General features: G+C 39.2%; 3 non-coding genes and 1 pseudogene across 3 annotated transcripts; all 4 read right to left on the minus strand.

Annotated features, from left to right (window-relative positions):
* Window positions 1-27486: 27486 nt before the first annotated feature.
* On the minus strand, window positions 27487-28602 carry LOC110265641 (protein trichome birefringence-like 11 pseudogene; annotated as a pseudogene).
* A 15787-nt stretch (window positions 28603-44389) lies between these two features.
* LOC148549087 (small nucleolar RNA R71) lies at window positions 44390-44493 on the minus strand. Its single transcript, XR_015897023.1, has one exon. It is a non-coding gene; the product is annotated as a small nucleolar RNA R71 (small nucleolar RNA).
* A 5980-nt stretch (window positions 44494-50473) lies between these two features.
* LOC148549088 (small nucleolar RNA R71) lies at window positions 50474-50577 on the minus strand. Its single transcript, XR_015897024.1, has one exon. It is a non-coding gene; the product is annotated as a small nucleolar RNA R71 (small nucleolar RNA).
* A 5979-nt stretch (window positions 50578-56556) lies between these two features.
* LOC148549089 (small nucleolar RNA R71) lies at window positions 56557-56660 on the minus strand. Its single transcript, XR_015898679.1, has one exon. It is a non-coding gene; the product is annotated as a small nucleolar RNA R71 (small nucleolar RNA).
* Between the last annotated feature and the right edge of the window lie 15429 nt (window positions 56661-72089).

Below are 72089 nucleotides of genomic sequence, written 5' to 3' on the forward strand. Positions count from 1 at the left end.
TCAATGATCATAGGCTCCTCTAATTGTTCTAACACAAAGTGGCATTCCTCATGCTCCACCGGAGTTTTCAATCTCTCCTTCATGCTATGCTTTTCAATTGATTCTCCACATGTGACCATGGGAGTGCTTTGAGTGCTCAAATATTGGGAAACTAAAATATTTACTACCTTGGTCAAGGTAGCCACAAATTCTATTGTCTCCTTTTGCATTTCTCCTTGCCCTTGAAGTATAAGGCTAAGGGTTTCATCTATTGAGGATTGGGGTGGATAAGAGAGTTCAATGTCTTAGAGAAAGGGTTCATGATAGGAAGGTGGTTCTTCTTCGTAAGGATGTGGTGTATATTAAGGTGGTTCTTGGGCGTAGTGATCATGGAATGGTGGTTCCATATAGGGCTCATATGGTTCAAAAGGTGGTTGGTATGGTGGATATGGATCAAGGTCATATGGAGGTGTTCGGTGAAAATAAGCTTGTGAGTGTGGTTGAGGCTCATGTTGAGGATATGACTCATAGGCATATGGTGGTGGTTCTTGAAAGTCACAAGGAGATTCACCATAGCCATTGGATTGATATGTATCATAGAATGGCTCTTCTTCATAGTGCATTGGTGGAGGTTGTTTCCAAGAGGATTGATCATATGCATATGGCTCCTCCCACCTTTGATTATCCCATCCTTGATACACATCCTCATTGTAGCTCTCATTTCCTACAACATAGTTAGAACCAAACTCATAGCCAAAGTGAGAATTCATAATGAAAAGAGAAAATAAGAAACAAAAGTGAATAAGAAATAATGAAACAAAATCCGAAAACTAGCAAAAACTAACAAGCAATCCAAAAATCAATCTATTCACAATATTCACATATATACAATAACCAATAACACAACACCATTGTAATTCCCCGGCAACGGCGCCATTTTGTTGATTGGACTTTTGTTTAGTTTAGAATTCACAAATGGATTCTCGTTGCAATATAGTTTCTAAACCAACAATAGTTATTTCATACAAAAGTTGTGTTTGTCACTAGTACAAACCCCTAAAATTATAAACCAAAGTATTTAAACCTTGGGTCATTCTCCCTAGGAATTACAATGAAGTGTTCTTGTTATTGGTTATGGATTATGTTTGGGGTTTTTTGGGATAAGAGACATGAAATGTAAATGGCAATGAAAATAAGCTAACAACTAAAAAGGTCTTGGCAAAGGTTGGTGGTCAAGGATCTCTATCCTAATCACTAACCACAACATGAGAATTGGCAAGGATCAATCCCACTAAGTCAACCCCTAACTAATAGTAGAGGAAAGTCAAGTGAGCTATATCAATCCAAGTCCATAAGTCCTAGTTCTACACCAAATCAATTAGTGAGATCTAGCGTTAATGGCTCCCAATCGTCAATCAATTGGACATTAGTAACTCAAGAGTTCCTAAGTTACCTTCCCAAGCCAAGAGCATAAAATTCTACTCTAAAATCCAACTAAGCATTTTATCAAACACTTAGAAGGCATAAAAGGAAAGCATAGTAAAATTGCAAGGAATGTAAATCTACACTACTCAATTACAAGGAATTAAACAACAACAAATCAAATGAACAATAAATGAACATGAAAACATAAATTGCATTGAAATGAAAATAGAAGGAACAAAAGTGCATGAACATAAAAGTAGAGAATCACAAGAATGACATACAAAATTAGAGAGAGGAGAAGAAGAGAAACAAAAAATTGTAAAGGAAAAGTAAATCAAAGTATGAATTAAACATAGATCTAAGAAATTCTAATCTAGATCTAACCTACTCCTAATTCTAGAGAGAAGAGAGAGCTTCTCTCTCTAGAAACTAGCTAAAGCATAATAAAACTAAAACAAAACTATACTAATGACTAGATGTCTCATCCTCCTTCAATCCTTGGGTCAAATAGCATTAGAAATGAGTTGGATTGGGCCCACAAGGCTTTAGAATTCGCTGGCCATGTATTGCTTTAAGTGGATCATATGGCAGCAACTACGTGTGCACGTACTATGCGTGTAAGCATCACCATACGTATAGAAACTATGGCAAATCTTATATCATTTCAAAGCCCTGGTTGCTAGCTTTCCAACGCAACTAGAACCGCGTCATTTGGATCTCTGTAGCTCAAGTTATGGTCGATTTAGTGCGAAGAGGTCGGCTTGACAGCTTTTGCTATTCCTTCATTTCTTCATGAGTTCTCCATTTTTACATGCTTTTCGTTCATTCCCTTGATCCAATATTTGCCTCCTAAATCTGAAATCACTTAACAAACATATCAAGGAATCTAATGGAGTCAAAGGTAAATCAAGATTAAACAATTAAGGACCTAAAAAGCATGTTTTCACTCTTAAGCATAATTAAAGGAGAATTTACAATATCATGCTTTTTTATTGGATAAATGGGAGAAAGGTTGACAAAACCCTTTAAATTCAACACAAGATAAACCCTAAATATGGGGTTTATCACGTATTCCCAAGGAGGTAAAACCCTCGAGGAACAAACGCAGCAATAAAGGAGCGAAAGCAAAAAACGCTTCGCATTTAAAAACAACACAAAACTCGTGAACGAAGGAGCAGAACGGACAAGATGCTTGAGCACAACTTCCCCAAAGAGATTGAGACTCAGAAGGCATGATCTCATGGAAAGGTCCAAGCTCAAGCAAGGGCACTATTCATACCCTGGGCCGAGCTATAGGGTCCGGGTTGGACAAAGATGAAACGACCGATCTCTTTTTTGCTTGATCAACTGCCAACCTCTTCACAGAAAGCTTGGACGAATCACCACAAAAGCCCAAGAAGGCCCAAGAAAGAAGAGTCACTGCCTACTAGAAGGCAGCTGGCCAAAAGATAGGTGATGTCACCCTCAAAAAGATAAAATAAGATAACAAACTTATCTCAAGAAAGGTCACTCAACACAGCTATAAATACACTGGAGCATCCAGGTATAACTCATACTCCAATTCTACTAAAAACCTACCTAAAGCCCGTACTGACTTAAGCATCGGAGTCTCTTGCAGGTACCTCCCCCTCTGGTAATCGAGGATCAGCCGCATCTCAAGCTCCAACAAGTTGGGCATGGCAGCCTTGGCCAGACTAGAAGATCTCATCTGAGATTGACCTCCCTATTTCAGTTAACCCTCGGAACACTATCCATCTCCGTAAAGGAGCTGATTGTCAAGCTAGTGACGGTAAAGAAGCGCTTGTTGGGAGGCAACCCAACCATTATTAGAGTATTTCTTTCTTTCTTTAGTTTAATTCTGTTTGAGTTTTATTAGTTTATCTTAGTTGTTTTCTTTTCTTTTTAAAGTTTGTGATCTTGTGCAGTAGTCAAGACAGAGACAGAGACATTCAGAGATCAAAATAGAACACCTTGGAGTGATCCCCTTACTAGCATTGAACGCCAGACAAGGAGGCAGGAGGGGCGTTCAACGCCCCATATGGGTAAGAAAGCTGGCGTTGAATGCGACACAAGGAGAAGTGTGGGTGTTCAACACCCAAGAGGGAGCAGCTTTACTGGCGTTGTAATCTCAACTATTTGTCACAACTCCCCACAACTAACCAGCAAGTGCACTGGGTCGTCCAAGTAATAAACCTTACGTGAGTAAGGGTCGATCCCACGGAGACTATTGGCTTGAAGCAAGCTATGGTCATCTTGTAAATCTCAGTCAGGCAGATTCAAATGGTTATGGAGGATTGATAATTAAAAGATGAATAAAACATAAAATAAAGATAGAGATACTTATGTAATTCATTGGTAGGAATTTCAGATAAGCGTATGAAGATGCTTTGTTCCTTCTGAACCTCTGCTTTCCTATTGCCATCTTCCAATCATTCATCCTCCTTTCGATGGCAAGCTTTATGTTGGGCATCACCGTTGTCAATGGCTACTTCTCGTCCTCTCAGTAAAAATGTTCCAAATGCGCTGTCACCGCACGGCTAATCATCTGTCGGTTCTCGATCATGTTGGAATACGATCCATTGATCCTTTTGCGTCTCTCACACGCCCAACACTCGCGAGTTTGAAGCCCATCACAGTCATCCCTTCCCAGATCCTACTCGGAATACCACAGACAAGGTTTAGACTTTCCGGACCTTAGGAATGACCGCCAATAATTCTAGCCTATACCACGAAGGTTCTAATCTTAGATTAGAAACCCAAGAGATATACATTCAAGCTTGATTGCATGTAGAACGGAAGTGGTTGTCAGGCACGCTTTCATAGGTGAGAATGATGATGAATGTCACGGATCATCACATTCATCAAGTTGAAGAGCGAGTGTATATCTTATGGAAGAAGTAGGCGTGAATTGAATAGAAAAATAATAGTACTTTGCATTAATTCATGAAGAACAGCAGAGCTCCACACCTTAATATATGGTGTGTAGAAACTCTACCGTTGAAAATACATAACAACAAAAGGTCTAGGCATGGCCGAATGGCCAGCCTCCCAAAGCGTGAACATACAAGTTCCAAGATGAAAAGTATGATCAAGTGTGTAAAATACAATAGCAAAAGGTCCTATTTGTAGAAAACTAGTAACCTAGGGTTTACAGAAATGAGTAAATGATGCAGAATCCACTTCCGGGCCCACTTGGTATGTGCTTGGGATAAGCATTGAAGCTTTCACGTGTAGAGACTTTTCTTGGAGTTAAACGCCAGCTTTTGTGCCAGTTTGGGCGTTTAACTCCAGCTTTTATGCCAGTTCTGGCGTTTTGACGCCAGAATTTCTATGCTGACATTGAATGCCGGTTTGGGCCATCAAATCTTGAGCAAAGTATAGACTATTATATATTTCTGGAAAGCCCAGGATGTCTACTTTCCAACGCAATTGAGAGCGCGCCAATTGGGCTTCTGTAGCTCCAGTAAATCCACTTCGAGTGCAGGGAGGTCAGAATCCAACAGCATCTGCAGTCCTTTTTCAGCATCTGAATCAGATTTTTGCTCAGGTCCCTCAATTTCAGCCAGAAAATACCTGAAATCACAGAAAAACACACAAACTCATAGTAAAGTCCAGAAATGTGATTTTTATTTAAAAACTAATAAAAATATAATGAAAACTAACTAAAATATACAAAAAACATACTAAAAACAATGCCAAAAAGCGTATAAATTATCCGCTCATCACAACACCAAACTTAAATTGTTGCTTGTCCCGAAGCAACTGAAAATAAAATAGGATAAAAAGAATAGAATATACAATGAATTTCAAAAACATCTATGAAAATCAGTTTTAATTAGATGAGCGGGGCTATTAGCTTTCTGCTTCTGAACAGTTTTGGCATCTCACATTATCCTTTTGAAGTTCAGAATGATTGGCATCTATAGGAACTCAAAATTCAGATGGTGTTATCGATTCTCCTAGTTCAGTATGTGGATTCTTGAACACAGCTACTTTATGAGTCTTGGCCGTGACCCAAAGCATTTTGTTTTCCAGTATTACCACCGGATACATAAATGCCACAGACACATAACTGGGTGAACCTTTTCAGATTGTGACTCAGCTTTGCTAGAGTCCCCAATTATTGGTGTCCAGAGCTCTTAAGCACACTCTTTTTGGCTTTGGACCACGACTTTAACCGCTCAGTCTCAAGTTTTCACTTGACACCTTCACGCCACAAGCACATGGTTAGGGACAGCTTGGTTTAGAGACTTTTCTCCGGGGCCCACTTGGTGTGTGCTTGGGCTGAGCATTGAAGCTTTCATGTGTAGAGACTTTTCTTGGAGTTAAACGCCAGCTTTTGTGCCAGTTTGGGCGTTTAACTCCAGTTTTTATGCCAGTTCCAGCGTTAAACGCCAGAATTCTTGAGCTGAATTGGAACGCCTATTTGAGCCATCAAATCTCGGGCAAAGTATGGACTATTATATATGGTGGGAAAGCCCAGGATGTCTACTTTTCAACGCAATTGAGAGCGCGCCAATTGGGCTTCTGTAGCTCTAGAAAATCCACTTTGAGTGCAGGGAGGTCAGAATCCAACAGCATCTGCAGTCCTTTTTCAGCCTCTGAATCAGATTTTTGCTCAGGTCCCTCAATTTCAGCCAGAAAATACCTGAAATCACAGAAAAACATAAAAACTCATAGTAAAGTCCAAAAAAGTGAATTTTAAATAAGAACTAATAAAAATATAATAAAAACTAATTAAAATATACTAAAAACATACTAAAAACAATGACAAAAAGCGTATAAATTATCCGCTCATCACAACAGCAAACTTAAATTGTTGCTTGTCCCCAAGCAACTGAAAATCAAATAGGATAAAAAGAAGAAAATATACAATGAATTCCAAAATCATCTATGAAGATCAGTATTAATTAGATGAGCGGGGCTTTTAGCTTTTTGCTTCTGAACAGTTTTGGCATCTCACTTTATTCCTTGAAGTTCAGAATGATTGGCATCTATAGGAACTCAGAATCCAGATAATGTTTTTTATTCCCCTAGTTAAGTATGTTGATTCTTGAACACAGCTACTTTATGAGTCTTGGCTGTGGCCCTAAGCACTTTGTTTTCCAGTATTACCACCGGATACATAAATGCCACAGACACATAACTGGGTGAACCTTTTTAAATTATGACTCAGCTTTGCTAGAGTCCCCAATTAGAGGTGTCCAGGGTTCTTAAGCACACTCTTCTTTTTGCTTTGGACCTCGACTTTAACCGCTCAGTCTCAAGTTTTCACTTGACACATTCACGCCACAAGCACATGGTTAGGGACAGCTTGGTTTAGACACTTAGGCTAGGATTTTATTCCTGTGGGCCCTCCTATCCACTGATGCTCGAAGCCTTGGATACTTTTTATCAGCCTTGCCTTTTGGTTTAAAGGGGTGTTGGCTTTTTCTGCTTGCTTTTGTTTTTCTTTCTTTTTCTTTTCTCTTTTTTTTTTCGCCTCTTCCCTTTTTTTTTTCTGCAAGCTTTTCACTGCTTTTTCTTGCTTCAAGAATCAATTTTATGATTTTTCAGATCATCAGATAACATTTCTCCTTTTTCCATCATTCTTTCAAGAGCCAACAATTTTAACATTCATAAACAATCAACTTCAAAAATATGCACTGTTCAAGCATTCATTCAAAAAACAATAGTATTGCCACCACATCAAAATAATTAAACTGTTTTAAAATTTAAAATTCATGTACTTCTTTTTCTTTTTCAATTAAAAATACTTTTTATTTAAGAAAGGTGATGGATTTATAGGACATTCATAGCTTTAAGACATAAACTTTAAATTTTTATTGATTATGGAATAAAAATAAGACTTAAAAATAAATATAAGCGCATACCCATAATAATAGAAGACAGAAAATTAAAAGCAGAAGAATAAATGACTCTTAAAATAGACTCTTAATAATAAAGATTATCACAGAGTTAGGACTCAACAACCTTGATTTTTAGGAGTTGATGCTCCCTCAATCTGTGGGGTGCTTGGTCCTTCAAGGGAGAGCTTCTGGCGCTTCAGCTCCTGTAGCTCACGCCCCTGCTTCTCTTGTTCCTTCAGCAGTTTGCAGAGCATGCAGTTTTGATTCTGCTGTTCTTCCTTAAGTTGTTCCATAGCTTCTTGCAGCTTAGCAACAGATGCTTCTAGGCGGGTCCAGTAGTCAATTTCAGGAATTTCTAGGAGGAACTCCTGCTCCCTCCTTTTGATGGAGTTGTCTTGCACTTGTCCTTCCATTGACCTCTTGGTGATTGGGTGTTCAATTAGAATGAATTTATCTACTCCCATCCTCACCCCAGCATTTTTACATAGTAGAGAAATTAAGCTTGGGTAGGCCAATTTGGCTTCAGTGGAGTTCTTGTTTGCAATGTGTAAATCTCACAAGAAATCAGATGATGAATCTCCACTTCTTTTCTAAGCATAATACAGTGAATCATCACTGCTCTTTTGACAGTGACCTCATAGCGGTTGCTAGTGGGCAATATAGAACGCCCAATGAAGTCCAGCCAGCCTCTTGCAACTGGTTTGAGATCTCCCCTCTTAAGTTGGTTTGGGACACCTTTTGAATTGGTTATCCACTTAGTTCCAAGGAGGCATATGTCCTCTAGAACTTGATCCAACCCCTTATCTACTCTCACCATTCTCTTATTAAAGGATTCTGGATCATCTTGTAGTTTAGGCAGTTTGAAGACCTCTCTTATTTTGTCCAGATGGAAGTAAATAAGCCTCCCTCTGACCATAGTTCGGTAGGTGTGAAAGGCGGTTCCAGTTATTCTCTACTTATCTGTCAGCCACAGATTTAAGTAGAATTCCTGAACCATGTTTCTTCCAACCTTTGTCTCAGGATTGGCCAGAATTTCCCATCCTCTATTTTGAATTTGCTCTTGGATCTCCGGATATTCATCCTCCTTCAGATTGAATTTAACTTCCGGGATCACTGACCTCAGACCCATTATTTTGTGGTACTGGTCTGCATGTTCTTTGGTTAAAAACCTCTCTTGATTCCAAAGACTCTTTGGAGTATTCTCTTTCTTGCCTCTTGATTTGGTTTGTTTTCCCTTAGGTGTCATGATCTTGATGAGTCTTAGCTCAGTGATCATGGAAAAATACACCAAACTTAGAAGTTTGCTTGCCCTCAAGCAAAAGAAAGGAAAGGGGAAAGAAAGGAGAAGAGGCAAATTCGAATGGTGGAGAGGAGGGGATGGCCGAATGTATATTTATAGAAAGAGGGGAGGGATTTCGAAAAATTTGAAAGAGATATGACATAGAGATATGATTAATGGAAGAAAATAAAATCATGATATGAAAAAGATGAGATTTGTAATTGAAAAAGATATAAAGATGTTAAATCTGAAAATTTGGTTATGTATCTAAGAATTAAAAGATGATATGATGAGTTGAAAAAGATTTGGAAAGAAATTAAGAAGATAATTGAGTTTTTAAAGAATATTTGGGAAGGATTTGAAAGAAAATTGAAAAGAGATTTAGAAAATGTTTGAATTTTTTTAAAATTGAGGGTGAATGATGAAAGTTTGAAACATGTTTATGCAGAAAAGTATGAATCAAAACATGAAAATTTGAAAAAAATTGAAGTTGGAAACAAAATCTCCTCCCCCTGCCTTTTTGGCGTTAAACGCCCAGAATGGTATCCATTCTGGCGTTTAATGCCCAATTGTTGGCCATTATGGGCGTTTAACGCCCAGCCAGGTACCCTGGCTGGCGTTAAACGCCAGAAACCCCTTTATCACTGGGCGTTTTTCTGAACGCTCAGGATGCTGCAATTCTGGCGTTAAATGCCCAGAATTGTACCCATTCTGGCATTTAACGCCCAAAATGGTACCTTTACTGGCGTTAAACGCCCAGAATGGTACCCATTCTGGCGTTTAACGCCCAAAATGCCCCTTACGGGCGTTTTCTTGCCAGCAAGCTCCTTTTCTCTGCTTTTTGCGCTGAATCCTTCTGTAACTCTGTGAATTCCTTCAATTTGGATGATTAACCTTTGAAGAAAAATGTATATCAAACTTCTACAAGTATTAAAATAAATAACTTGCTAATGGCTGGGTTGCCTCCCATCAAGCGCTTCTTTATTGTCTTTAGTTGGACTTTTACTGAGCTTCATTCAAGCCTCAGTTTTGAGCATTCTTGCTCAAAATTGCTTTCAAGATAATGTTTGATTCTCTGTCCATTAACATTGAACTTTTTGTCAGAATCAATATCTTGAAGCTCAACATATCCATATGGTGACACTCTTGTAATCACATATGGTCCCCTCCATCAGAATTTTAATTTCCCGGGGAATAATCTGAGCCTAGAGTTGAACAGCAAAACTTTTTATCCTAGCTCAAAGACTCTGGATGACAATTTCTTGTCATGCCACTTTTTTGCTTTTTCCTTATAAATTTTTGCATTTTCAAAAGCATTGAGTCTGAACTCCTCTAGCTCATTTAGCTGGAGCAATCTTTTCTCACCAGCTAACTTAGCATCCATGTTTAGGAATCTGGTTGCCCAGTAGGCTTTATGTTCCAGTTCCACGGGCAGATGACAGGCTTTCCCATACACAAGCTGGTATGGAGAGGTACCTATAGGAGTCTTGAATGCTGTTCTGTATGCCCACAGAGCATCATCCAAGCTCTTTGTCCAATCCTTTCTACGAGCAATTACAGTCCGTTCCAGGATTCTCTTTAATTCTCTGTTAGAGACTTCAGCCTGCCCATTTGTCTGTGGATGATACGGAGTTGCTACTTTGTGGCTAATTCCATATCGAACCATAGCAGAGTAAAGCTGTTTATTGCAAAAATGGGTGCCCCCATCATTGATTAGTACTCTGGGAACACCAAATCTGCTGAAAATATATTTCTGGAGGAACTTCAACACAATTTTGGTATCATTAGTGGGTGTGGCAATTGCTTCCACCCATTTAGATACGTAATCTACTGCCACCAGAATGTAAGTGTTTGAGTATGATGGTGGAAAAGGACCCATGAAGTCAATACCCTATACATCAAACAACTCAATCTCTAAGATCCCTTATTGAGGCATGGTATAACCATGAGGCAAGTTACCAGCTCTTTGTCAACTGTCACAATTACGCACAAACTCTCGGGCATCTCTATAGAGAGTAGGCCAATAGAAGTCACATTAGAGGACTTTAGTGGCTGTTCCCTCACTTCCGAAATGTCCTCCATACTGTGATCCATGGCAATGCCACAGGATCTCTGTGCCTCCTCTCTAGGGACGCATCTGCGAATCATTTCGTCTACGCATCTCTTAAAGAGATATGGTTCATCCCATAAGTAGTACTTTGCATCAGAAATTAGTTTTTTCTTTTGCACCCTGCTGTACACCTGGGGTATAAACCTCACAGCTTTATAATTTGCAATGTCTGCAAACCATGGTGCTTCTTGAATGGCAAAAAGTTGCTCATCCGGAAAGGTCTCAGAGATCTCAGTAGGAGGGAGGGACGCCCTTGCTACTGGTTCTATCCGGGACAGGTGATCAGCTACCTGGTTCTCTGTCCCTTTTCTGTCTCTTATTTCTATATCAAACTCTTGCAGAAGCAACACCCATCTTATGAGCCTGGGTTTTGAATCCTGCTTTGTGAGTAGATATTTAAGAGCAGCATGGTCAGTATACACAATCACTTTTGATCCTACTAAATAGGATCTAAACTTGTCAATGGCATAAACCACTGCAAGTAACTCCTTTTCTGTGGTTGTGTAATTCTTCTGTGCGTCATTTAGAACACGACTGGCATAGTAAATGACGTGCAGAAGCTTGTTATGCCTTTGTCCCAACACTGCACCAATGGCATGGTCACTAGCATCACACATTAATTCAAATGGTAATGTCCAGTCAGGTGCAGAGATGACTGGTGCTGTGACCAGCTTGGCTTTCAGGGTCTCAAATGCCTACAGACACTCTGTGTCAAACACAAATGGCGTGTCAGCAGCTAGCAAGTTGCTTAGAGGTTTTGCAATTTTTGAAAAATCTTTTATGAACCTCCTATAGAATCCTGCATGCCCCAGAAAGCTTCTGATTGCCTTAACAATGGCAGGTGGTGGTAATTTCTCAATTACCTCTACCTTGGCTTGATCCACCTCTATCCCCTTGCTTGAAATTGTGTCCAAGGACAATTCCTTCAGTCACCATAAAGTGACATTTTTCCCAGTTTAAGACCAAGTTAGTCTCTTGGCACCTTTTCAGGATAAGTGCTAGATGATTAAGATAGGAGCTGAATAAGTCTCCAAATACTGAGAAGTCATCCATGAAGACTTCCAGGAACTTTTCTACCATATTAGAGAAGATAGAGAGCATGCATCTCTGAAAGGTTGCAGGTGCATTGCATAGACCAAAAGGCATTCTTCTATAAGCAAATACTCCAGATGGACATGTGAATGTTGTTTTCTCTTGGTCTTGAGGATCCACTGCAATTTGGTTGTATCCTGAATAGCCATCCAAAAAGCAGTAGTATTCATGGCCTACTAGTCTCTCTAGCATCCGGTCTATGAATGGTAAAGGAAAATGATCCTTTCTTGTGGCTATATTGAGCCTTCTGTAGTCAATACACATTCGCCACCCTTTAACTGTTCTTGTGGGAACCAGTTCATTCTTTTCATTATGAACCACTGTCATGCCTCCCTTCTTGGGGACAACTTGGACAGGGCTCACCCAGGGGCTATCAGAAATGGGATAAATAATCCTAACCTCTAGTAACTTAGTAACCTCTTTCTGTACCACTTCCTTCATGGCTGGATTTAGCCGCCTCTGTGGTTGAACCACTGGCTTGGCATCATCCTCCAATAGGATTTTGTGCATGCATCTTGCTGGGGTAATGCCCTTAAGGTCACTTATGGACCACCCAAGAGCTGTCTTGTGTGTCCTTAGCACTTGAATTAGTGCTTTCTCTTCCTGTGGATTTAAAGCAGAGCTTATGATCACTGGAAAAGTGTCACCCTCTCCCAGAAATGCATATTTCAGGGATGGTGGTAGTGGTTTGAGCTCTGGTTTAGGAGGTTTTTCCTCTTCCTGAGGGATTTTTAGAGGTTCTTTTATTTCCTCTGGTTTCTCCAAATCAGGCTGAACATCTTTAAAGATGTCCTCTTGCTCTGATTCAAGACTCTCAGTCATATTGATCTCTTCCACCAAAGAGTCAATAATATCAGTGCTCATGCAGTCATTTGATGTGTCTGGATGCTGCATAGCTTTGACAGCATTTAACTTGAACTCATCCTCATTGACTCTTAGGGTCACTTCCCCTTTTTGTACATCAATAAGAGTTCGTCCAGTTGCTAGGAAAGGTCTTCCTAGAATGAGAGTTGCACTCTTGTGCTCCTCCATTTCCAGCACTACAAAGTCAGTAGGAAAGGCAAAAGGCCCAACCTTGACAATCATGTCCTCAACGATGCCTGATGGATATTTAATGGAGCCATCAGCAAGTTGAAGACATATCCGGGTTGGTTTGACTTCTTCAGTCAACCCAAGCTTTCTGATAGTGGATGCAGGTATTAGGTTGATACTTGCTCCAAGGTCACATAGAGCTGTCTTGGTGCAAGCACCCTCTAATGTGCATGGTATCATAAAGCTTCCTGGATCTTGAAGCTTTTCTGGTAAGCTTTTTAGAATGACTACACTGCATTCTTCAGTGAGAAACACTCTTTCAGTTTCTCTCCAATCCTTCTTATGACTTAAGATCTCTTTCATGAACTTAGCATAAGAGGGTATTTGCTCAAGTGTCTCTACAAACGGGATCTTTATTTCAAGAGTCCTGAGATAGTCTGCAAAGCGGACAAATTGTTTATCCTATTCCGCTTGGCGGAGCTTCTGAGGATAAGGCATCTTGGCTTTATATTCTTTAACCTTAGTTGCTGCAGGTTTGTTCCCTACTGAAGTGGTTGGAGAAGCCTTCTTAGAGGGGTTACTATTAGCACTTGCAGGTGTCTGATTCCTCATAGGAGTTTGAACGCCAGGATTGGGTGCTGGATGGGCGTTTAACGCCAGCTTCCCACCCTTTTCTGGCATTTGAACGCCAGAACTGGGCAAGGAATGGGCGTTTAACGCCAACTTTTCCCCCTTTTCTGGCATTTGAATGCCAGAGTTATTCCTCTCTGGGCTCTTGATGTCCTCAGAGGGATCTTGGGTAGTGGTTTAGTCATCCTCTATCATTTGTTCCCTTCTTGACTTTTTGCTATTTTGAGCTGAGTTATTCAATGTCTTCCCGCTCCTTAGTTGGACAGCTTGGCATTCTTCTATTATTTGTTTAGATAGCTGCTGTCTTGTCTGATTCAATTGTGCTTCTATATTCTTGTTAGCATTTTTAGTGTCTTGGAGAATCTTTTTGAATTCTGCTAATTGTTTTGTCATAAGGAGTAATTGCTGATTAAGTTCAACAATTTTGTTCTTGAGGATTGGGATCAGTAGTTACTGCCATAGCCTCTTCTTTTATGGAGGACTCACTGTTTGAGTACAGATGTTGATTTCTAGCAACTGTATCTATGAGCTCTTGAGCTTCTTCAATTGTTTTTCTCATGTGTATAGATCTACCAGCTGAGTGGTCAAGGGACATCTGAGCTTTTTCTATAAGCCCATAGTAGAAGATGTCTAACTGTACCCACTCTGAAAACATTTCAGAAGGGCATTTTCTCAGCATCCCTCTGTACCTCTCCTAGGCATTATAAAGGGATTCATGATCCTCTTGTTTAAAGCCTTGGATGTCCAGCCTTAGCTGTGTCATCCTTTTTGGAGGGTAAAATTGATTCAGGAATTTGTCTGTTAATTGTCTCCATGTTTTTATGCTTGATGTGGGTTGGTTATTTAACCACCTCTTAGCTTGATCTTTTATAGCAAATGGAAACAATAATAATCTGTAGACATCCTGATCTACTTCTTTATCACGTACTGTGTCAACAATTTGTAAGAACTGTGCCAGAAACTCAGTAGGTTCTTCCTGTGGAAGACCGGAATACTGGCAATTTTGCTGCACCATGATAATAAGCTGAGGATTTAGCTCAAAGCTGCTTGCTTTGATGGGAGGTATACAGATGCTATTCCCCTATGCAGCTGTAATGGGGTTAACATATAACCCCAGAGTCCTTCTGGACTGTTCGTTTCCACTTATGTCCATGATGGAGTAAAGGGAATTGATATGAATTACAATTAAATTATATTTTTATTTTTTATTTTATTTAATTAAGAGTGACCGAAAATAATAAAATAAAATAAAAGGAAAATAAAATAAAATTTTGAAAACTAAAAGAAAATAAAATCAAAGCAAATTGAAAACTAAATTAATTAATTAATTAAAAAGATTTTGAAATTAGCAATTAAAAAGATATGATTGAAAATTATTATGAAAAAGATATGATTTAGAAGATATGATTGCAAATAAAAAAAAAGATATGATTGAAAAGATATGATTGAAGAAATTAAAAAGATTTGATTTTTGAAAAAGATTTGAAAAGATCAATTTTTGAAATTAGAATATTGACTTGACTAAAAAAAAGATATGATTTTGAAAATCTTTGACTAAATTAATGCAAAATTTCGAAATTTATGAGTAAAATAAAGAAAGGATTTTTTTTTATTTTTGAATTTTAATGCGGAAAGAGAAAAACAACAAAATGACACTAAACTTAGAAATTTTAGATCAAAACACAGAGAACAAACAAGAAAATTTTGAATGTCAAGATGAACACCAAGAACACTTTGAAGATCAAGATGAACACCAAGAACAAATTTTTGAAAAATTTTTAAGTAAATAAAAGCACAAAAACACACCAAACTTAAAATTTTTAGAGAATCAAACAAAAATTTTCGAAAAATTAAAGGAAAACACAAAGAAGACACCAAACTTAGAATTTTTTAAAATCAAGAAAGAACTGAGGACATGAAATTTCGAAAAATTAAAAGAAAATAAAAGCATGTAATTGACACCAAACTTAAAATATAAAACTAAACTCAAATAAAAGACTCTAAACCAACAAAAATAAAATATTCCTAATCTAAGCAACAAGATAAGCCGTCAGTTGTCCAAGCTCGAACAATCCCCGGCAACGGCGCCAAAAACTTGGTGCACGAAATTACAATCACACTTTTGCAACTCCGCACAACTAACCAGCAAGTGCACTGGGTCGTCCAAGTAATACCTTACGTGAGTAAGGGTCGATCCCACGGAGACTGTCGGCTTGAAGCAAGCTATGGTTATCTTGTAACTCTTAGTCAGGATATCAATAATTCTCAGATTTAATTGTAAAAAGTAAAAGAACATGAAATAAATACTTGTTATGCAGTAATGAAGAACAGGTTGAGGCTTTGGAGATGCTTTGTCTTCTGAATCTCTGCTTTCCTACTATCTTCTTCTTCATGCATGTAAGGCTCCTTCCATGGCAAGCTTTATGTTGGGCATCACCGTTGTCAATGGCTACTTCCCGTACTCTCAGTAAAAATGTTCCAAATGCGCTGTCACCACACGGCTAATCATCTGTCGGTTCTCGATCATGTCGGAATAGGATCCATTGATCCTTTTGCATCTGTCACTACGCCCAACACTCGTGAGTTTGAAGCTCGTCACAGTCATCCCTTCTCAGATCCTACTCAGAATACCACAGACAAGGTTTAGACGTTCTGGATCTCAGGAATGGCCGCCAATAATTCTAGCCTATACCACGAAGGTTCCAATCTTAGATTAGAAACCCAAGAGATACACATTCAAGCTTGATTGCATGTAGAACGGAGGTGGTTGTCAGACACGCGTTCATAGGTGAGAATGATGATGAGTGTCACGGATCATCACATTCATCAGGTTGAAGTGCGAATGAATATCTTAGAATAGAAGCGAGCGTGATAGAATGGAAAACAGTAGTAATTGCATTAATTCATGAAGAACAGCAGAGCTTCTCACTCCCAACAATGGGGTTTGGAGACTCATGCTGTAGGGAATACAATAAGAAACGTGTAAAGTGTCATGAGGTACAAGATGAATCACTAAAAGTAGTTTTTATAGTGAACTGGTGACCTAGGGTTACAGAAAATGAGTAAGCTAGGGTGTTTAGTGTAAAAATCCACTTCCGGGGCCCACTTGGTGTGTGCTTGGGCTGAGCATTGAAGCTTTCATGTGTAGAGACTTTTCTTGGAGTTAAAAGCCAGCTTTTGTGCCAGTTTGGGCGTTTAACTCCAGTTTTTATGCCAGTTCCGGCGTTAAACGCCAGAATTCTTGAGCTGAATTGGAACGCCTGTTTGGGCTATCAAATCTCGGACAAAGTATGGACTATTATATATGGCGGGAAAGCCCAGGATGTCTACTTTTCAACGCAATTGAGAGCGTGCCAATTGGGCTTCTGTAGCTCTAGAAAATCCACTTTGAGTGTAGGGAGGTCAGAATCTAACAGCATCTGCAGTCCTTTTTCAGCCTCTGAATCAGATTTTTGCTCAGGTCCCTCAATTTCAGCCAGAAAATACCTGAAATCACAGAAAAACATACAAACTCATAGTAAAGTCCATAAAAGTGAATTTTAAATAAAAACTAATAAAATATAATAAAAACCAATTAAAATATACTAAAAACATACTAAAAACAATGACAAAAAGCGTATAAATTATCCGCTCATCACCTTGGATCCTTTTTTTATTTTACCGTTGCCTTTTGGTTTAAAGGGCTATTGGCTTTTTCTGCTTGCTTTTTCTTTTTCTTTCTTTCTCTTTTTTTTTCTATTTTTTTTCGCATTTTTTTTCGCATATATTTTTTTTTGCAAGCTTTTCACCGCTTTTTTTGCTTCAAGAATCAATTTTATGATTTTTCAGATTATCAAATAACATTTCTCCTTTTCCATCATTCTTTCAAGAGCCAACAATTTTAACATTCATGAACAACAAATTCAAAAAATATGCACTTGATGCACGAAAAACTTGTCTCGCAACAAATTTCCTTTGGCAAGTGTACCAAATTTGTCGTCAAGTAAAAACTCAAAATAGAGTGAGGTCGAATCCCACAGGGATTGATTGATCAAGCAACTTTAATTAGAGGAGTGTTCTAGTTGAGCGAATCAGAATTTGAGTTGAGAATTGCAGAAAATTAAAGGGCGGGAAAGTAAATAACAGAAAAGTAAATGCTAGAAATAAGAGCTGAATGTAGATGACGGAAAGTAAATTGCAGAATCTTAAATGGGAAAGGGGAAATTGCTCATAAAAGTAAATGACAGAAATTAAAAAGAATGGGTAAGATCAGAAATGGGGGGTTTATTGGGCTCAGGAGATGTTGCATTCTCCGGATCAATTTCATTTTCATCTCTTCCTCAATCAATGCACTCATTGATCTCCTTGGCAATCTTAAGTGATCAAATTACAATTTCTTGTAATTCAATCTCTCAAATCTTGATCAATAGCCAATTTCTTGGTCAATTGCTCATGAGAAGAGATGAAGAATGGAAACTGATTATACTACATTCATTTCCCAAATCAAGTGTTGAGAGGATTATAGTCACATATCCATCCAAACCCAATTTGGTCCAGCATGAGAAAGCATTTCTAGCATGATCTCTTCATTCCTCTTTCAAGGTTCAGAAGAGATACAAGTTTGAATAGCTTCTTTTCCAAGATAACTACCCAATTGGATGAAGATCGAAAGCTTTCAAGTAAAATCAAGAGAAAAGATAGAAGAAGAATAATGAAAACTAGTATTGATCCATCAAATTACAACAGAGCTCCCTAACCCAATGAAAGGGGTTTAGTTGTTCATAGCTCTGGAAAATGAAAACAAAGATGGAGAATACATGATGAGACTAGAAGTGCAGAGAAAGTAAAATACAGAGAGTAGTTCTATGCCAAGAGGCTCCCTATAATTTCCAATTCCTAATTTAATTCAAAGCTACTCCTATATATACTACTCTTCTGTTCTTCTAGTTGGCTCTTCAAGTCTTGGGTATGGACCTTTGGATCTTGAGTTTGAAGCAATTCTCTTCTTCATTGGGCTTGGCTTTACTTGCAGAGAGAAAGTATGAAGTGGGCAGAGACTTTAGCTCAGGACGTTAGTGGTGTTAACGTTCAGTGAAGATATGGGTTTGAGAACGTTAGTGACAATCACCTTTTTCACTAATGTTCCTCACCCAAGTAAGAGCCACGTTATCTTCAACGTTAGTGGCACAAACATTGCCACTAACGTTGCCTCTTTGTCCTTCACACACGTTATTGTGACTTGCCTTTCCCAATAACGTTGAGAAGTCTCCCCCTTCCTTACGTTAGAGTCCACGTTAACTTAGTTAACGTGGCTCTTTTAACGTAGGCTTGCCAACCTTCGAGAACGTTAGTGATACTTACCATTGTCACTAACGTTCCAATGTGCCCCTATTTCTCACGTTAGAGTCCACGTTAACTAGGTTAACGTGGCTTCTAACGTGGCCATGCTAGCCATCTCCAACGTTAGTGACAAAGTTGAGTGTCACTAACGTTGGCTCATCATTCCCTTATCCACGTTAGCTTCCACGTTAACTAAGTTAACGTGAGAGTTAACGTGGCTCATAGTGGCTTATGTGGGCTAATTCCAACGTTAGTGACAATGTTGGGTGTCACTAACGTTGGCGATCACCTCCCTTCTTCACGTTAACTTCCACGTTAACTAAGTTAACGTGGGAGTTAACGTGGCTTATTTGGGGCTTGTGTGGGTTCCTTCCAACGTTAGTGACAATGTTTGGTGTCACTAACGTTGCCGACCACTTTGTCTTCTCACGTTAGCTTCCGTGGAAGTTAACGTGGCTTATTGTGACTTGGCCAACGTTAGTGACAAAGTTGAATGTCACTAACGTTGGCTTCCCCTTTACTTCTTAACGTTAGAGGCCACGTTAACTAAGTTAACGTGGCAACTAACATGGCCACTTATGAGCTTGGTCCAACGTTAGTGATAATGTTAAGTGTCACTAATGTTGGCTCCATTTTCTTTCTTCCACGTTAAAGTTCACGTTAACTTAGTTAACGTGACTCTTAACGTGGGCAATGATGGCTTCGAGAGCGTTATTGGCAATTACTTTTCTCATTAACTTTGCAAGTTACTCCCATTCCACGTTAGTGTTAACATTAGTGTAACTAACATAGCCACTAATGTGGTTCTTCTTTACTTCCTTTGTCCTGAAATCAAGCAATAAAGTGCATCAAAGTTCTAGTCCAAGTCATGGGAAATGCAACATCCAATTTGTCATCAAATTCATGAAAAATCCTCATGAAATCATGTAAAGTGCACAATATATGCTTGAATCAAGATGTAAGTGAATATCTACCCAAAACTAGCTTATTTCCTAAGGAAATGCATGAAAGTACCCTAAAAACAGTAAAGAAAAGGTCAGTGAAACTGGGCAAAATGCCCTGGCATCACAACACCAAACTTAAAGCTTGCTTGTCCCTAAGCAAGTACTGGAACAAGAGAATGATGAATGGAATGCCAAGAGAAATGAGTCATTCTTGTAGAAGTCATGTCCTTGGTTTTATGGTGGTTTCATGCATAGCAACTTAGGTTCATTCCTGGCTTTCAGACCTTTATCATGTCCTAGAATACTCACTATGATTGCATCCCATGAGACTTTTATTCATTGATCCTTTTGTTGTCATTTCAGGGCTTATTTTTGTTCTTAAGCTAAGTGCTCTGTAACGGAGCAACTCTTTAAAATAAGCTTTCAGCCAACACTCCCGAACCAGTTGGTTCAAGGTGCTAGGTGTTGATGCACCCCTAAGGACTTACTTGCTCAAGTCTCTCCCCCATACATACACACCACAGGCACATAGTTTATTTCTTTTCTTTTCTTGAGACCTTGGTGTCCAGCACCTCTTTAGGTTACTAAATGCTCTGTATTGAGGGTTACTCTTGATAGTGGACTTTCAGCTGATAATCCCGAGTTAGTTAACCCAAGTTACCAAGTGATAAGGCACCCCTAAGAGCTTATTCATCCAAGTAGATCCTTCACACAAGAGCACCACAGACACATGCCTCAAGATTAAAACCATTGGTGCCTAGCCTTATTGCTTACTCTTTTTCTTTTATTTTTCAACCTTTATTGTTCTTTTCCTTTTTCTTATTAGGATGTTCTTATTTAGCTAGTCTCATGGGGTATTCCTCAAGCACAGTATTCATGACAGATAGTTGTCCTCCCACCTTCTGGTTGAACCAACTTAGCTAACTTATGATCACACCATAAACTCATGAACTTACTCCATAGTATGAACTCCTCTCTAGTCTTTAAAAATACTCATTCTCTTTTCATTTGATTTAAAGGGACAAACATACAAGTAAGCAAAGTAAGGGTACAATGACATAAAGACCAGCAAACATAGACCTTTTCAACACAAAAACTTAAAAGACAAAATTTAAAAAGGTTTAAACATAACATGGAAGCAAGTTCTATTTCATACAAGATCTTCCTTATTCAAAGCATAGAAAAATATGGACCAAAGAAGGGACGTTTCCACCTTTTACTCTTGTGGATGCCCATGCTTTCCTCCTTGTTTGTCTTCTTTGTGTCCTCTTGCATTCCCTCGCATCCGTGCCAATCTTGCTTGCTTCCAATCCTCAAGTGCCTTCCTCACTGATTCATGACTCTCTTCCACCTTTTGTCTTTCTTCTCGTGCTAATTCATCCCTCATTTCTTCATACCTTGTGATTCCTGGATGAAATATAGGCAGCTGTCCTACCAAGTAACCGAGCCTGGCTTGAGTATTTATATGATGCCCAGTCTCGCTCAGGTAAACTCCTTTTGCGAATGCCCTTTGCTTGTCCAATAGTTCTGCCTATTCTATCTGTCTTCGATGCATCTCATGTATATGTGCGCCTTGATGTGCTTGGATGTTGATTAGCCTCTGGATGGATTCTTGTTGCTCATTTTGCCTTTGTTCCATCCTGTGGAATGTTTCACTCCATTGTTGCCCTTGACTCAGTTGCTAATCCATCATTTGCTTTTGCCACTCCCCTTGTTGAGTCGTCCATCTTGAGAGTGACTCCTCTTGCTGCCCCATCATCTGTAGTTGAAGCTCTCTCTGTGCTCCTTGGCTTTCCAAATATTGTCGAGATAGCCCATCAATGGCTTCCTGCAATTCGTGCATATCCAAGGTGGCTGGTGCTTGCCCCTCTAAGACTTGTCCTTCCACTACTTGAGGGGCTATCGTCTTCCTTTACTTCCGTTGAGGCAGGGGGGATGCGGTAGCATGCATTCGTCGAACGATTATTGGAATGCCCTTTTTTATCCACACGGGGTCCTCATCTTCAAACACCACCCCAGCTTTCTTGCACAGTCGGTAAATAGTGCTGGGGTAACCTAACGTTCCTCTTGAGTCGCTTTTCTCTGCCATTTTTCTAATGCCTTCTGCTATGAGTTCATGAACATTGATCTCTCCTCCTTTGAGTATACAGTGTACTAGTGTGGCTCTCTTGAGATTCACCTCCGAGTTGTTCGCTGCTGGGAGGATAGACCTCCTTACAATTTCGAACCACCCATTTGCTTCCGGAGTGAGATCTACTCTCTTGATGAACCTTGGTCTCCTATATGCATATCTTTCCCAGTCAGCTCCTGGTACACAAATGTCTTGCACAATCTGGTCATGATTAGGGTTGTTGTCCATTCTTGAATGATAACTCTCTTCTTCAAACGGTATAGACCGCAGTTTTAATACCTTCATGACACTCATGGGACCAAAATCCACAATCTTTCCTCTCACAAAGCTTGTATATGACTCATCTGCCTTATCATATCGGATCGCATTTGCATAAAACTCTCTTATAAGATTTGCATTCACCTTAATGATCGGATCAGTGAGGAGCTCCCATCTTCTCTTTTCTACCTTCTTTGTGATTTCGGGACACTCAGTTTTACTAACTTGAAATCCCAGCTCATAAATGATCTCCTTATCCACCATCCACCGGTATTGTAATGCATGGTGCAAGCTTCTAAATCTCTTTTCATCATACGGGTGTTGCTCCATTGGTTCCTTTCCTTTCCTTTTTTTAGAGCTCGAAGATGCCATGAATGAGGGTTAATGTGTGAAGTTGGTAATGGTGTGGAGACTTTTGGTTGTTTAGGGTTGAGTGCAATGAAGGGAGTGAAGGGGAATCCGAAATGGAGAGGTGTGCAGAGTGGGAATTTGAGTGTGAGGGGTAAGTATGCACTAGGACTCACTTATATATGGAGATTATGAGTGAATGGAGGGTGTGGATTGAGAAAATTGTTGCTTGATGGACGGTTGGGGTTGTGCGTGGGGAAAGGACAAGGATCATCATTTTATGAGAGATATTGATTCGGTCTTCAAGAGTCTCCTTTCTTCAATGTTACATGGCAACATTTCCCAATGCATTCCTTCTTGAGACAAGTGTGTAGTCCCTCTTCATGAAGTGGCCGAACCCTTCTCATTTAGTTGTCCAATCAATCTCCTTCAATGTTCCTCTCCTTTTCCTAAAAAGATAAAAGAAGAAAAGGAAGAATTAATCATCATAAAAAAACAATTTAAACTTTTCGGCTAGAATAATAAAAAGAAAAAAAAAGATTTTGTTTATTCATGAACTCCAACTAACTAACTAACTGTGTATCCTTATATGCACATTGGTGGCACCATGGGGTGATACCAAACTTAGTTTGGAGCACTGTGATGAAAAGTTCTGTTCAAAGCTCCAAGACTAGCATGCTCTCAGTTGCATTCATGCTTTCTTGGCACTCTTTGAACATCAAACTTGTTCTTCACTGTATACTGCAATATAAGGATTTTACCAAGTGTTTGTCAAGTTTGGGTTGGAATTCATGAATATTGACTTATTCACTAGTAAAAGCTCATAAACATGGGTTGCCTCCCATGAAGCGCTTCTTTAGCGTCACTAGCTTGACGTTTCTCCTTCATCAGGGAGGTTGATAATGCTTCAAGTCTTCCCCTCTTGCCTTGGACTTATATCCATTGGTTGTATCAATGATCTCTACATGTTCCAAGGAGAGAACTCTGTTGATAGTGAAGACCTTAGGTAACTGAGATGGTACAGTGGGGAGATTAGAGGGGATATCTGGGAAGTAAGCTGAGATCACTTTATCTCCTGGAGAGAAGTCTTCCGTAGGGATCTTCTTGTTCCTCCACCCCCTTGGTACCTTCTTCTTTGTCCCTTTTAGTGTTGCCTTGCTCTTGGTGACTTCTTCTTCTAAGGGAATTTTGTTGTTGTCTTCACATGTCTCTGGTGGTTTAGGTTCATCCAGCTTTTCCTTGAGTTGTGACAACTGCTTATTTCCTTGTTCATCAACCAAGGGCTTTCCCAGATGGGCTGGTTGAGCTTCAGTGCTTGCTTCCTCTGTCAGCATCTCATTATGATCTTTGCTTGGTTCTTTGTTTTCTTGGTCTGCTTCTTGTGAGAGTTTGAAGACATTAAAGCTGAGTCGTTCATCATGGATCCTCAATATTAGCTCCCCTCGCTCCACATCTATGAGTGCTCTGGCTGTAGCTAGGAATGGTCTTCCCAATATGATTGGGTGAGTGTGACTCTCTTCCATGTCCAAGATGACAAAGTCTGTGGGAAGAAAGTATTTCCCAACCTTTAACAACACATTTTCCACCACCCCTATTGCTTGTTTTTGAGTTTTGTCAGCCAGCCTGATGACTACATCCGTGGGCAATATCTCATTGATCTACAGCCTCTTCACCAGGGATAAGGGCATTAAGTTGATGCTTGCTCCCAAATCGCAGAGTGCTCTATCAAACATTGTTTCCCCTATGGCACAGGGGACATGAAAACTCTCTGGATCTTTTCTTTTCGTAGGCAACTGTGGTTGAATGAGGGCACTGCACTCCTTGTTCATCACTATAGTTTGGCCTCCCTTGAGTGAGCTTTTCCTGGGAAGCAGCTCCTTCATATACTTGATGTATGCGGGCATTTGTTGAATAGTCTTGATGAATGGTATGTTGACATGCAGAGATGCAAACAAATCTAGAAACCTTGAGTATATTCTCTTCTCCACAGCACCATTGAGCAGTTGGGGAAAAGGTGCATAGAGTCTCAGCAGCTCCTATTGTGAGATTTCTAGTTCTTGATGATCTTTTTCCTTCTTCTCTACTGAGGTATCTTCAGGTTGTTCTGACAGCTTGCTTGGCTTGTCCTCAGTCTCCTTATCACTTATAGTGACCATCTTACAATCTTCCCATCTTACTTTCTTTGTTTCACCTCTCGGATTCTTCTCTGTGTCACTTGGGAATCCATCTGTGGGTTTGGGAATTTGCTCAGAGAGATACCCGACTTGAGATTCCAACCTCTTGATTGTGTCTCCCTGGTTCTTGAAACTGGCTCGCACTTCCTCCTTGAACACCTTGTTGTCTTGAATCTCTTTGCCTATGCTTTCAAGTAGATTCTCAATCCTTGAGAGTCTGTCATCAAATGATTGTAGATCGTAATTAGAGGTGGAAGGATGAGGTAAGTTATTTTGGTTTTGATGTGGATGTGGAGAGGTGTTGTTATTGGGGTGTTGATATGGTCTAGATGTGAAGTGTTGGTGGCTTGCATTGTTGGGATTTGGGCGTCTTTGATCAAGGCTTTGGTCTTGTTGATTTCCCCACCCAAAGTTTGGGTGATTCCTCCATCCAGGGTTGTAGGTCTTAGAGTATGGATCATGGTTTTGCCTAGGTGAATTCCCAATGTAGTTGGCTTGCTCCTGACTACCCTCTGCTTCTTCATTCACTCCTTCTTGGGTTGTTGATGAAGTGGCGATTGCTGCTACTTGGTTCCTCTCCATCTTCTTGGTGAGGTCAGCCAGTTGCTGGGTAACGAGCTTGTTTTGGGCCAGTAGAACATCTACATTATTTAGCTCTATTACTCCTCTTGTGTTCCCTCTTTCGGAAGCATAGAAGTAGTCATTCTCTGCTACAGTTTCAATGACATCTATGGCCTCCTCAATGGTTTTCTTCTTGTTCAAAGATCCTCCGGATGAATGGTCTACGGCCTTCTTTGACTCATAAGAGAGCCCTCCATAGAAAATGTGCAGCTGCACCCATTCATTGAACATATCTGGTGGGCACATCCTTGTTAGGTCGTTAAACCTCTCCCATGCTTCATATAGAGTCTCACCATCTTGTTGCCTGAAAGTTTGGACCTCAGCTCTCAGTCTATTGATTCGTTGATGGGGGTAAAATCTTGCTAAGAATTTGTTCACCACATCTTCTCAAGTTGTCAAGCTCTTCTTTGGGAAAGACTCCAGCCACTTGGCTGCCTTATCCTTGAGTGAGAATGGAATTAAGAGTAGTCTATAGGCGTCAGGATGAACACCATTAGACTTCACTGTGTCACATATTCTCAGGAAGGTGGTTAGATGTTGATTGGGGTCTTCTTGGACACTTCCTCCGAACGAACAGTTGTTCTGAACAAGGGTGATGAGCTGTGGTTTTAGTTCAAAATTGTTGGCATGGATGGTTGGCTTTTGAATGCTACTTCCTCAGTTTCCTGGGTTTGGATTGATGTAAGAGCCTAAAACTCTTCTATCCTCCCCAGCATGATTTGCTCGACCTCTTCCGCCATGGTTGTGAGTCTCTTCTTCATGATGGTTTTCCATATTTTCTTCCATGTTTGGTTCAAAGTATTTCTCAAAGTGTTCCTCCTCTTCTTCAGCACCAACTACACATTTTTCTCTTTCCTCCCTCCTTAGTCTAAGGAAGGTTCTCTCAGGTTCAGAATCAAAGGAAGTTGAAGCCCCGCTTCTTCTCCCTGTCATACAACCAACAAGTACAAGCAAAGAGAATAGGTGCAAAAAGTATATCTGTCAGAATTACTGTTAGTGTGAGTGATGCAATATATCAAATAGTTAGTAGGTTAGTGAAATGAATGGTAAATAACAAAGAAAAAGTAGGGGGAAGAAAAAAAATTAACTAAAACAGAAAGTAAATGACTCAAACAGAAAATTAAATCAAACAAAAATAAAATGCTCAATCTAGTTATCCTCCAATTTAATCATTGTTGATGCACAATCAATTCCTGGCAACGACGCCATAAACTTGATGCACGGAAAACTTGTCTCGCAAAAAATTTCCTTCGGCAAGTGTACCGAATTTGTCGTCAAGTAAAAACTCACAATAGAGTGAGGTCGAATCCCACAGGGATTGATTGATCAAGCAACTTTAATTAGAGGAGTGTTCTAGTTGAGCGAATAAGAATTTGAGTTGAGAATTGTAGAAAATAAAATGGCGGGAAAGTAAATAACAGAAAAGTAAATGCTAGAAATAAAAGCTGAATGTAGATGACGGAAAGTAAATTGCAGAATCTTAAATGGGAAAGGGGAAATTGCTCATAAAAGTAAATGACAGAAATTAAAGAGAATGGGTAAGATCAAAAATGGGGGGTTCATTGGGCTCAGGAGATGTTCACTACAAGAAAAACACCCATTCAGGTACACTTGAAAAGTGTAGCTAAAAGTGAAAAAAAATGATGCCTTAGGCTACGGCTACGCTTTTTGGGCTACGGCTACGCTTTTTGGGGTGATTCCTATTCGGCCGTTGCCTATTCTCAAAGGCTACGCTTTTCTGCACCAAGGGCTACGCTTTTGGCGTTTGGAAATAGGCTACGCTTTTCAAGTGATGCTGTCCAGGATCAAAGGCTACGCTTTTCAGCTTTCATTTTTCCAGAATAGGCTACGCTTTTCAACGCTAGTGCATCACTTGTAAAGCGTAGCCACATTGTATACCATAGCTACTTTTTATAAGAATAGCCCTAGATCCCTCTTTTTTTTGTATACTATAGCTACTGTATATAAGTGTAGCCTTAGGTCCGTCATTGTTTTTTTTTTATTTTCTATATATATATATTCTAATAATTTTTTTCTAAAACCTAATATTTAGTAATATGATTAATTATTACATGTATATTAATTTTGTATTTTTATTTGAATGAATTGAATATTATAAAATAAAAATAAATACATAATTATACTAAATAATTTCTTTAAATGAATACATAATTCTATTCTACGTGTTAGCATCTTTTTGAGACTGCTGAGAACAATTTGTGAGTCCTTGCTGCCCAAGACAAATAAAAAAGAATTTCTGTATATAATGCTTCCATGACTCTTTGAAGTTCCTTGCTATGAGAAGCCTTCATGTTTCATGAACATTGCATAAAGCAGCTCATTCCATGTATCAGGTACACCGGGCAGACACCAGTGGCTGCAATCTTGCCGATGGAGTGCCGCCGTGCCGCCATTCGGACCAAGATAGTAGATTGATGAGTGTCCATCTTTTCTCTGAGTTGTCATCTCTATTATATTCAATATTTTCAACTTGACAAGTTCAGTGCTGTTTTTATGTGATGATAGCAATGAATTGCCTATTTTGAATTGTGACCAATTATCATTAGGCACTAATGACATGTTAAGCTCTGGCAGTGTTTCCAAATGACAACTTCCACTGCTTCTCCAATCTCCACTTCTGTTCATACATTATTGGATAAATATATGTAAAACTTGGAAGGCAAAATATAAATCATAACAATTATTGCAACAAATTACAAACCTGAAGTGCACGGGTGCATATGTACGAAAGAAAACTTGACTCTTGTTAAGATTTACAGTATCTTGTATCCAATTCAACACTGTCTCCATTGACTTCCTATATGCATCTTCCACCTTCATTTCCACCTTAACTTCCATACCTTGTTGGAAATAATAGCCCCTGAGCAAATATGAAAATGTTTGTTTATAGGTTTGTTTATCGAGATTCCAGAATTAATCCATGTATTAAATGATTCTTAACAGTTAGCATAACACTGCTACCAGCTCAAACAACTAAACCAAAATAACTGTAAAAATTACAGACAAAAAAATTGTAATTGCCATGCAACCATTTAACCATAAATTCAGCACAATCATCATTTAGCAAGAATTAAATTGACATAATCAAACAGATTTGGGACCCAGCAGCAGCAGCAATTAAATCATTCAAGAGATAACGGCAAAACAACAAAATAGGGCAGGAAAAAAAAGACAACCTAAAAGAAGGTGAAAATTAGGGCAGAACCGGATAGCACAGGACAGAATAGCAGCAGGTAGAATCGAAGAAAAGGAATTTGTGAAACAGCAGGCAAAGACAGCAAACGCTGGTGGTGCTGGGTGAGCCACCAAATTTTGCTCCTGAAAAGGAAACACAATTATGTCCACTGGCAGGTCTCCATAGGAACAGTTTACTAAGTTTTTAAAAATCATAGGGACGCATCAAAGATCTTATTATTGCTTCATCAAAGGACATATGCTCAGGATCTTAGATTTAACAATTTTTTCTATCTTATATTTACTTAATTTGAATTAATAACTTCAAACTTAACTACTTAAAGCATGCGCTACTCAATCATTTTTTCCATGAAATGGAATTTTGTAACTCATCAATATGTTCATATATTTCTCTGTACATAAGCCCCCATATTAGGCATTCACTTTGGCTTCATTCAAAATTTTAGTTGAACCTCAGATAGAAAAGAGAAATAAAGCTGGCAGAAACATACCAAGATAAAGTCTTATTGGATGTTGAAAGATAGTTCACGAGCATACCCAAATTTCTCTTGAGGACGCCACGAACTACACTTGAAGTCTGAAAAGGGAGGGGGGAAAATGAAAAAATCATCCTCGACAAAACATTAAGGTGTATTGACAGGTATTAGTCATCTTAAATTTTTCTCTTTAAACCATACTCACAACCAGCAAAGCATACAAAATTAAAGATGATTTTTTAAATGTAGAGGTTTCATAGTTGTTTCATGTAGGCTACCTTTATCACCACATCTTTTATGGAAAGACTCATGGAAGTTTACAGCATCATCTGAGAAAAAGTACCTAAAGAAGTCTTCAACCTTTATCTACAGAGTTTACAGCACACCTGTGTATTCTTCTGGGACTGCACATTAGAAAATAAGCTCAGATCAGCAGAGGTTTTGAAAAAATATGATGGATTAATAAAACATATTTTAAGTTAAATACAATAGACATTTTTTTATCTTTTTTATAAAAGAATAATTTCATTAAGATTTAAGGAGAAGGATAATATGATAAAAAAGCAAAACAAAGGATTCATCTATAAAGCATGGCTTTTCAAATCCTAAACATAATGGGCATGAAAAATTGATCAATTTTGCTTAGGCAAAGTTTCCTAGGGTTATATATTTAATAATTTTTAACTTCTCAGACCATAAATAAACAGAGGGGTTGGAGAATTTCAAAGACGGGATCAATCAAATCCGTTTACCAACTTCTATTTGTAAGAAATTCCATTTCAATTTGGTTTCCTTTCTTATCAACAACAGAACCAACTTTCCCACCAATAAAAGTCCTCGACTCATATATATCCACCTGATCGAGAGCAATTAGAAGTAAACATACTGGATAAAATGCATTAGCTAGAATATCCTAATAAATTTAACACCATAATTGTGTTAAGAAACTGACCAAATCACTCCCCTTTGCTTCAAAAATCAAGTTTACCATGTACACCATAACATCCAATTTCAAAATAACATTTTCTTCGTTCCATACTGATAAGTTGCTTTGACTTTTCACATATATTCATAAATCAAAGTATCAAAATGACTTATAAAATATGAAATGGAGGAAGTGTGATACTAAAGATTAAAGGAGTTGAACCTCGTGTCCTTGATCCAAGAGTTCCACTGTAGTTGACATGCCAGAAAGCCCAGCTCCAATGATGGCAACTTTCAGCTTTGGTCCTCGATAATGTTCTGGCTCCGGCGAAAACAGCCCTTTTGGCGCTGGCAGGAAACCATTTCATTTGTCAAACTTACAGCTCAGCTCAATTACTTAATAACTAAACCTGGTAACATGGCAAACCAGATTCATTCATAAGCTCACACCACTCCCCTATGATATGTGTTGTGTACTCAGGTTTGAGACTTGATTAGGGTCAATAGTGTGACTACTATATAGACATCACTCAAAATCCATTCACAATAGACAATAAAAACTGAACCAAAAGGTTTAGTATGACTACTATATAATGTCTGATATCAAAGTCTGTCCACATCCTCAATCTAATTTCAGATACTATATAATGTCTCATATCAAATATGCATGCAACCACAATAATAGAGCTGAGAAATGAGAAGTTACCTGGCTCACTGAGCAAACACTGCATTTCCTGTTGAGATCAAAGAGCCAGAGAGAGAGTGATCAAAACAATCTAAAGCTCATGGCAGCCACCAAATTTTGCTCCTGAAAAGGAAACACAATTTTGGACGAAGAAAATTATTAATCCTCAACATGCATTTGGATTCAGTCTCAATGAATAAGCTAATGAAAAAACCAACCATGAACAAAAGGAGAAATGATACATATTGATATTCCTAGATATTGTAGTATAAATTTTACACAAATTTAAAAGTCCAGTATAAAATTATAAATACAAAAATGACAAGCATATCTCATTCAAATTAATTTTCAACCACATCCAATAATAATATCCTAAATTCCAAATTTAAAAACAAGGCAATATACAAAAATAATTAACAATTAGAATAATAAAACCAAATTAACAAAGACCAGTGAAGCATAGATTTCCAATCACTCAAGCCAAACTTCTAATTGTATAACGTGAAACTTGTTTTTCTAAAAATCTGACATTGAAAGTGCATAAATTGCACTCCAACTATATATACTGCATGTTGGAGTTATAGGCTATATGTTATCCTAAACTGAACTGCATGTGATCTCATGGTTTCTATTTATATTTATTTATTTTTTATTATGATAAATTATATCTAAGAAGATAGTGGGCCTAAGGCTCCATTTGGATATTGTCCTGAGACATAAATACAGAGACGGAGATGGTGACATTAGGGATAGAGACATACTAAATTGTCAAAATCTTGTTTGGTAAAAATAAAGACCAAAAAAATTTAAAAGTCATTTTTGTTCCCATCTCCTTACCATCCACACCAAACTACCATCTACCTTCTTCCAACACCATTCTTGACCTATAAAAATTTCCGTCTCTCTTCCAACACCATTCTTAAACCTTTCACCTGTATTATAGTCATTAACTAAGTTTGAGTTTAGTAAGCGATGACCCTTCATGGTTTATGTAGCATGTGGTATATTAAATTGTTCAATGCTTTTTTGAAGACTCGTGTTATGCAACACCTCAAAATAGACTATTTTGTCCCATTTTTCTTCTGACTGGCAAATAATTGCTCAATCACAGGGATGAACAGATTGGCAGTAATAATGTTTAAAAATGTGGGTTGCTGATGTTAGGGATGAGCAGTGTACAGAAGAGAAATATTGGATATGTTGTTCCAGTAGTGATGACTGATGAATACAAAACTGTGAGATAAGATGAAAGTAACTATATCACTATAAAATTCAGAAGTAAAAAGAATATTAAGGCAACTAACCCTTAGCTTCCTATCTTTATGTTGAGATAAGATGAAAGTAACTATATCACTGGAAATTACATAAGCAGGCCCATTTGCATAAGGAGGATATACTTCTTCTGGCCACTCCTGCAACAATAAAATGTAAGACATCAGAACAGAACAAAAAACACAACACCATTCTTCTGAAATGGTCAAACATATGAAATTATATTTAAGGCAATGATGATATCAAAAAAAAAATAAGTCAACTATATAAAAGAAAAATAAGCATGAAAGGTCACTACATCTTAAAAAAAGGTATTGGTATATACTATATATTACTAATAATGACATAATAATAGTAATGGATGCACAACTCATGTATTTGGTAGCTGTCATACCTTATTAAACCAATTTGAGACAAAGCTAGTTCTTAATTTAATCATTTCATCATTTTTTTTTGAAATAGCTCTCAATATCTCTCTCCGGGGAGTGCAATCCCTTCTCTTTGTTTGACATTCCTTAATAGAATGTTGAACCAACACAGATTCTTTCTCTATTCCTGTTCAGCAGAGACAATGGGCTCCTTAAAAACTAGCTTAGTCTTGTTTCATACACCTAAAATTGAGACTTTCAACTTCTTAACTGAAGATTGCAGGTAAGTTTCTAGTGATCTCTTTTTAATCAAAAACCCTCCACTGCATTTGGATTCAGTCTCAGTAACAAAAATACAGAGAAAATAGACAAGCTATATATTAAATCACAGTTCACAAACCCTAAAATACCACACATCTTCATCAACAACAGCGTGCATGTTATCAAATTACAGTTCACAAACCCATATTTCGCAGATTTAAACCCCCAATTAAAACCCCTAAAATAGGAACCCTAAGCCTCTACAATTTCAGAACCAAATAGAAATCAATACATACCTATTCAATGATGTAAGCACAGCGAACACGATGATGAGAAGCATGGAGATGACGCTGGTGAGAGCGGCGCAGCGACGATGGTGAGGGCGGCACAGTGACGATCAGTGCAAGCGATGGCGGAGAGGAGCGACGGTCAGTGGGGGTTTCTTCTTGTAGTGAGAGTGAAAGGGAATGGCGAGAGTGAGAGGGTCAATGGCGAGAGTGAAGAGAGTGAGTTGGGGGCGACGATGGTGAGCTTTGGAGGCAGGCAGGGTTTCTACTTCGCGATGAAGGTGATGAAGAGACTGAGTGATGAAGGTGCTTTGGAGTGAGAGGGTTTACGAAAGTGGATGAACCTGCTTTGGAGGTGATGAGTGAGATTTGGAGGGAATGGCAAAAATTTTACTAAGTGTCATTGGTTCGCTTTCACGAAAATGAGGAAGAAAATTTACTAAGTGTTAAGTTTTTGGCTCTACATACATTAGGCATCACTTTTAAAAAGCACCTAAAACTTAACAAATAGGCTATCCTTTAAAAGCGTCTCCTTTGATACGAAAAGTGAATCTATAGATGTCAACCTACGGCTACGCTTTATAAGTGATTTCTATAATACCTAAGGCTACGCTTTTTAAATGATGCCACATTTGTGTATCCTTTTCAAATGTAGTTTAAAAAAAGTGTGGCTGAATGGGTATTTTTCTTGTAGTGGTTGCATTCTCCGGATCAATTTCATTTTCATCTCTTCCTCAATCAATGCACTCATTGATCTCCTTGGCAATCTTAAGTGATCAAATTACAATTTCTTGTAATTCAATCTCTCAAATCTTGATCAATAGCCAATTCCTTGGTCAATTGCTCATGAGAAGAGATGAAGTATGGTCACTGATTATACCACATGCATTTCCCAAATCAAGTGTTGAGAGGATTATAGTCACATATCCATCCAAACCCAATTTGGTCCAGCATGAGAAAGCATTTCTAGCATGATCTCTTCATTCCTCTTTCAAGGTTCAGAAGAGATCCAAGTTTGAATAGCTTCTTTTCCAAGATAACTACCCAATTGGATGAAGATTGAAAGCTTTCAAGTAAAATCAAGAGAAAAGATAGAAGAAGAATAATGAAAACTAGTATTGATCCATCAAATTACAACAGAGCTCCCTAACCCAATGAAAGGGGTTTAGTTGTTCATAGCTCTGGAAAATGAAAACAAAGATGGAGAATACATGATGAGACTAGAAGTGCAGAGAAAGTAAAATACAGAGAGTAGTTCTATGCCAAGAGGCTCCCTATAATTTCCAACTCCTAATTTAATTCAAAGCTACTCCTATATATACTACTCTTCTGTTCTTCTAGTTGGCTCTTCAAGTCTTGGGTATGGGCCTTTGGATCTTGAGTTTGAAGCAATTCTCTTCTTCATTGGGCTTGGCTTTACTTGCAGAGAGAAAGTGTGAAGTGGGCAGAGACTTTAGCTCAGGACGTTAGTGGTGTTAACGTTCAGTGAAGATATGGGTTTGAGAACGTTAGTGACAATCACCTTTTTCACTAATGTTCCTCACCCAAGTAAGAGCCACGTTATCTTCAACGTTATTGGTACAAACGTTGCCACTAACGTTGCCTCTTTGTCCTTCACACACGTTATTGGGACTTGCCTTTCCTAATAACGTTGAGAAGTCTCTCCCTTCCTTACGTTAGAGTCCACGTTAACTTAGTTAACGTGGCTCTTTTAACGTAGGCTTGCCAACCTTCGAGAACATTAGTGACACTTACCATTGTCACTAACGTTCTAATGTGCCCCTATTTCTCACGTTAGAGTCCACGTTAACTAGGTTAACATCGCTTCTAACGTGGCCATGCTAGCCATCTCCAACGTTAGTGACAAAGTTGAGTGTCACTAACGTTGGCTCATCATTCCCTTATCCACGTTAGCTTCCACGTTAACTAAGTTAACGTGGGAGTTAACGGGGCTCATAGTGGCTTATGTGGGCTAATTCCAACGTTAGTGACAATGTTGGGTGTCACTAACGTTGGCGATCACCTCCCTTCTTCACGTTAACTAAGTTAACGTGGGAGTTAACGTGGCTTATTTGGGGCTTGTGTGGGTTCCTTCCAACGTTAGTGACAATGTTTGGTGTCACTAACGTTGTCGACCACTTTGTCTCCTCACGTTAGCTTCCACGTTAACTAGGTTAACGTGGAAGTTAACGTGGCTTATTGTGACTTGGCCAACGTTAGTGACAAAGTTGAATGTCACTAACGTTGGCTTCCCCTTTACTTCTTAACGTTAGAGGCCACGTTAACTAAGTTAACGTGGCAACTAACGTGGCCACTTATGAGCTTGGTCCAACGTTAGTGATAATGTTAAGTGTCACTAACGTTGGCTCCATTTTCTTTCTTCCACGTTAGAGTTCACGTTAACTTAGTTAACGTGACTCTTAACGTGGGCAATGATGGCTTCGAGAGCGTTATTGGCAATTACTTTTCCCATTAACTTTGCAAGTTACTCCCATTCCACGTTAGTGTTAACGTTAGTGTAACTAATGTAGCCACTAATGTGGTTCTTCTTTGCTTTCTTTGTCCTGAAATCAAGCAATAAAGTGCATCAAAGTTCTAGTCCAAGTCATGGGAAATGCAACATCCAATTTGTCATCAAATTCATGCAAAATCCTCATGAAATCATGTAAAGTGCATAATGTATGCTTGAATCAAGATGTAAGTGAATATCTGCCCAAAACTAGCTTATTTCCTAAGAGAATGCATGAAACTACCCTAAAAACAGTAAAGAAAAGGTCAGTGAAACTGGCCAAAATGCCCTGGCATCAGCACTGTTCAAGCATTCATTCAGAAAGACAAAAGTATTGCCACCACATCAAAATAACTAAACTGTTTTAAAATTCGAAATTCATGCACTTTTTTTTCTTTTTCAATTAAAAACATTTTTCATTTAAGAAAGGTGATGGACTCATTTTCATAGCTTTAAGGCATAAACACTTAGACACTAGTGATCATGTAATAAAAACATAAATAAACATAAAGCATTAAAATTTGAAAAACAGAAAATAAAGAACAAGGAAATTAAAGAACGGGTCCACCTTAATGATGGCGGCTTGTTCTTCCTCTTGAAGATCTTATGGAGTGCTTGAGCTCCTCAATATCTCTTCCTTGCCTTTGTTGCTCCTCTCTCATAACTCTTTGGTCTTCTCTAATTTCATAGAGGAGGATAGAATGCTCTTGGTGCTCTACCCTTAGTTGTCCCATGTTGGAATTTAATTCTCCTAAGGAGGTGTTGATTTGCTCTCAGTAGTTTTGTGGAAGAAAATGCATCCCTTGAGCTATCTCAGGGATTTCAAGATGAGGAATTTTGATGCCAGGGCATTTTGGCCAGTTTCACTAACCTTTTCTTTACTGTTTTTAGGGTAGTTTCATGCATTTCCTTAGGAAATAAGCTAGTTTTGGGTAGATATTCACTTACATCTTGATTCAAGCATGCATTGTGTACTTTACCTGATTTCATGAGGATTTTGCATGAATTTAAGGACAAATTGAATGTTGTATTTCCCATGACTTGGACTAGAACTTTGATGCACTTTATTGCTTGATTTCAGGACAAAGGAAGCAAAGAAGAACCACATTAGTGGCTACGTTAGTTACACTAACGTTAACACTAACGTGGAATGGGAGTAACTTGCAAAGTTAATGAGAAAAGTAATTGCCAATAACGCTCTCGAAGCCATCATTGGCCACGTTAAGAGTCACGTTAAATAAGTTAACGTGAACTCTAACGTGGAAGAAAGGAAATGGAGCCAACGTTAGTGACACTTAACATTATCACTAACGTTAGACCAAGCTCATAAGTGGCCACGTTAGTTGCCACGTTAACTTAGTTAACGTGGCCTCTAACGTTAAGAAGTAAAGGGGAAGCCAACGTTAGTGACATTCAACTTTGTCACTAACGTTGGCCAAGTCACAATAAACCACATTAACTCCCACGTTAACTTAGTTAACGTGGAAGTTAACGTGAAGAAGGGAGGTGATAGCCAACGTTAGTGACACCCAACATTGTCACTAACATTGGAATGAGCCAACATAGGCCACTATGAGCCACGTTAACTCCCATGTTAACTTAGTTAACTCCCACGTTAACTTAGTTAATGTGGAAGCTAACGTGGACAAGGGAATGATGAGCCAACGTTAGTGACACTCAACTTTGTCACTAACGTTGGAGATGACTAGCATGGCCACGTTAGAAGCCACGTTAACCTAGTTAACGTGGACTCTAACGTGAGAATTAGGGGCACATTGGAACGTTAGTGACAATGGTAAGTGTCACTAACATTCTCGAAGGGTGGCAAGCCTACGTTAAAAGAGCCACGTTAACTAAGTTAACGTGGACTCTAACGTAGGGAAGGGGGAGAATCCTCAACGTTATTGGGAAAGTTGAGTCCCAATAACGTGTGCGAAGGACATAGTGGAAACGTTAGTGGCAACATTTGTGCCACTAACGTTGAAGTTAACGTGGCTCTTGACTTTGGTGAGGAACGTTAGTGAAAAAGGTGATTGTTACTAACGTTCTCGAACCCATATTTTCACTGAACGTTAACACCACTAATGTCCTGAGCTAAAAGTCTCTGCCCACTTCACACTTTCTCTCTGCAAGTAAAGCTAAGCCCAATGAAGAAGAAAACTGCTTCAAACTCAATATCCAAAGGCCCATACCCAAGACTTGAAGAATCAACTAGAAAGAACAGAAGAGTAGTATATATAGGAGTAGCTTTGAATTATTTTGGGAGTTGGAAATTATAGGGAGCCTCTGGGCATAGAATTACTCTCTGTATTTACTTCCTCTGCACTTCTAGTTGCATCATGTATTCTCTATCTTTGTTTTCATTTTCCAGAGCTATGAACAACTAAACCCCTTTCATTGGGTTAGGGAGCTCTGTTGTAATTTGATGGATCAATACTAGTTTTCATTATTCTTCTTCTATCTTTTCTCTTGATTTTACTTGAAAGCTTTCGATCTTCATCCAATTGGGTATTTATCTTGGAAAAGAAGCTATTCATACTTGGATCTCTTCTGAACCTTGAAAGAGGAATGAAGAGATCATGCTAGAAATACTTTCTCATGCTGGACCAAATTGGGTTTGGATGGATATGTGACTATAATCCTCTCAACACTTGATTTGGGAAATGCATGTGGTATAATCAGTGATCATACTTCATCTCTTCTCATTAGCAATTGACCAAGGAATTGGCTATTGATCAAGATTTGAGAGATTGAATTACAAGAAATTGTAATTCAATCACTTAAGATTGCCAAGGAGATCAATGAGTGCATTGATTGAGGAAGAGATGAAAATGAAATTGATCCGAAGAATGTAACATCTCCTAAGCCCAATGAACCCCCATTTCTGATCTTACCCATTCTCTTTAATTTTTGTTACTTAATTTTATGGGCAATTCCCCCATTCCTATTTACAATTCTGCAATTTACTTTCAGTCATTTACTTTCAGTTCTTTAATTCTAGCATTTACTTTTTCTGCCATTTACTTTCCCGCCATTTTATTTTCTGCAATTCTCAACTCAAATTCTGATTCGCTCAACTAGAACATTCCTCTAATTAAATTTGCTTGATCAATCAATCCTTGTAGGATTCGACCTCACTCTATAGTGAGTTTTTACTTGACGACAAATTCGGTACACTTGCCGAAGGAAATTTGTTATGAGACAAGCTTTCCGTGCATCAAGTTTATGGCGCCGTTGCCGGGGATTGATTGTGCATCAACAATGATTAAATTGGAGGATAACTAGATTGAGCATTTTATTTTTGTTTGATTTAATTTTCTGTTTGAGTCATTTACTTTCTGTTTTAGTTAATTTTTTTCCCTTCCCCCTACTTTTTCTTTGTTATTTACCATTCATTTCACTAACCCACTAACTGTTTGATATATTGCATCACTCACACTAACAGTAATTCTGACAGATATACTTTTTGCACCTATTCTCTTTGCTTGTACTTGTTGGTTGTATGACAGGGAGAAGAAGCGGGGATTCAACTTCCTTTGATTCTGAACCTGAGAGAACCTTCCTTAGACTAAGAAGGGAGACAAGAGAAAAACGTGTAGTTGGTGCTGAGAAAGAGGAGGAATACTTTGAGGAATACTTTGAACCAAACATGGAAGAAAACATGGAAAACCATCGTGAAGAAAAAGCTCACAACCATGGCGGAAGAGGTCGAGCAAATCATGCTGGGGAGGATAGAAGAGTTTTAGGCTCTTACATCAATCCAAACCCAGGAAACTGTGGAAGTAGCATTCAAAAGCCAATCATCCACGCCAACAATTTTGAACTAAAACCACAGCTCATCACCCTTGTGCAGAACAACTGTTCGTTCGGAGGAAGTGTCCAAGAAGACCCCAATCAACATCTAACCACCTTCCTGAGAATATGTGACACAGTGAAGTCCAATGGTGTTCATCCTGACGCCTATAGACTGCTCTTATTTCCATTCTCACTCAAGGATAAGGCAGCCAAGTGGCTAGAGTCTTTCCCAAAGGAGAGCTTGACAACTTGGAAAGAAGTGGTGAACAAATTCTTAGCAAGATTTTACCCTCCTCAACGAATTAATAGGCTGAGAGCTAAGGTCCAAACTTTTAGGCAACAAGATGGTGAGACTCTATATGAAGCATGGGAGAGGTTTAAAAACCTAACAAGGAAGTGCCCACCAGATATGTTCAATGAATGGGTGCAGCTGCATATTTTCTATGAAGGGCTCTCTTATGAGTCAAAGAAGGCCATAGACCATTCATCTGGAGGATCTTTGAACAAGAAGAAGACCATTGAGGAGGCCATAGATGTCATTGAAACTGTAGCAGAGAATGACTACTTCTATACTTCCGAAAGAGAGAACACAAGAGGAGTAATGGAGCTAAACAATGTAGATGCTCTGCTGGCCCAAAACAAGCTCATTACCCAGTAGCTGGCTAACCTCACCAAGAAGATGGAAAGGAACCAAGTAGCAGCAATCACCACTTCATCAACAACCCAAGAAGGAGTGAATGAAGAAGCAGAGGGTAGTCAGGAGCAAGCCAACTACATTGGGAATTCACCTAGGCAAAACCATGATCCATACCCCAAGACCTACAACCCTGGATGGAGGAATCACCCAAACTTTGGGTGGGAAAATCAACAAGACCAAAGCCTTGATCAAAGACGCCCAAATCCCAATAATACAAGCCACCAACACTTCACATCTAGGCCATATCAACACCCTAATAACAACACCTCTCCACATCCACATCAAGACCAAAATAACCCTCCTCAGCCTGACCTATCATCATTAGATGACAGAATCTCAAAGATTGAGAATCTACTTGAAGGCATAAGCAAAGAAATTTGAGATAGTAAAGCGTTCCGAGAAGAGGTGATGTCCAATATGCAGAATCAGGATGCTGCCATCAAGAAACTTGAGACACAAATTGGCTACTTATTCAAGCAAATTTCCAGCCACAACCTTCGCAGCAATACTAGCTCAACAAAACGGGAGGAGTGTCAGGCTATCACCCTTAGGAGTGGGAAGGAACTGAAGGAAACCCCCCAAAAACCACAAGAAGATGACTCAAATAAAGAGAAAGAAGAGCAGGACGAAGCTCGAGTTCCCACTTTGAGTTCACAAAAAGGGGAAGGAGTGCTGAAGCCAGATGCCCCAAGAGTCCCATACCCTCAGCAATTAAAGAAGAAGGGAGATGACAATCAATTTTTGAGATTTTTGGAAATCTTCAAGAAACTGCAAATCAACATACCCTTTGCTGAAGCAATAGAACAAATGCCACTCTACGCCAAGTTCTTGAAGGAGCTTATGACTAAGAAGAGAAGCTGGAAGAACAACGAGACTGTGATATTAACCGAAGAATGTAGTGCTATCATTCAGCACAAACTGCCCCAGAAATTGAAGGATCCTGGGAGTTTTCAGATCCCTTGTATTATAAAGGAAATCACAGTGGAAAAGGCTCTTTGTGACTTAGGAGCCAGCATCAATTTGATGTCGGTAGCTATGATAAGAAAGATGAAGATTGAGGAAGCTAAACCAATAAAGATGGCCTTACAATTGGCAGACCGATCGTTCAAGTTCCCGCATGGCGTCGTAGAAGATTTGTTGGTGAAAGTAGGAGATTTTATCTTTCCAGCAGACTTTGTAGTATTGGACATGCAGGAGGAAGCCAAGGCTTCCATCATCCTGGGAAGGCCATTCTTGGCCACTGCTGGAGCGGTCATTGATGTACAAAAAGGAGATCTCACCCTGAGATTACACAATGAAAAGATGACGATCAATGTGTTCAAGGCCATGAGTTATCCACCGGAGCAAATGGGAGAGTGCATGAGGTTGGACTCACTTGAAGACGCAGTGCAGGAAAGTTTTGAAGAAGAAGAACCTGAAGGTATAATAGAGGAGGAGTCTACGTTTAGTGAAGAGGTTGCTGATGCCAAGGCATCTTAGGCTAGTTTCACTAGCCTTTTTCTTTTATTTTTAGTTGTTTTATGCATTTTCTTGAGCCTTAAGTAATCATTTTGGGCCAAATAGTCATGCTTGTCTTAAATCATTCAACATGAAGATTTTGATGCAAATTCCATGAGTTTTTAGTTATATTCCTTGAATGCTATGAATGGAAGAATTCTCATGAAATTTTGCAAGACTTTGATGCAATTGTTTGGATGATTTCAGGAAAGAAGAGGCTAGGCAAGGAAGCAACAAAATCAATAAAGGAAGCTTGAATATCACATGTGGAGTTTAAGTTCCAGTTTAAGCTTAAACTGGAGCTTAAACGCCAGAATCATGAAGGCTAAGAAATGCTGAAACTGAAGTTTAACCTCCAGTTTAACCTTAAACTGGAGGTTAAACGCCAGAATGAAAGTCTCACCAAAGAAGCATTTCCACGTTTAACCTCCAGTTTAACCTCAAACTGGAGGTTAAACGCCAGAATAAGAATGCCACTCAGGAAGCATGTCCACGTTTAACCTCCAGTTTAACCTTAAACTGGAGGTTAAAGGCCAGAAATGGGAAATGCACCAGGGAGCCATTTCCACGTTTAAGCTCCAGTTTAACCTTAAACTGGAGCTTAAACGTGTTCGACCAAGTTTTCTCCTCCAGGGTTGCTTTCTCCATTTCCACGTTTAAGCTCCAGTTTAACCTTAAACTGGAGCTTAAACGTGTTCGACACCTCCAGGGCTACCTTTCTCAGCTTCCACGTTTAAGCTCCAGTTTAACCTTAAACTGGAGCTTAAACGTGTTATATGGAACAGCTTGACCATGCCTTCTTCAAACATAAATAACTTGAGCTACAACACTCCAAATGAGGTGATTCAAAATGCATTGGAAAGAAGACATCTAGAGCTTTCCAAGCATATATGGCATGCATGGTGGATACTAAAAATTGAGGGAGAAAACAGCTCCGTAATGTGCATAGAAGAGCATAGTACCAACATGCAATCAGGCCAGCTGACCTCTTCACCTTCCATGGAGTATAACTCGAGTTGTAGAGATCCAATTGAGGTGCTTCCAGTTGCGTTAGAAAGCTGACATCCATAGCTTTCCAACGAGGTATAATAGTCTATATTTGGCATCAAATTGGCAAGGTTGACAAGAGAACAAAGTGACGACTCAAGAAAGGGGGGGTGCAACGTTTGAGTGTAGTTTAATGGATCATTATCCTTTTTGGATCAATTATGTCACTCTACCCTTCAAGCAAGCAAGGCCCATCAACAACACCAAATCAAGGCCACAAGAATCATCTAGAATAGTTTATTTTCATTTGATTGTAATTTGCTTTGAATTTCATTTTCATTTTGTAATTTAGGGAGCCTATTTAAAGGCCTTAGTTTCTGCATTTGACGGGACACACAGGGGGGATTGAGGGGGAATCCAGCCCCTGAGGGGGAGAACTTTGGATCATTTTCTTTTAGTTTTGTAATTGAATTCAGAGCTATGACTCACTAAACCCCTTTCATTGGGTTAGGGAGCTCTATTGTAATTCAATGAATCAATAATAGTTTATCTTCTTCTTCAATCTTTTCTCTTGAATTTTGTTAGAAAGCTTCTCGATCTAATTCCATTGGGTAGTTGTCTTGGGAAAGAAACTACCCATAATTGGAATCCTTCGGAACCTTGGGAAAGGAATGGAGGATTCATGCTAGAGAAGCTTTCTCACAGTGAATTGGATTGGGGTTTGGATGGATATTGTGACATGTAATCCTACCAAATTGTGGTTCATGAAGCTGTGTGGTATAATCAGTGATCGAGCATCATCTCTTCTTATGAACATTTAAACCAAGGGATTGGGAATTTGTTTGTTTTTAGAGAGAATTGGTGAGCCAAGGGATTGGGATCCAATCATATAAGATTGCCAAGCAAAATTTAATGAACGCATTGGTTGAGGAAGAGATAAACATGTTTTGATTCGGAGATCTCAATATCTCCTATAACCCAATGAATTCCCCATTTCTGATTTTCACTTTCTCTTTACATTCTGCAACTCAATTCATGCAATCACCCCCATTCCCTTTTAATTTCAGCAATTTAGCTTCTGCTCTTTAATTCATGCAAATTTAAGATTCGCCATTTCAATTTCTTGTCATTTACGTTTCCCGCCAATTTTACATTCCGCAATTCTCATCTAAATCTTGATTCCGCTCAACTAGAACACACTTCTAATCCGAATTGCTCACTCAACCAATCCTTGTGGGATTCGACCTCACTCTATTGTGAGTTTTTACTTGACGATAACCGGTGCACTTGCCGGAAGGAATTTTGCCGATCGTGCAATTTCCTAAATCGTAGCATAACAAGTTTATGCGCATCAAGGTTATGGCGCCGTTGCCAGGGATTGGTTTTCGATTGACAATTCTCCAATTGGAAGTTAACTAGATTGAGCATTTTTTTTTTGTTTTGATTAATTCAGTACAAGTTACTTGTTGAATTTTAATTTCTGCACTCTGTTACATGCTTTCTTTCTTTATGCCTTTAAATTCAAGCAACTAACTCACTGACTCACTAACTGTTTGAATTAATTCCTCAATTGCTCTAACCATACTCTTCCATTAACCAAGAGTATTTCACTTGTTTGTTGCCTGTGCTGTGTTCTTGGATGACAGGTAGGAGAGGAGAGACATCAACTCCTCCATATACCGAACCAGAGAGGACCCTTCATAGACTTAGAAGGGAAGCAAGAGGGAAGAGAGTACTGGGAGAAGAAGAATCTGAAGGAGAATCTGAGGACAATTTTGAGGAAGCTCTAGATCTCAACATGGATAGAGAAGTTCACAACCATGAGAGAGCTGATGGAAACAATGCCATTCCTGAGAGGAGGGTTCTTAGTTCATACATAAACCCAACCTCTGGGAATTGTGGTAGCAGCATTCAGAAACCACCCATTCAGGCCAACAATTTTGAACTCAAACCACAGCTAATATCACTTGTGGAGAATCATTGTTCATTTGGTGGGAGTGCTAATGAAGATCCCAACCAACATCTCACAAAATTCCTGAGAATTTGTGACACTGTGAAGTCCAATGGAGTCCAGGAAGATGCCTATAAACTGCTTTTGTTCCCATTTTCACTTAGGGACAAAGCAGCTAAGTGGCTGGAATCATTCCCAAGGGGGAGTCTAACAACATGGGATGAGGTGGAAAGCAAGTTTCTGGCACGTTTCTACCCCCCACAAAAGGTCAATAGGCTTCGATCTGAGGTTCAGACTTTTAGACAACAAGATGGTGAGACTCTCTACGAGGTATGGGAGAGATTCAAGGATTTGACAAGGAAATGCCCACCAGACATGTTCCATGATTGGGTGCAATTGCATATTTTCTATGATGGACTCTCTTATGAATCAAGGAAGGCTGTAGACCATTCATCAGGAGGTTCATTGAACAGGAAACGGGGTACTTCCCAGAGCCACAAAATGGTCCATGTTTTGGTGAATTTGATCACTACTCAAGTTGTGGCTGGGAAGATCAAAACCAAAGAGATTTCACTTATTCACACCCCATTCATCAAGAGCCATCACCTCTGAATTATCCAACCTCACCTCCTAGTTTTACATATCCAAATTCTTCATCACTTGAGCATTTCTCAGCACAAAATTCCTTCTCAAATTCATACAATTCATTTCACTATCCACAAGACTCATTCCACTACACACAAGAGTCATACCACTACCAACACTCCAACCAAAGACTCTATCAGCCCACACAAAACACATACTCCCAGCCACCATATCACAGCCAAGATAATCAACCTCATCAACCCAATCCGAACCAACAATTTCAAGATCAATTAAACAGGATAGAAGGAATGATTGCAACTATGGGCAGAGATGTGGCCGATTTGAAAAGCTTTAAGGAAGAAGTGATATCCAACTTACAAAATCATGGTGCTGCCATTCAAAAGCTAGAAGCACAAATTGGATATCTATCAAAGCAAATCCCTACCCACAATTCTTCTAGTGATACCATGGCAAACCCAAGGGAGGAATCAGAAGAACAAGAAAGGGAGAAAGTCAATCAAGGGAGATCACACTCCAATGACACAGAGAGTTGCAAAGAGGAAGGGTTCATTGAACCACAAATTCAGGAAGCTTTTGATGAACAGGATACTCCAACTGTCCAACAACAACCAAGTTCTGAGATCAAGGATGTGAAGGCAGTAGAAACAAGCACCAAAATGAGGATTGTGACCGAGAAACAAAGGATCATATCCATGAAGAAGAGAAGGTCGAAGAACAATCCAACTCCTGAGCCAACAAGCAAGTTCACTCAAGCCAATCACAAGGGAAAGCTTGCTGGAAAGAAGCATTCACAACAAGGGGCACTAACTAGCTCCTTTATCCACTTGAAGTCATTCCTCTTAACAAACTGGAAGAAGAGGAAGAAATTCAGGAACAGCATGTCAAGCTAATGACGTTAAAGAAGCGCTTGTTGGGAGGCAACCCAACCAAAGGTAGTTTTTCTTTTCTAGTTATTTCAATAAAAGAGTTAAGTAGATTTATCTGTATTGCAAGGAGCTAAGTTTGGTGTTGCACACCAAAACAATTCAAGGGTGAATGTGAGATTCTAAGTTTGGTGTTCCACCAAAAAACTTCATTAAAAGCACATTTCTACCTCAGCATGACTAGTCACTAGCTCCAACCAATCAGGGAAACTACTTAAACAATAGTTTAATTTCTAGTTCATAGTTTCTTTTTCTAGTTCATAGTTATTTTCTTAATAAAGGCACATGAGGTTTTCTGCATATGATCCCAATTGCTGCATATGGCAAGGAACTAAGTTTCGTGTTCACACACCAATCTAAGTTCAGAGGCCTACAAACATCCATGCATGCTAACCAATTCTCAAAGTGCTTGGGGAACAAGCAACTTCTAATAGCTTTGCAGGAAGACAATCAATCTCATGGAAGGAATATACATCATCATCAAAGAGAACACCAAGGCTAGGAAGGATGATGAACAACAAAGAAGATGCTAAAAGGTTGTATTGTCACTTAATTGCTTGTACTTTGAATTGCTGATATTTGAAGTTTGCATGCACCCCTGCTTTAAGTTTGAGTCATTGAAGTTTTTGATTGTCTGTTTGTTTAATTTTCAAATAAGTGATAGTCTAAGTGTCTGGATAACTTCATCTTCTTAAACAAATGCTTGCCATGACTTGTTCTGTTTCCATAAAATAAAAGAAATGTTTGAACAAAAGTAACTCAATTCCATTTGGTAAGAAATCAAATAAGATTAAGTGGTGGTATGCATGTTTGATTGAATAGTCAGCTCACTAAGAAATAAAGTTAGAGTTGTCACTTTTAGTGGAAATTAGGATGCTGTCTATGGATCTTGATGAATAAATGTCTTTGGCCATGAAAAAGAAAGAAAAAGAAGAAGAAAAAGCCACTGAAAAAGGGCAACCAAAAAGCAAAAAATTGAGAAAATAAGCTAGGCACCAATGGTTTGAACTTCTGAGACAAATGCCTGTGGTGTTTATGTATTAAGGATATGCTTGGATGAATAGGTTCTGAGGAGTGTTTCAACACTTGGTAACTTGGGTTAACTAACCCGGGATTATCAACCAAAAGTCCATTATCAAGAGCAACCTAAATACAAAACATTTAGTCACACAAAGAGGTGCTGGGCACCAATGTCTCAAGAAGAAATGTGAACTAAAATGCCTGTAGTGGATATGTGTAGTGCACTGATAAGAAAAAGAAAATGCCAAAGGCTTGTGCAACACATGACACTGAGCAACAAGGTGCAAATAAGCTCAAAGGAAAAGAAAAACAAAGAAAAGAAACTTGCCAAGGATATGTGAATAACAAGAGGCCATAGCAGTGTTTTAGTGGAAACATAAAAAGTGACATTCTTACCTAAGAAACAATAAAGTGATGCTGCAACAACTTTCTGCATGAACACCCCATTAATCAATGTCAATTACTTACTGATATGGCTAATGAATTTACTTTCTGTTTCATTCTTTCTTCTCAATAATTCAGAACTTGCTTGGGGACAAGCAAGGATTAAGTTTGGTGTTGTGATGCCAAGGCATCTTAGGCTAGTTTCACTAGCCTTTTTCTTTTATTTTTAGTTGTTTTATGCATTTTCTTGAGCCTTAAGTAATCATTTTGGGCCAAATAGTCATGCTTGTCTTAAATCATTCAACATGAAGATTTTGATGCAAATTCCATGAGTTTTTAGTTATATTCCTTGAATGCTATGAATGGAAGAATTCTCATGAAATTTTGCAAGACTTTGATGCAATTGTTTGGATGATTTCAGGAAAGAAGAGGCTAGGCAAGGAAGCAACAAAATCAATAAAGGAAGCTTGAATATCACATGTGGAGTTTAAGTTCCAGTTTAAGCTTAAACTGGAGCTTAAACGCCAGAATCATGAAGGCTAAGAAATGCTGAAACTGAAGTTTAACCTCCAGTTTAACCTTAAACTGGAGGTTAAACGCCAGAATGAAAGTCTCACCAAAGAAGCATTTCCACGTTTAACCTCCAGTTTAACCTCAAACTGGAGGTTAAACGCCAGAATAAGAATGCCACTCAGGAAGCATGTCCACGTTTAACCTCCAGTTTAACCTTAAACTGGAGGTTAAAGGCCAGAAATGGGAAATGTACCAGGGAGCCATTTCCACGTTTAAGCTCCAGTTTAACCTTAAACTGGAGCTTAAACGTGTTCGACCAAGTTTTCTCCTCCAGGGTTGCTTTCTCCATTTCCACGTTTAAGCTCCAGTTTAACCTTAAACTGGAGCTTAAACGTGTTCGACACCTCCAGGGCTACCTTTCTCAGCTTCCACGTTTAAGCTCCAGTTTAACCTTAAACTGGAGCTTAAACGTGTTATATGGAACAGCTTGACCATGCCTTCTTCAAACATAAATAACTTGAGCTACAAAACTCCAAATGAGGTGATTCAAAATGCATTGGAAAGAAGACATCTAGAGCTTTCCAAGCATATATGGCATGCATGGTGGATACTAAAAATTGAGGGAGAAAACAGCCCCGTAATGTGCATAGAAGAGCATAGTACCAACATGCAATCAGGCCAGCTGACCTCTTCACCTTCCATGGAGTATAACTCGAGTTGTAGAGATCCAATTGAGGTGCTTCCAGTTGCGTTAGAAAGCTGACATCCATAGCTTTCCAACGAGGTATAATAGTCTATATTTGGCATCAAATTGGCAAGGTTGACAAGAGAACAAAGTGACGACTCAAGAAAGGGGGGGTGCAACGTTTGAGTGTAGTTTAATGGATCATTATCCTTTTTGGATCAATTATGTCACTCTACCCTTCAAGCAAGCAAGGCCCATCAACAACACCAAATCAAGGCCACAAGAATCATCTAGAATAGTTTATTTTCATTTGATTGTAATTTGCTTTGAATTTCATTTTCATTTTGTAATTTAGGGAGCCTATTTAAAGGCCTTAGTTTCTGCATTTGACGGGACACACAGGGGGGATTGAGGGGGAATCCAGCCCCTGAGGGGGAGAACTTTGGATCATTTTCTTTTAGTTTTGTAATTGAATTCAGAGCTATGACTCACTAAACCCCTTTCATTGGGTTAGGGAGCTCTATTGTAATTCAATGAATCAATAATAGTTTATCTTCTTCTTCAATCTTTTCTCTTGAATTTTGTTAGAAAGCTTCTCGATCTAATTCCATTGGGTAGTTGTCTTGGGAAAGAAACTACCCATAATTGGAATCCTTCGGAACCTTGGGAAAGGAATGGAGGATTCATGCTAGAGAAGCTTTCTCACAGTGAATTGGATTGGGGTTTGGATGGATATTGTGACATGTAATCCTACCAAATTGTGGTTCATGAAGCTGTGTGGTATAATCAGTGATCGAGCATCATCTCTTCTTATGAACATTTAAACCAAGGGATTGGGAATTTGTTTGTTTTTAGAGAGAATTGGTGAGCCAAGGGATTGGGATCCAATCATATAAGATTGCCAAGCAAAATTTAATGAACGCATTGGTTGAGGAAGAGATAAACATGTTTTGATTCGGAGATCTCAATATCTCCTATAACCCAATGAATTTCCCATTTCTGATTTTCACTTTCTCTTTACATTCTGCAACTCAATTCATGCAATCACCCCCATTCCCTTTTAATTTCAGCAATTTAGCTTCTGCTCTTTAATTCATGCAAATTTAAGATTCGCCATTTCAATTTCTTGTCATTTACGTTTCCCGCCAATTTTACATTCCGCAATTCTCATCTAAATCTTGATTCCGCTCAACTAGAACACACTTCTAATCCGAATTGCTCACTCAACCAATCCTTGTGGGATTCGACCTCACTCTATTGTGAGTTTTTACTTGACGATAACCGGTGCACTTGCCGGAAGGAATTTTGCCGATCGTGCAATTTCCTAAATCGTAGCATAACAAGTTTATGCGCATCAAGGTTATGGCGCCGTTGCCAGGGATTGGTTTTCGATTGACAATTCTCCAATTGGAAGTTAACTAGATTGAGCATTTTTTTTTTGTTTTGATTAATTCAGTACAAGTTACTTGTTGAATTTTAATTTCTGCACTCTGTTACATGCTTCTTTCTTTATGCCTTTAAATTCAAGCAACTAACTCACTGACTCACTAACTGTTTGAATTAATTCCTCAATTGCTCTAACCATACGCTTCCATTAACCAAGAGTATTTCACTTGTTTGTTGCCTGTGCTGTGTTCTTGTATGACAGGTAGGAGAGGAGAGACATCAACTCCTCCATATACCGAACCAGAGAGGACCCTTCATAGACTTAGAAGGGAAGCAAGAGGGAAGAGAGTACTGGGAGAAGAAGAATCTGAAGGAGAATCTGAGGACAATTTTGAGGAAGCTCTAGATCTCAACATGGATAGAGAAGTTCACAACCATGAGAGAGCTGATGGAAACAATGCCATTCCTGAGAGGAGGGTTCTTAGTTCATACATAAACCCAACCTCTGGGAATTGTGGTAGCAGCATTCAGAAACCACCCATTCAGGCCAACAATTTTGAACTCAAACCACAGCTAATATCACTTGTGGAGAATCATTGTTCATTTGGTGGGAGTGCTAATGAAGATCCCAACCAACATCTCACAAAATTCCTGAGAATTTGTGACACTGTGAAGTCCAATGGAGTCCAGGAAGATGCCTATAAACTGCTTTTGTTCCCATTTTCACTTAGGGACAAAGCAGCTAAGTGGCTGGAATCATTCCCAAGGGGGAGTCTAACAACATGGGATGAGGTGGAAAGCAAGTTTCTGGCACGTTTCTACCCCCCACAAAAGGTCAATAGGCTTCGATCTGAGGTTCAGACTTTTAGACAACAAGATGGTGAGACTCTCTACGAGGTATGGGAGAGATTCAAGGATTTGACAAGGAAATGCCCACCAGACATGTTCCATGATTGGGTGCAATTGCATATTTTCTATGATGGACTCTCTTATGAATCAAGGAAGGCTGTAGACCATTCATCAGGAGGTTCATTGAACAGGAAACGGGGTACTTCCCAGAGCCACAAAATGGTCCATGTTTTGGTGAATTTGATCACTACTCAAGTTGTGGCTGGGAAGATCAAAACCAAAGAGATTTCACTTATTCACACCCCATTCATCAAGAGCCATCACCTCTGAATTATCCAACCTCACCTCCTAGTTTTACATATCCAAATTCTTCATCACTTGAGCATTTCTCAGCACAAAATTCCTTCTCAAATTCATACAATTCATTTCACTATCCACAAGACTCATTCCACTACACACAAGAGTCATACCACTACCAACACTCCAACCAAAGACTCTATCAGCCCACACAAAACACATACTCCCAGCCACCATATCACAGCCAAGATAATCAACCTCATCAACCCAATCCGAACCAACAATTTCAAGATCAATTAAACAGGATAGAAGGAATGATTGCAACTATGGGCAGAGATGTGGCCGATTTGAAAAGCTTTAAGGAAGAAGTGATATCCAACTTACAAAATCATGGTGCTGCCATTCAAAAGCTAGAAGCACAAATTGGATATCTATCAAAGCAAATCCCTACCCACAATTCTTCTAGTGATACCATGGCAAACCCAAGGGAGGAATCAGAAGAACAAGAAAGGGAGAAAGTCAATCAAGGGAGATCACACTCCAATGACACAGAGAGTTGCAAAGAGGAAGGGTTCATTGAACCACAAATTCAGGAAGCTTTTGATGAACAGGATACTCCAACTGTCCAACAACAACCAAGTTCTGAGATCAAGGATGTGAAGGCAGTAGAAACAAGCACCAAAATGAGGATTGTGACCGAGAAACAAAGGATCATATCCATGAAGAAGAGAAGGTCGAAGAACAATCCAACTCCTGAGCCAACAAGCAAGTTCACTCAAGCCAATCACAAGGGAAAGCTTGCTGGAAAGAAGCATTCACAACAAGGGGCACTAACTAGCTCCTTTATCCACTTGAAGTCATTCCTCTTAACAAACTGGAAGAAGAGGAAGAAATTCAGGAACAGCATGTCAAGCTAATGACGTTAAAGAAGCGCTTGTTGGGAGGCAACCCAACCAAAGGTAGTTTTTCTTTTCTAGTTATTTCAATAAAAGAGTTAAGTAGATTTATCTGTATTGCAAGGAGCTAAGTTTGGTGTTGCACACCAAAACAATTCAAGGGTGAATGTGAGATTCTAAGTTTGGTGTTCCACCAAAAAACTTCATTAAAAGCACATTTCTACCTCAGCATGACTAGTCACTAGCTCCAACCAATCAGGGAAACTACTTAAACAATAGTTTAATTTCTAGTTCATAGTTTCTTTTTCTAGTTCATAGTTATTTTCTTAATAAAGGCACATGAGGTTTTCTGCATATGATCCCAATTGCTGCATATGGCAAGGAACTAAGTTTCGTGTTCACACACCAATCTAAGTTCAGAGGCCTACAAACATCCATGCATGCTAACCAATTCTCAAAGTGCTTGGGGAACAAGCAACTTCTAATAGCTTTGCAGGAAGACAATCAATCTCATGGAAGGAATATACATCATCATCAAAGAGAACACCAAGGCTAGGAAGGATGATGAACAACAAAGAAGATGCTAAAAGGTTGTATTGTCACTTAATTGCTTGTACTTTGAATTGCTGATATTTGAAGTTTGCATGCACCCCTGCTTTAAGTTTGAGTCATTGAAGTTTTTGATTGTCTGTTTGTTTAATTTTCAAATAAGTGATAGTCTAAGTGTCTGGATAACTTCATCTTCTTAAACAAATGCTTGCCATGACTTGTTCTGTTTCCATAAAATAAAAGAAATGTTTGAACAAAAGTAACTCAATTCCATTTGGTAAGAAATCAAATAAGATTAAGTGGTGGTATGCATGTTTGATTGAATAGTCAGCTCACTAAGAAATAAAGTTAGAGTTGTCACTTTTAGTGGAAATTAGGATGCTGTCTATGGATCTTGATGAATAAATGTCTTTGGCCATGAAAAAGAAAGAAAAAGAAGAAGAAAAAGCCACTGAAAAAGGGCAACCAAAAAGCAAAAAATTGAGAAAATAAGCTAGGCACCAATGGTTTGAACTTCTGAGACAAATGCCTGTGGTGTTTATGTATTAAGGATATGCTTGGATGAATAGGTTCTGAGGAGTGTTTCAACACTTGGTAACTTGGGTTAACTAACCCGGGATTATCAACCAAAAGTCCATTATCAAGAGCAACCTAAATACAAAACATTTAGTCACACAAAGAGGTGCTGGGCACCAATGTCTCAAGAAGAAATGTGAACTAAAATGCCTGTAGTGGATATGTGTAGTGCACTGATAAGAAAAAGAAAATGCCAAAGGCTTGTGCAACACATGACACTGAGCAACAAGGTGCAAATAAGCTCAAAGGAAAAGAAAAACAAAGAAAAGAAACTTGCCAAGGATATGTGAATAACAAGAGGCCATAGCAGTGTTTTAGTGGAAACATAAAAAGTGACATTCTTACCTAAGAAACAATAAAGTGATGCTGCAACAACTTTCTGCATGAACACCCCATTAATCAATGTCAATTACTTACTGATATGGCTAATGAATTTACTTTCTGTTTCATTCTTTCTTCTCAATAATTCAGAACTTGCTTGGGGACAAGCAAGGATTAAGTTTGGTGTTGTGATGCCAAGGCATCTTAGGCTAGTTTCACTAGCCTTTTTCTTTTATTTTTAGTTGTTTTATGCATTTTCTTGAGCCTTAAGTAATCATTTTGGGCCAAATAGTCATGCTTGTCTTAAATCATTCAACATGAAGATTTTGATGCAAATTCCATGAGTTTTTAGTTATATTCCTTGAATGCTATGAATGGAAGAATTCTCATGAAATTTTGCAAGACTTTGATGCAATTGTTTGGATGATTTCAGGAAAGAAGAGGCTAGGCAAGGAAGCAACAAAATCAATAAAGGAAGCTTGAATATCACATGTGGAGTTTAAGTTCCAGTTTAAGCTTAAACTGGAGCTTAAACGCCAGAATCATGAAGGCTAAGAAATGCTGAAACTGAAGTTTAACCTCCAGTTTAACCTTAAACTGGAGGTTAAACGCCAGAATGAAAGTCTCACCAAAGAAGCATTTCCACGTTTAACCTCCAGTTTAACCTCAAACTGGAGGTTAAACGCCAGAATAAGAATGCCACTCAGGAAGCATGTCCACGTTTAACCTCCAGTTTAACCTTAAACTGGAGGTTAAAGGCCAGAAATGGGAAATGCACCAGGGAGCCATTTCCACGTTTAAGCTCCAGTTTAACCTTAAACTGGAGCTTAAACGTGTTCGACCAAGTTTTCTCCTCCAGGGTTGCTTTCTCCATTTCCACGTTTAAGCTCCAGTTTAACCTTAAACTGGAGCTTAAACGTGTTCGACACCTCCAGGGCTACCTTTCTCAGCTTCCACGTTTAAGCTCCAGTTTAACCTTAAACTGGAGCTTAAACGTGTTATATGGAACAGCTTGACCATGCCTTCTTCAAACATAAATAACTTGAACTACAAAACTCCAAATGAGGTGATTCAAAATGCATTGGAAAGAAGACATCTAGAGCTTTCCAAGCATATATGGCATGCATGGTGGATACTAAAAATTGAGGGAGAAAACAGCCCCGTAATGTGCATAGAAGAGCATAGTACCAACATGCAATCAGGCCAGCTGACCTCTTCACCTTCCATGGAGTATAACTCGAGTTGTAGAGATCCAATTGAGGTGCTTCCAGTTGCGTTAGAAAGCTGACATCCATAGCTTTCCAACGAAGTATAATAGTCTATATTTGGCATCAAATTGGCAAGGTTGACAAGAGAACAAAGTGACGACTCAAGAAAGGGGGGTGCAACGTTTGAGTGTAGTTTAATGGATCATTATCCTTTTTGGATCAATTATGTCACTCTACCCTTCAAGCAAGCAAGGCCCATCAACAACACCAAATCAAGGCCACAAGAATCATCTAGAATAGTTTATTTTCATTTGATTGTAATTTGCTTTGAATTTCATTTTCATTTTGTAATTTAGGGAGCCTATTTAAAGGCCTTAGTTTCTGCATTTGACGGGACACACAGGGGGGATTGAGGCGGAATCCAGCCCCTGAGGGGGAGAACTTTGGATCATTTTCTTTTAGTTTTGTAATTGAATTCAGAGCTATGACTCACTAAACCCCTTTCATTGGGTTAGGGAGCTCTATTGTAATTCAATGAATCAATAATAGTTTATCTTCTTCTTCAATCTTTTCTCTTGAATTTTGTTAGAAAGCTTCTCGATCTAATTCCATTGGGTAGTTGTCTTGGGAAAGAAACTACCCATAATTGGAATCCTTCGGAACCTTGGGAAAGGAATGGAGGATTCATGCTAGAGAAGCTTTCTCACAGTGAATTGGATTGGGGTTTGGATGGATATTGTGACATGTAATCCTACCAAATTGTGGTTCATGAAGCTGTGTGGTATAATCAGTGATCGAGCATCATCTCTTCTTATGAACATTTAAACCAAGGGATTGGGAATTTGTTTGTTTTTAGAGAGAATTGGTGAGCCAAGGGATTGGGATCCAATCATATAAGATTGCCAAGCAAAATTTAATGAACGCATTGGTTGAGGAAGAGATAAACATGTTTTGATTCGGAGATCTCAATATCTCCTATAACCCAATGAATTCCCCATTTCTGATTTTTACTTTCTCTTTACATTCTGCAACTCAATTCATGCAATCACCCCCATTCCCTTTTAATTTCAGCAATTTAGCTTCTGCTCTTTAATTCATGCAAATTTAAGATTCGCCATTTCAATTTCTTGTCATTTACGTTTCCCGCCAATTTTACATTCCGCAATTTTCATCTAAATCTTGATTCCGCTCAACTAGAACACACTTCTAATCCGAATTGCTCACTCAACCAATCCTTGTGGGATTCGACCTCACTCTATTGTGAGTTTTTACTTGACGATAACCGGTGCACTTGCCGGAAGGAATTTTGCCGATCGTGCAATTTCCTAAATCGTAGCATAACAAGTTTATGCGCATCAAGTTTATGGCGCCGTTGCCAGGGATTGGTTTTCGATTGACAATTCTCCAATTGGAAGTTAACTAGATTGAGCATTATTTTTTGTTTTGATTAATTCAGTACAAGTTACTTGTTGAATTTTAATTTCGGCACTCTGTTACATGCTTTCTTTCTTTATGCCTTTAAATTCAAGCAACTAACTCACTGACTCACTAACTGTTTGAATTAATTCCTCAATTGCTCTAACCATACTCTTCCATTAACCAAGAGTATTTCACTTGTTTGTTGCCTGTGCTGTGTTCTTGTATGACAGGTAGGAGAGGAGAGACATCAACTCCTCCATATACCGAACCAGAGAGGACCCTTCATAGACTTAGAAGGGAAGCAAGAGGGAAGAGAGTACTGGGAGAAGAAGAATCTGAAGGAGAATCTGAGGACAATTTTGAGGAAGCTCTAGATCTCAACATGGATAGAGAAGTTCACAACCATGAGAGAGCTGATGGAAACAATGCCATTCCTGAGAGGAGGGTTCTTAGTTCATACATAAACCCAACCTCTGGGAATTGTGGTAGCAGCATTCAGAAACCACCCATTCAGGCCAACAATTTTGAACTCAAACCACAGCTAATATCACTTGTGGAGAATCATTGTTCATTTGGTGGGAGTGCTAATGAAGATCCCAACCAACATCTCACAAAATTCCTGAGAATTTGTGACACTGTGAAGTCCAATGGAGTCCAGGAAGATGCCTATAAACTGCTTTTGTTCCCATTTTCACTTAGGGACAAAGCAGCTAAGTGGCTGGAATCATTCCCAAGGGGGAGTCTAACAACATGGGATGAGGTGGAAAGCAAGTTTCTGGCACGTTTCTACCCCCCACAAAAGGTCAATAGGCTTCGATCTGAGGTTCAGACTTTTAGACAACAAGATGGTGAGACTCTCTACGAGGCATGGGAGAGATTCAAGGATTTGACAAGGAAATGCCCACCAGACATGTTCCATGATTGGGTGCAATTGCATATTTTCTATGATGGACTCTCTTATGAATCAAGGAAGGCTGTAGACCATTCATCAGGAGGTTCATTGAACAGGAAACGGGGTACTTCCCAGAGCCACAAAATGGTCCATGTTTTGGTGAATTTGATCACTACTCAAGTTGTGGCTGGGAAGATCAAAACCAAAGAGATTTCACTTATTCACACCCCATTCATCAAGAGCCATCACCTCTGAATTATCCAACCTCACCTCCTAGTTTTACATATCCAAATTCTTCATCACTTGAGCATTTCTCAGCACAAAATTCCTTCTCAAATTCATACAATTCATTTCACTATCCACAAGACTCATTCCACTACACACAAGAGTCATACCACTACCAACACTCCAACCAAAGACTCTATCAGCCCACACAAAACACATACTCCCAGCCACCATATCACAGCCAAGATAATCAACCTCATCAACCCAATCCGAACCAACAATTTCAAGATCAATTAAACAGGATAGAAGGAATGATTGCAACTATGGGCAGAGATGTGGCCGATTTGAAAAGCTTTAAGGAAGAAGTGATATCCAACTTACAAAATCATGGTGCTGCCATTCAAAAGCTAGAAGCACAAATTGGATATCTATCAAAGCAAATCCCTACCCACAATTCTTCTAGTGATACCATGGCAAACCCAAGGGAGGAATCAGAAGAACAAGAAAGGGAGAAAGTCAATCAAGGGAGATCACACTCCAATGACACAGAGAGTTGCAAAGAGGAAGGGTTCATTGAACCACAAATTCAGGAAGCTTTTGATGAACAGGATACTCCAACTGTCCAACAACAACCAAGTTCTGAGATCAAGGATGTGAAGGCAGTAGAAACAAGCACCAAAATGAGGATTGTGACCGAGAAACAAAGGATCATATCCATGAAGAAGAGAAGGTCGAAGAACAATCCAACTCCTGAGCCAACAAGCAAGTTCACTCAAGCCAATCACAAGGGAAAGCTTGCAGGAAAGAAGCATTCACAACAAGGGGCACTAACTAGCTCCTTTATCCACTTGAAGTCATTCCTCTTAACAAACTGGAAGAAGAGGAAGAAAGTCAGGAACAGCATGTCAAGCTAATGACGTTAAAGAAGCGCTTGTTGGGAGGCAACCCAACCAAAGGTAGTTTTTCTTTTCTAGTTATTTCAATAAAAGAGTTAAGTAGATTTATCTGTATTGCAAGGAGCTAAGTTTGGTGTTGCACACCAAAACAATTCAAGGGTGAATGTGAGATTCTAAGTTTGGTGTTCCACCAAAAAACTTCATTAAAAGCACATTTCTACCTCAGCATGACTAGTCACTAGCTCCAACCAATCAGGGAAACTACTTAAACAATAGTTTAATTTCTAGTTCATAGTTTCTTTTTCTAGTTCATAGTTATTTTCTTAATAAAGGCACATGAGGTTTTCTGCATATGATCCCAATTGCTGCATATGGCAAGGAACTAAGTTTCGTGTTCACACACCAATCTAAGTTCAGAGGCCTACAAACATCCATGCATGCTAACCAATTCTCAAAGTGCTTGGGGAACAAGCAACTTCTAATAGCTTTGCAGGAAGACAATCAATCTCATGGAAGGAATATACATCATCATCAAAGAGAACACCAAGGCTAGGAAGGATGATGAACAACAAAGAAGATGCTAAAAGGTTGTATTGTCACTTAATTGCTTGTACTTTGAATTGCTGATATTTGAAGTTTGCATGCACCCCTGCTTTAAGTTTGAGTCATTGCAGTTTTTGATTGTCTGTTTGTTTAATTTTCAAATAAGTGATAGTCTAAGTGTCTGGATAACTTCATCTTCTTAAACAAATGCTTGCCATGACTTGTTCTGTTTCCATAAAATAAAAGAAATGTTTGAACAAAAGTAACTCAATTCCATTTGGTAAGAAATCAAATAAGATTAAGTGGTGGTATGCATGTTTGATTGAATAGTCAGCTCACTAAGAAATAAAGTTAGAATTGTCACTTTTAGTGGAAATTAGGATGCTGTCTATGGATCTTGATGAATAAATGTCTTTGGCCATGAAAAAGAAAGAAAAAGAAGAAGAAAAAGCCACTGAAAAAGGGCAACCAAAAAGCAAAAAATTGAGAAAATAAGCTAGGCACCAATGGTTTGAACTTCTGAGACAAATGCCTGTGGTGTTTATGTATTAAGGATATGCTTGGATGAATAGGTTCTGAGGAGTGTTTCAACACTTGGTAACTTGGGTTAACTAACCCGGGATTATCAACCAAAAGTCCATTATCAAGAGCAACCTAAATACAAAACATTTAGTCACACAAAGAGGTGCTGGGCACCAATGTCTCAAGAAGAAATGTGAACTAAAATGCCTGTAGTGGATATGTGTAGTGCACTGATAAGAAAAAGAAAATGCCAAAGGCTTGTGCAACACATGACACTGAGCAACAAGGTGCAAATAAGCTCAAAGGAAAAGAAAAACAAAGAAAAGAAACTTGCCAAGGATATGTGAATAACAAGAGGCCATAGCAGTGTTTTAGTGGAAACATAAAAAGTGACATTCTTACCTAAGAAACAATAAAGTGATGCTGCAACAACTTTCTGCATGAACACCCCATTAATCAATGTCAATTACTTACTGATATGGCTAATGAATTTACTTTCTGTTTCATTCTTTCTTCTCAATAATTCAGAACTTGCTTGGGGACAAGCAAGGATTAAGTTTGGTGTTGTGATGCCAAGGCATCTTAGGCTAGTTTCACTAGCCTTTTTCTTTTATTTTTAGTTGTTTTATGCATTTTCTTGAGCCTTAAGTAATCATTTTGGGCCAAATAGTCATGCTTGTCTTAAATCATTCAACATGAAGATTTTGATGCAAATTCCATGAGTTTTTAGTTATATTCCTTGAATGCTATGAATGGAAGAATTCTCATGAAATTTTGCAAGACTTTGATGCAATTGTTTGGATGATTTCAGGAAAGAAGAGGCTAGGCAAGGAAGCAACAAAATCAATAAAGGAAGCTTGAATATCACATGTGGAGTTTAAGTTCCAGTTTAAGTTAAACTGGAGCTTAAACGCCAGAATCATGAAGGCTAAGAAATGCTGAAACTGAAGTTTAACCTCCAGTTTAACCTTAAACTGGAGGTTAAACTCCAGAATGAAAGTCTCACCAAAGAAGCATTTCCACGTTTAACCTCCAGTTTAACCTCAAACTGGAGGTTAAACGCCAGAATAAGAATGCCACTCAGGAAGCATGTCCACGTTTAACCTCCAGTTTAACCTTAAACTGGAGGTTAAAGGCCAGAAATGGGAAATGCACCAGGGAGCCATTTCCACGTTTAAGCTCCAGTTTAACCTTAAACTGGAGCTTAAACGTGTTCGACCAAGTTTTCTCCTCCAGGGTTGCTTTCTCCATTTCCACGTTTAAGCTCCAGTTTAACCTTAAACTGGAGCTTAAACGTGTTCGACACCTCCAGGGCTACCTTTCTCAGCTTCCACGTTTAAGCTCCAGTTTAACCTTAAACTGGAGCTTAAACGTGTTATATGGAACAGCTTGACCATGCCTTCTTCAAACATAAATAACTTGAGCTACAAAACTCCAAATGAGGTGATTCAAAATGCATTGGAAAGAAGACATCTAGAGCTTTCCAAGCATATATGGCATGCATGGTGGATACTAAAAATTGAGGGAGAAAACAGCCCCGTAATGTGCATAGAAGAGCATAGTACCAACATGCAATCAGGCCAGCTGACCTCTTCACCTTCCATGGAGTATAACTCGAGTTGTAGAGATCCAATTGAGGTGCTTCCAGTTGCGTTAGAAAGCTGACATCCATAGCTTTCCAACGAGGTATAATAGTCTATATTTGGCATCAAATTGGCAAGGTTGACAAGAGAACAAAGTGACGACTCAAGAAAGGGGGGGTGCAACGTTTGAGTGTAGTTTAATGGATCATTATCCTTTTTGGATCAATTATGTCACTCTACCCTTCAAGCAAGCAAGGCCCATCAACAACACCAAATCAAGGCCACAAGAATCATCTAGAATAGTTTATTTTCATTTGATTGTAATTTGCTTTGAATTTCATTTTCATTTTGTAATTTAGGGAGCCTATTTAAAGGCCTTAGTTTCTGCATTTGACGGGACACACAGGGGGGATTGAGGGGGAATCCAGCCCCTGAGGGGGAGAACTTTGGATCATTTTCTTTTAGTTTTGTAATTGAATTCAGAGCTATGACTCACTAAACCCCTTTCATTGGGTTAGGGAGCTCTATTGTAATTCAATGAATCAATAATAGTTTATCTTCTTCTTCAATCTTTTCTCTTGAATTTTGTTAGAAAGCTTCTCGATCTAATTCCATTGGGTAGTTGTCTTGGGAAAGAAACTACCCATAATTGGAATCCTTCGGAACCTTGGGAAAGGAATGGAGGATTCATGCTAGAGAAGCTTTCTCACAGTGAATTGGATTGGGGTTTGGATGGATATTGTGACATGTAATCCTACCAAATTGTGGTTCATGAAGCTGTGTGGTATAATCAGTGATCGAGCATCATCTCTTCTTATGAACATTTAAACCAAGGGATTGGGAATTTGTTTGTTTTTAGAGAGAATTGGTGAGCCAAGGGATTGGGATCCAATCATATAAGATTGCCAAGCAAAATTTAATGAACGCATTGGTTGAGGAAGAGATAAACATGTTTTGATTCGGAGATCTCAATATCTCCTATAACCCAATGAATTCCCCATTTCTGATTTTCACTTTCTCTTTACATTCTGCAACTCAATTCATGCAATCACCCCCATTCCCTTTTAATTTCAGCAATTTAGCTTCTGCTCTTTAATTCATGCAAATTTAAGATTCGCCATTTCAATTTCTTGTCATTTACGTTTCCCGCCAATTTTACATTCCGCAATTCTCATCTAAATCTTGATTCCGCTCAACTAGAACACACTTCTAATCCGAATCGCTCACTCAACCAATCCTTGTGGGATTCGACCTCACTCTATTGTGAGTTTTTACTTGACGATAACCGGTGCACTTGCCGGAAGGAATTTTGCCGATCGTGCAATTTCCTAAACTTGAACGAAAAGTCAGAAGCACCCAAACTTGAACTCAAAGCATTGCCACCCTCTCTCAAATATGCATACTTAGGAGAAGATGAAAATTACCCAGTAATTATAAGCTCATGCCTCAGCCAAGATCAGGATGAACTGCTCAAAGTACTGTGAAACCACAAAGATGCCATTGGTTGGACTCTTGCTGACTTGAAAGGGATAAGTTCGGCCATATGTATGAACAAGATACTGCTGGAAGATGATGCCAAACCATCCATTCAATTCCAAAGGAGGTTGAACCCAATCATGAAGGAAGTGGTACAGAAAGAAGTTATGAAGTTATGGCAGAGAGGGGTAATTTACCCGATCTCAGACAGCCCCTGGGTTAGCCCCGTGCATGTTGTCCCAAAAAAGAGAGGAATTACCGTGGTTCCCAATGAGAAAAATGAACTAATTCCTACAAGGACAGTCACAGGATGGCGAATGTGCATAGACTACAGGAAGCTCAATGAGGCTACACAAAAAGACCATTTCCCCCTTCCATTCATGGATCAGATGTTGGAAAGACTCGCAGGGCACGCCTATTATTGTTTTCTCGACGGTTATTCAAGATATAACCAAATAGTGGTTGATCCCAGAGATCAAGAGAAAACCTCTTTCACTTGCCCATATGGAGTGTTTGCCTACAGGCGCATGCCGTTTGGGCTATGTAATGCACCTGCGATGTTCCAACGCTGCATGCTTTCTATCTTTTCAGATATGATAGAAAAATTCATTGAAGTTTTTATGGATGATTTCTCGGTATTCGGAGATTCCTTTCCTAGTTGCCTACATCACCTCGCCTTGGTATTGAAAAGATGCCAAGAGACCAATCTGGTCTTGAACTGGGAGAAATATCACTTTATGGTGACAGGAGGAATAGTCCTTGGTCACAAAGTTTCTAACCAAGGCATTGAGGTTGACAGAGCCAAAGAACTGCCTCCACCCAGTGATGTCAGGGCAATTAGGAGCTTTTTGGAGCATGCTGGTTTTTACAGAAGGTTTATTAAAGATTTTTCAAAAATAGCCAAGCCCTTAAGCAATCTCCTTGTATCTGATACACCATTTATCTTTGATGAAACATGCATGTTAGCCTTTGAAAATTTGAAAATAAGGTTGTCCTCTGCTCCTATCATTTCCCCACCTGATTGGAGTTTACCGTTTGAATTGATGTGTGATGCATCTGATTTTGCAGTTGGGGTAGTGTTAGGATAGAGGAAAGACAACTTAGTCCATGTGATATACTATGCTAGCAAAGTCCTTAATGATACTCAAAGAAATTATACCACTACTGAAAAGGAGTTACTAGCAATAGTTTTTGCATTTGACAAGTTTAGATCATACCTCATTAGTACTAAAGTGATTGTTTTTACAGATCACACAGCACTTAAATATTTGTTTGCCAAGCAAGAATCAAAACCAAGACTAATAAGATGGATCTTATTGCTGCAGGAATTCAATATTGAAATCAGAGACAAGAAAGGAGTGGAGAACAAAGTAGCAGATCACCTATCTAGGATTCCTCATGATAAAGGTGGAACACCTGATACAAGTGTGAACGAGTTCTTCCCTGATGAGCAGTTGATGATAGTTCACAAAGCACCATGGTTCGCAGACATTGCCAACTTCAAGGCAACTGGGGCATTGCCTCCAGAGATCAATTAACATAAAAAAAGGAAGCTCATGAATGATGCAAAGTACTTTGTCTGGGATGAGCCATATCTATTCAAGAAGTGTTCAGATGGAATCCTTAGAAGATGTGTTTCAGAAGAAGAAGGACGAGAGGTCCTATGGAATTGCCACGGCTCATGCTATGGAGGCCACTTTGGAGGGGATAGAACTGCAGCTAAGGTGTTACAAAGCGGATTCTTTTGGCCCACCCTTTTCAAGGATGCCAAAGAAATAGTAAAAAGCTGCAATGAATGCCAAAGATCTGGAAACTTGCCCAAAAGAAATGAGATGCCACAAAATTTTATCTTGGAACTGGAATTGTTTGATGTGTGGGGAATCGATTTCATGGGACCATTCCCAACCTCATATGCAAACAAATACATCTTGGTAGCAGTCGATTATGTTTCCAAATGGGTAGAGGCTATTGCAACCCCAACGAATGATAACAGGGTAGTCATGAGCTTCCTCAGGAAGAATATCTTTAGCCGATTTGGAGTCCCACGAGCACTTATCAGTGATGGAGGGAGCCATTTTTGTAACAAACTGATGAGCGGATATTTTATATGCTTTTTGGGGTTAATTTCATATAGTTTTTAGTATGTTTTAGTGAATTTTTAGTTTGTTTCCATTAGTTTTTAGGAAAAATTCATATTTCTGGACTTTACTATGAGTTGTGTGTTTTTCTGTAATTTTAGGTATTTTTCTGGCTGAAATTGAGGGAGCTGAGCAAAAATCTGATTCAGGCTGAAAAAGGACTGCTGATGTTGTTGGATTCTAACCTCCCTGCACTCAAAGTGGATTTTCTGGAGCTACAGAACTCAAAATGGCGCGCTTCCAATTGCGTTGGAAAGTAGACATCCAGGGCTTTCTAGCAATATATAATAGTCTATACTTTGCTCAAAGATAGATGACGTAAACTGGCGTTCAACGCCAGTTCTCTGCCCAATTCTGGCGTCCAGCGCCAGAAAAGGATTAAAAGTTGGAGTTCAACGCCAGAAATGGATCCAAACCTAGCGTTGAACGCCCAAAACAGCCTTATTCACGTGAATTGTTTAAGTCTCAACCCCAGCACACACCAAGTGGGCCCCAGAAGTGGATCTCCGCACCACCCATCATAGTTTACTCATTTTTTGTAAACCTAGGCTACTAGTTTAGTATTTAAACAACTTTTAGAGACTTATTTTGTATCTCATGACATTTTAGATTTGAACTTTGTACTCTTTGACGGCATGAGTCTTTAAACTCCATTGTTGGGGGTGAGGAGCTCTGCTGTGTCTCGATGAATTAATGCAAGTATTTCTGTTTTCCATTCAAACATGCGTGTTCCTACCTAAGATATCCATTCGCGCCTAACTATGGAGAAGGTGATGATCAGTGACACTCATCACCTTCTTCAATCCATGAACGTGTGTCTGACAATCACTTCCGTTCTACATCAGATTGAATGAATATCTCTTAGATTCCTTAATCAGAATCTCCGTGGTATAAGCTAGATTGATGGGGGCATTCATGAGAATCCGGAAAGTCTAAACCTTGTCTGTGGTATTCCGAGTAGGATTCTGGGATTGGATGGCTGTGACGAACTTCAAACTCGCGAGTGCTGGGCGTAGTGACAGACGCAAAAGGATAGTAAATCCTATTCCGGTACGACTGAGGACCTGCAGATGATTAGCCGTGCGGTGACAGCGTACCTGGACCCTTTTCACTGGAAGGATGGATGGTAGCCATTGACAACGGTGATCCACCTACACACAGCTTGCCATAGGAGGACGTGCGTGCGTGAATCAGAAGATAGAGGAAAGCAGAGATTCAGAAGACAAAGCATCTCCAAAACTCCAACATATTCTCCATTACTGCATAACAAGTAACCTTTAACCCATGCTCTCCTGTTTATTCGTAATTCAACTGATAAATATAATTGACTTTCTGACTAAGAATTGCAAGATAACCATAGATTGCTTCAAATCAACAATCTCTGTGGGATTCGACCCTTACTCACGTAAGGTATTACTTGGACGACCCAGTGCACTTGCTGGTTAGTGGTACGAGTTGTGAAAAGTGTGATTCACAATTCGTGCACCAAGTTTTTGGCACCGTTGCCGGGGATTGTTCGTGTTTGAACAACTGACGGTTTATTTTGTTGCTTAGATTAGGAAAATTTCTCTTTTTTTTTGTTTAGAGTCTCTTATTATTGTCGTGTTAAAATTTTAGAATCCTTATTTTTTTTAAAAACCTTTTTCAAAAATAATTTTTTTATTTATTAAATCTTGTGCCAAACTTTAAGTTTGGTGTTTTCTTGTTGATTTTTCTTAAAACTTTCGAAAATTTATTTTGGTTTTCTAAAAATTTTAAGTTTGGTGTTCTTCCTTCATGTTCTTGTGTTCTTGTGAGTCTTCAAATTGTTCTAGAGTTTTCCTTGTGTCTTGATCTTAAAATTTTTAAGTTTGGTGTTCCTTGGTGTTTTTCCCTCCAAAAATTTTCGAAAACAAGGAGCATTAGATCAAAAAATTTTAAATCGTGTGCTATCTTATTGCTTTTCTCTCTATTTTAAAGCATCTTTTTCGAAAATCAATTTTTAAAATTCAGATTTTTTTTCAAAACTTCCTAACCACTTTCTCTCTCCTCAATTTTTCGAAAATCTTCACCCATTTTTATTTATCTTTATCTGATTTTCGAAATAAATAAATAACTAAATAATTATCTTCTCTATTTTACATCATCTCCCTTTCTCCATCATGGACCTAAGCGGAAATGAACAGTCCAGGAGGACTTTGGGGTCATATTCTAACCCCTCTACTGCTTCATATGGGAGTAGCATCTGCATACCTTCCATTGGAGTCAGTAGCTTTGAGTTGAATCCTCAGCTCATTATCATGGTGCAGCAAAGTTGCCAGTATTCCGGTCTTCCACAGGAAGAACCTACAGAGTTTCTGGCACAGTTTCTATAGATTGCTGACACAGTACATGATAAAGAAATAGATCAGGATGTCTACAGACTATTATTGTTTCCATTTGCTGTAAAAGATCAAGCTAAGAGGTGGTTGAATAACCAACCTAAGGCCAACATAAGGACATGGAAACAGCTGACAGAAAAATTCCTGAATCAATACTTTCCCCCAAAACGGATGACATAGCTAAGGCTGGACATTCAAGGCTTTAAACAAGGAGATAGTGAATCTCTTTATGATGCCTGGGAGAGATACAGAGAGATGCTACGAAAATGCCTTTCTGAAATGATTTCAGAGTGGGTTCAGTTAGACATCTTCTATTATGGGCTTGCTAAAGGAGCTCAGATGTCTCTAGATTACTCAGCTGGTGGATCTATCCACATGAGAAAGACAATTGAAGAGGCTCAAGAGCTCATTGATACAGTTGCCAGGAATCAGCATCTGTACCTAAGCAGTGACCCTTCCCTGAAAGGAGAGGTTAAAACAGCAACTGCTGAATTCAATCAGCAATTGGACTTTCTAACAAAGCAGTTAGCCGAATTCAAAGATAGACTACAAGAGACAAGGATGGCTAATATACATATGGAAGAACAGTTTAAGCAAACAAAGCAGCAGCTGTCAAGGAAAATAACAGAAGAATGCCAAGCAGTTCAATTAAGAAGTGGGAAAACATTAAATACCCCACCTCAAGGCAGCAAAAAGCTAAGAAATGAGCAAACCACCCAAAATTCACCTGAGGACAATAAGAGCCCAGGGAAAAGTAATTCTGGAACTAAAACGCCAGAAATTTGGTGGAAGGCTGGCGCTGAACGCCCAGACCATGCTCAGGACTGGCGTTCAACGCCAGAAACAAGGCAGGACTTGTGTTCAATGCCAGAAATAGGCAAGGATCTGGCGTTGAACGCCCAAAATGGGCAAGATCTGGCGCTGAATGCCAAAAATGGACACAGTTCTGGCGTTCAGACGCCAGGAACAGACAAGGAGTTGGCATCTAACGTCACTCCAGTTTCTAACTCTGGCACTCAATTGCCAGTGAGGGATCAGACACACATAAATGCTGATAGCAACCCCTCTAAAAAGGCTTCTTCAACCACTTCTATAGGCAATAAACCTACAGCAACTAAGGTTGAAGAATATAAAGCCAAGATACCTTATCCTCAAAAACTCCGGAAAGAAGAGCAGGATAAGCAATTTGCTCGCTTTGCAGATTATCTCAGGACTCTTGAAATAAAGATTCCATTTGCAGAAGCACTTGAGCAAATACCTTCTTATGCCAAGTTCATGAAAGAGATCTTGAGTCATAAAAAGGATTGGAGAGAAACAGAAAGAGTTCTCCTCACTGAAGAATGCAGTGCAGTCATTCTGAAAAGCTTTCCTGAGAAGCTTAAAGATCCTGGGAGTTTTCTGATACCATGCATATTAGAAGGTCAATGCACCAAGACAGCTTTATGCGATCTTGGGGCAAGCATCAACCTAATACCTGCATCCACTATCAGAAAGCTTGGCTTAACTGAAGAAGTTAAACCAACCCGGATATGTCTCCAACTTGCTGATGGCTCCACTAAATACCCATCAGGCGTGATTGAAGACATGATTGTCAGAGTTGGGCCATTCGCCTTTCCCACTGACTTTGTTGTGCTGGAAATGGAGGAGCACAAGAGTGCTACTCTCATTCTAGGAAGACCCTTCCTAGCAACTGGACAATCCCTCATTGACGTCCAACAGGGGGAAATAACCCTGAGAGTCAATGATGATGAGTTTAAGTTGAACGCTGTCAAAGCCATGCAGCATCCTGACACATCAAAAGACTGCATGAAAGTTGATCTTATTGACTCTTTGGTAGAAGAGATCAACATGGCTGAGAGTCTCGAATCAGAGTTGGAAAACATCTTTAAAGATGTTCAGCCTGATTTAGAGGATTCAGAGGACATGAAAGAGCCTCTGAAATTTCTTCTGGAAGAAGAAAAACCTCCTAAGCCCGAGCTCAAGCCATTACCACCATCCTTGAAATATGCATTTCTGGGAGAAGGTGACACTTTTCCAGTGATCATAAACTCTGCTTTAAATTCACAGGAAGAGGAAGCACTTATTCAAGTGCTAAGGACACACAAGACAGCTCTTAGGTGGTCCATAGGTGACCTTAAGGGCATAAGCCCAGCTAGATGCATGCACAAAATCTTATTGGAGGATAATGCTAAACCAGTGGTTCAACCACAGAGACGGCTAAATCCAGCCATGAAGGAAGTGGTGCAGAAAGAGGTCACCAAATTACTAGAGGCTGGGATTATTTATCCTATTTCTGATAGCCCCTGGGTGAGCCCTGTCCAAGTCGTCCCAAAAAAGGGAGGCATGACAGTGATTCATAATGAAAAAAATGAACTGGTTCCTACAAGAACAGTTACAGGGTAGCGCATGTGTATTGCTGACTACAGAAGGCTTAATACAGCCACCAGAAAGGATCATTTTCCTTTACCATTCATAGACCAGATGCTAGAAAGACTAGCAGGTCATGATTATTACTGCTTTTTGGACGGCTATTCAGGCTATAACCAGATTGCAATAGATCCTCAGGATCAAGAGAAAACAGCATTCACATGTCCATCTGGAGTGTTTGCTTATAGAAGGATGCCATTTGGGCTGTGTAATGCGCCTGCAACCTTCCACAGATGCATGCTCTCTATTTTCTCTGATATGGTGGAAAATTTTCTGGAAGTCTTCATGGATGACTTCTCAGTATATGGAGACTCATTCAGCCCCTGTCTTGATCACCTGAAACTTGTTCTGAAAAGATGCCAAGAGACCAACCTAGTTTTAAACTGGGAAATATGTCACATCATGGTGACTGAAGGGATTGTTCTTGGGCATAAAATCTCAAACAAGGGAATAGAGGTGGATCAAGCAAAAATAGAGGTAATTGAAAAATTACCACCACCTGCCAATGTTAAGGCAATCAGAAGCTTTCTAGGGCATGCAGGATTCTATAGGAGGTTTATAAAGGATTTTTCAAAAATCGCAAAATCTCTAAGCAATCTGCTAGCTGCTGACATGCCATTTGTGTTTGACACAGAGTGCCTGCAGGCGTTTGAAACGCTGAAAGCTAAGCTGGTCACAGCACCAGTTATTTCTGCACCAGACTGGACATTACCATTTGAGCTAATGTGTGATGCCAGTGATCACGCCATTGGTGCAGTGTTGGGACAGAGGCATGACAAGCTTCTGCACGTCATTTATTACGCTAGTCGCGTTCTAAATGATGCCCAAAAAAATTACACAACCACATAAAAAGAATTACTTGCAGTGGTTTACGCCATTGACAAGTTCAGATCATACTTAGTAGGATCAAAAGTGATTGTGTATACTGATCATGCTGCTCTTAAATATCTACTCACAAAGCAGGATTCAAAACCCAGGCTCATCAGATGGGTGTTGCTTCTGCAAGAGTTTGATATAGAAATGAGAGACAGAAAAGGGACAGAAAACCAAGTGGCTGATCATCTGTCCCGGATAGAGCTAGTAGAAGGGACGCCCCTCCCCTCTCTTGAGATCTCTGACACTTTTCCGGATGAGCATTTATTTGCCATTCAGGAAACACCATGGTTTGCCGATATTGCAAACTATAAAGCTGCAAGATTCATACCCAAGGAGTACAACAGGATACAAAAGAAGAAATTAATTACTGATACAAAGTACTACTTGTGAGATGAACCCTATCTCTTTAAGAGATGTGCAGACGGAATAATCCGTAGGTGTGTGCCTAGAGAAGAAGCACAGAGGATCCTGTGGCATTGCCATGGATCTCAATATGGAGGCCATTTCGGAGGTGAGCGAACAACCACCAAGGTCCTCCAATGTGGCTTCTATTGGCCCACACTCTATAAAGATTCCCGAGAGTTTGTACGTAACTGTGACAGTTGCCAAAGAGCTGGTAATCTGCCTCATGGTTACGCCATGCCTCAACAAGGAATCTTGGAAATTGAGTTGTTTGACGTATGGGGAATTGACTTCATGGGACCTTTCCCACCATCATACTCAAACACTTATATTCTGGTGGCAGTTGACTATGTATCAAAATGGGTTGAGGCCATTGCCACACCCACCAATGATACTAAAACAGTGCTGAAGTTCCTCTAGAAACATATCTTTAGCAGGTTTGGTGTCCCTAGAGTACTCATCAGTGATGGGGGCACTCACTTCTGCAATAAACAACTTTACTCTGCCATGGTTCGGTATGGAATTCGCCATAAGGTGGCTACTCCATATCATCCACAAACTAATGGGCAAGCTGAAGTCTCTAACAGAGAATTAAAGAGAATCCTAGAACGGACAGTAAGTACCCGTAGAAAGGATTGGGCACAGAGCTTGGATGATGCTCTGTGGGCTTACAGAACAGCATTCAAGACCCCTATAGGGACCTCTCCATACCAACTTGTGTATGGTAAGGCATGTCACCTGCTTGTGGAACTGGAACATAAAGCCTACTGGGCAACCAGATTCCTAAACTTTGATGCCAAGTTAGCAGGAGAAAAAAGATTGCTCTAGTTAAATGAGTTAGAGGAATTCAGATTCACAGCTTTCGAAAATGCCAAGCTTTATAAAGAGAAATAAAAAAAGTTGCATGACAGAAAGCTATCATCTAGAATCTTTGAACTAGGACAGAAGGTTCTGCTGTTTAACTCTAGACTCAAGCTATTCCCCGGGAAATTGAAATTTCGGTGGAGGGGACCATACGTGATTACAAGTGTATCACCATATGGTTATGTGGAGCTTCAGGATATTGATTCTGATAAGAAGTTCATTGTCAATGGACAGAGAATCAAGCACTATCTTGAAGGCAACGTTGAGCAAGAGTGCTCAAGGCTGAAGCTAGATTAAAAGCTCAGCAAGGTCCAGCTAAAGACAATAAAGAAGCGCTTGCTGGGAGGCAACCCAGCCATGGGGCATCAATCCTCTAAGCATTTTGCCCTATTTTTATTTTTATTTGTTTATATAGAGTTCATTGATAACAAGGTAAAGAATCAATTGTATAAGTTCACAGGGTTACAGAAGGAATCTGCACACAAAACAGAGAAAAAGAGCTCACTGGCAAGAAAACGCCAGTAAGGGCCTATTTTGGGCGTTCAGCGCCCAAAAGGGGCAGCCAGTGGGCGCTGAACGCCAGTAAGGATAGAAATCTGGCGTTCAATGCCAGAAAAGGGCAACAACTGGGCGTTGAACGCCCAGGAGAATAGCATTTGGGCGTTGAACGCCCAAAACAGGCAGTGTTTGGGCGTTCAAACGCTAGGATGATGGGGAGGAGGTAAATTCATTTTTCTTCATATTTTTTCATTCTAATCTTAATTTTCACACTTCAATTCATGATTTCTTGCATAAACATGTTAAGAATCCTGATTTCTAAAACCCCTAATTTCTAAAAACCCTACCTTAAAAATATCAAATATATCTTAATCCATAAGCACCAACCCTCTTTTGCAAATTCAATCCAACTCTTTTTCAAATTTTCAAAACAAATCTAATTTTTTTCAATTAATATCTTTTTTTAAATCTCCACATTATCTTTTTCAAAATCTAGATTTATCTTTTTCAAAAATCTTTCATATCTTTTCAATTTTAAACTATATTCTCTCTTATCATATCTTCTATCTTATCTTTTCCAAATCAATCTTTTTATCATATCTTTTCAAAATTTTCGAACCCACCCCCCTCCCGTTATAT

The sequence above is a fragment of the Arachis ipaensis genome, chromosome B8 (genome assembly GCF_059453495.1).
Source record: "Arachis ipaensis isolate K30076 ecotype BB chromosome B8, ASM5945349v1, whole genome shotgun sequence".
NCBI lineage: Eukaryota > Viridiplantae > Streptophyta > Magnoliopsida > Fabales > Fabaceae > Arachis > Arachis ipaensis.